General features: G+C 46.5%; 1 long non-coding RNA gene across 2 annotated transcripts; it reads right to left on the reverse strand.

Annotated features, from left to right (window-relative positions):
- Nucleotides 1–14,386: 14,386 nt before the first annotated feature.
- Nucleotides 14,387–51,754, reverse strand: LOC139180331 (uncharacterized). Of its 2 annotated transcripts, XR_011564608.1 has the most exons (4): nt 51,560–51,754; nt 30,199–30,305; nt 23,815–23,921; nt 14,387–16,880 (listed from the first exon to the last, which is right to left on the reverse strand). It is a non-coding gene; the product is annotated as an uncharacterized lncRNA (long non-coding RNA). The 2 variants fall into 2 exon arrangements; XR_011564609.1 differs by lacking the exon at nt 30,199–30,305.
- Between the last annotated feature and the right edge of the window lie 20,335 nt (nt 51,755–72,089).

Raw genomic sequence — 72,089 nt, forward strand, 5'->3', positions numbered from 1 at the left:
GAGTCTCTTGAACAAGGTGATTTTGTCATGCATTCCCTGTCTTCCTGGGGCAGCATGGCAGGCAGGGCAGTGCTGAGGAGTGGGCACCTAGATAAGGGTGATGTAGACTTTCCCTGGGAAAGTAGAAGCAGCCCAGCTCTGTAGACCTGTCCTGGGCATACAGAGCGTGCCCAGCCAGGGCTCTGTGGGCCACCCGTCTGCCAGGAACACGCACACACACACATGCACGTGCACACGATATTAAAGTCATATTTTTGGTTGCTGGGAAGGCGCAGTTGTCACTTCCTCTGCCCTAGGCAACCCGCTGGCCCAGCTCCCCTTTTACTTCCCCGCCCCACCGTGAGTGCCATCCGTTTGTATTTATATAGATAAATCGGCCTGGCTAATTAAAGTTCTCTTGCTGGAGAGTGAGGGAATTAATAAAAGAACTTGGAAGGGAGCCGACCAAAAGCTGGGTGCTGTGAGCCAAAGCCAGAACCTGCAGCAGCAAAGGAGGCCAGAGGGTCCAGCCAATCCCTCTCCTGGCCCAGCAGGCAGGGCCATGTGACCCACTCCCACCCTCCTCCAGGGCATGCTCCGGGGCCCCAGGAATGAGTGTGCTGGCAAAAGCTGCTTCACTTTGTGTTTTGCGCTGTGATGCCACACAGGCACCTTCTCTTACCCTCAGGTATGTGGTTGCAAAACTGAGTCTTGAGGAAGTGGGGAAACAGGGGCAAGGATGAGTGACCTGCTACCTTGGCTCAAATCCTGGCTCTGCTCCTTACAGCTGTGCAATTTTACAGCTCTGTGCCTCAGTTTACTTATCTATAAACTGGGAGCATCATAGGTTTTTCAGATTAATAGGGTTATCACATGTAAATTGCTTAGAGTAGTGCTTGGCACTGGGTGAGGGCCCCATAACTCTTCGCTCTATTATTGTTTGTCTGGCAGAATGAAGGCACTGAATGTATGGTCCCTGTGGTTGTGGTGCCCAGAGAGGTGTGCTTGCCACGAGCAAAACAGCTTCCTTCCCTGACCTTCCCAGATTTCTGGGCAGTACCAGCTTATTGGCTGCCGAGCTGGGCCTCCCAACACACTCCAGACTGGAGATTCGGGAGCCACCCCCTCCCCCAAGGATCCCCCTAGCTGAGCCCCCAGGATGGACTCTTTCCTCTTGTTAAGAAGCAGCTGCCCTCCCTGCCTGAGGCCAGAGGACCTGCCTGAGAGATTTCTGACTCGGCTCTGCAGCTGGGATTTCGGAAAGGCTGCAGCTCCCCAGGACGCACCAGGCCTGGGGCTGTTGGATTGTGCCCCCATCCTATCTCCCAGCCTCTTTTCCACCATTCTGGCCTCAAAGAGCTCTAATATCACCACTGTCCTTGGGCCAAGCTGGGAAAATAGGCCACTGATTCCTCATGGAGGCAAAGGTAGCCTGAAATTTTATCCCTCACAACCCCTCCCTGTCCACATTCCCAAGCCTATGTCTGCAGAAGGCAGAGAGCCTGTGGGGCTGGAGACCTGCAGGTTCCTGCTCTGTTACTGATGGGCTGTGTGACCTGAGCCATATCCAGTCCTGTCCACACAGTCTGGACTCATGTTCATAGGCAGCTTCCTAGCTCAGCCCTCCAGGATTCCAAACATGGCCCCTAAAGAGCAAAGAGGGAAAAAACATCATCACAGGCTGGTATCTCTTTGTCCAGAAAAGCCAACTAGTTCTGGGAAGACTCAGCTGTGTGAGGTCTTGGACTTGAGCTCGGATTTCTTCTAAAGCCCCCAGAGCTTCCTCATGCCCGCTAGGGAAGAATGATGGAGGCCGAGTTCCTGATGGCCAGAGTGGGTGGCTTGTCCCTTTCACCAGAACCCAGCCCCCAGGGGCCCAAGCTACTCTCCAGAAGCCAGACAGAGTTACCAAGTTACAAAGGCATCATCCTTCTGTCCAGTGGTCTCAGCTCAAATATCCCATTCTCTGACCACATGGTCAGGAGCAGCCACTCCCTGTCCATCTTTCATGCCATTTGCTTTCTTATCTTGTCTTCATGGTATTCATGAAGACATGGTATTCTCTTTGGTTAGAAGTCTGTGGTCTGTTTCTTTCAACTAGGTAGAAAGCTCCTTGTCTTTTCATGGCACATCTCCAGTACCTGGCCTCCACTGAACATTTTTTAGATGAGTAAGTAAGTGACTGAGTGAGCAGAGATCTGGGTGAATCCCTGAGGGGATGGTCACCAATGCAGATGGTCACTCCCAGGGGAAGAGGAGGTCAGGCCAACTGGGCTGAGGCCGGGGCACCCAGAGGAAACAGCTGGGCCTGTTGGAGCCAGAGGCCCTGAGGCTGGCGCCTCCTGTTTGTTGGCCCATGCAGGCAACGGTCTGGTCCCCTGAGCCCTAAATGAAAAGGGAAGCAGAGGGAGGGCAGCCTGAGGAGGAAGGATGAGACAGATGTAACCAAGGGACAATGAGAAAGGAGGGCTGCAGGAAGAAACAGAGAGGAGAGGAAAGCTCAGCGGTACACAGGACCATCACTCATTGACAGGACAGTCCCCGTCCAGGTGTCTCTCTCCGGGGCTGGCTCATCCTTCCTGTTCTCTCTCAGCACAGTGACGCCAGGAAAGACCCTCCCGGCCAGCCCGGGGCCCTCCGCCCTGGAAACCTCAGGGCCAGTGGAACTCACCAGGTCCTCCCTTCATTGTGCAAGGCCGGAAGGTGAGGCCCAGAGACGGCCAGGGACTTACCCAGGGTCACAGAGCAGCTAGACCCTAGGCTTCGCAGTTCCCTGAGTAAGGCTCTTCCCATGCCCAAGCCTGTGGTAGGGGTGTGCACACCAACATCCCGCCCCCCCCCCCACCGCACCCCCACCTCTGCTCACAGCAGCCCCAGCAGAGCCCTGCTTGGGCCTCAGATACCTATTTCTGGGCAGCACTTGCCATCCAGGGCCTGGTGTCTGAGCGTCAAAGCCTAAAAATAAAAAGACAGATTGTCCACTTCGGCTGTAATTACCGCCTAAAAAGACCCAGTGGGGAGAAAGAGAGAGAGAGGAGGAATAAAGGGAAAAGAATCTCAGAGCTGAGTATCCATCACAGGCAAAAGGCAAGAGGAGGGAGGGTCTATGGGTACATCAGTGGGCCTCTCGTGTCTCTTGCCCCCCAGCCCTTCCTCTAAGCTCACCTAGTGAGCCATCGTCCCTAGCCCCTTTGGACTAGATGGAGACAGGGCAGGCCATGCGGGTGGGTCCTGGGTGGGTCAGCCGCCCTCAGCTCTGTAACCATCACCAAACAGCAGCCTTCCTGGGAGACTCAGTTTTCTCACAACGGTACTTTTCATTCACTCAACAAGTAGGGATTGAATACCTACTGTGAGCTGGAGATACAACTGGAAACAAGACAGGCAAATCCATCCTCATGGGATGCACATTTGTCACGTGGGAAGTAGAGTTACTTCCTCGGGGATGAGAAACTCCTTTAGACAGGGGCCAGGGCAGGCCTGAGGACCTGGGCAGAGCATTCCTGGCAGGGGAAAGCCCTGAGTAGAAATGAGCAGGACATGCTCAGGGGACACAAGAAGGCCTCTGTGTCTGGAGCCCATAAGCAAGGGGGTGAGGGGACCAGTTAGCAGAGGCGGGCAGTGCCCAGATCCAGGGGAGCCTGGCAGGTCCTGGTGAGGGGTTCAGATTTTGTTCTAAATGGTGTGAGAAACCAGCGGAGGACGGGTAAGGATGGAGTGACATACCCTGACTTGAGTCTTACAAAGATCATTCTGGCCACCACGTGAACAGATAGAAGTGGAGGGCCCATAAGTAAGCTATTCCAACAATCGAGAGGGGAGATAACAATGGCCTGGCCTGGGATGAAGGCAATGACAATGGAGATAAGAAGATGATTTAGGGATAAATTCAAGAGTTGAGCTACAGATTGGATGCAGTGGGGAAGAATTGCTGATAAGATTTTGGGTAGTTATGGGTACATTGAGAGTTCTGTTTTAACCATGATGAATTGAGATGCCTGCATGGTTCTGTATCCACGTGAATATACCAGGCAGGTATTATGGGACAAGTGTGGAGCTAAGTGGAATGGTTGGGCTGCTGGTAGAAATGTGGATGCCATCAGCGAGGGGTTGGTCTCTAAAATCACTGACCTGGGTTAGGAGATCTGGAAAGAGAGCGTGGATAGAAAAGAGAAGAGGGTCTCAGACTGAAGCCAGGGGTTCCTTGACTGAAAATCAGAGGTTGGGCAGTTGTGGAGTCCTTGAAAGGGATGGAGAAGGCAGTGAAGTAGGAGGGGCCAAGGGAAGAGATTCTCCAAAAGGAGAGACTGTCCCAACTGGGCCAGATGCTGCCAAATGTAGAGGAGGATGAGGACAACACAGGGAGGCTGGTTGGGTCACTCAGAGTCATTGAGGATCTTGACAAGAGCCAATGTTCCGTGCCAGCAGAGAGAGGAGAATGGAAGGGGTCAGTGGAGACGGAGAGGAGAGAATGGAAAGATGGTCAGTGGAGATGGAGAGGAGAGAATGGAAGGGGTCAGTGGAGATGGAGAGGGGAGAATGGAAGGGGTCAGTGGAGATGGAGAGGGGAGAATGGAAAGGGGGTCAGTGGAAATGGAGAGGGGAGAATGGAAAGAGGGTCAGTGGAGATGGAGAGGAGAGAATGGGAGGGGTCAGTGGAGATGGAGAGGGGAGAATGGAAAGAGGGTCAGTGGAGATGGAGAGGAGAGAATGGAAGGGGTCAGTGGAGATGGAGAGGGGAGAATGGAAAGAGGGTCAGTGGAGATGGAGAGGAGAGAATGGAAGGGGTCAGTGGAGATGGAGAGGGGAGAATGGAATGGGGTCAGTGGAGATGGAGAGGGGAGAATGGAAGGGGTCAGTGGAGATGGAGAGGGGAGAATGGAAGGGGGCAGTGGAGATGGAGAGGAGAGAATGGAAAGGGGGTCAGTGGAGATGGAGAGGAGAGAATGGAAGGGGGTCAGTGGAGATGGAGAGGGGAGAATGGAAGGGGGCAGTGGAGATGGAGAGGAGAGAATGGAAAGAGGGTCAGTGGAGATGGAGAGGGGAGAATGGAAAGGGGGTCAGTGGAGATGGAGAGGGGAGAATGGAAAGAGGGTCAGTGGAAATGGAGAGGAGAGAATGGAAGGGGTCAGTGGAGATGGAGAGGGGAGAATGGAAGGGGGTCTGTGGAGATGGAGAGGGGAGAATGGAAGTGGGCAGTGGAGACGGAGAGAAGAGAATGGAAAGGGGGTCAGTGGAGATGGAGAGGGGAGAATGGACGGGGGCAGTGGAGACGGAGAGGAGAGAATGGAAAGGGGGTCAGTGGAGATGGAGAGGGGAGAATGGAAGGGGGCAGTGGAGACGGAGAGGAGAGAATGGAAAGGGGGTCAGTGGAGATGGAGAGGAGAGAATGGAAGGGGGCAGTGGAGTCAGAGGCTGGAGACAAATGTGTGACCCACTCTGCCATTCCAATAGCTGGAGGGAGCGGGCAGCGGGCCAGGCAGGAGAATGAGAATAGAGCCAATGATCCCATCATGAGAGGTGCCTGAGGCCTCAATTTCCGGGGAGGACAGGGTGCTGGGAGGACCAGGGGAATTGGGGAAGTCAGGGAGCCAGCTGTGAAGCACTGTGGCCATGAGGGGTGGAGAGTAGCATCCTTTTGGGGCTGCACTGACTGTGGAGTGGCCGACCCAGGGCTGGAGGGGCTTACAGGGGGACTGAGAGTGGGCTCACTGGGACTCTGGATCCAAAAGCCACAGGGCTAGTGGTGGGCACAGGACTACTCCTCTAGGGACAGGGGGTTTGGGAAAGTGGAGGCACTCAGGAAAGGCAGTCTAGGTGGGGGACAGCAGGTGGTCCAGAGCCCCCACGGGAGGGGGACTGGCCTGGAGAAGAGGGAGCCCCAGCCCCACTTCTTACCGTGCAACTGATGCGAAATGCACTGGGCTTATTTGTCCTGAGGACCATCCCTAGCCTCTCCTGGCTTTGCTCTGTGTCTCAGGGGATCTGAACCCTGTGGGCTGTGTCTTCAAGACCCTGGCTCAGCAGACTTCAGTCCCGAGGGGCAGATGGGTGGTGCTGGTGGAAGCTGACGGTAGGAGGAAGGAAAACCCTGGGTATTGCTCCTTCCCTCTCTGTGACTCCAACTCCTGTGGGACACGCCTGTGGGCCTCCAGCCTCCTCCTGTGTCCCTGCAGCCTAGGATGGCAGCAGCCTCATGGCATCGCTAATTGCTGCATTGCTGCACATCCCGTTTGGACTCTCGGCTCCTCTATCACCTATGAAATGGATTCCCTGCACTTAATCTCCCGCTGTAAACACTTGAGGGCCCTTCTCTTTTCCTCATTAGAGCCTGACTGCTATAGCAAGTGGCTTGGCTTCTTTGAGCTTGTTTCTTCACCAGTAAAAAGCAGAGCTACCATGAGGAGTAAATGAGATAATGACTAAAAACATGTAGCACTGAGCCTGACATATGCAGAGCAGTGCAAGTGGGTGCTGGAGGAAGCTCAGTGTTCATTCATTCCACACGCACTTCTTCAGCTCCTGTTCTGGGCTATGGGCTGGGGACACTCCAAAAGCCATGCCTTGCCCCTGGGTTATGGGCCTCAGCACCTAGAGGAGCAGGCAGATGCTTCAGTCTGCAGGCTGGAAAGGGCGGCTGGGGGCTGGGGTGAGGGGGCTTTCTGGTGCCCTGGCCCAGTGTGATAATGCTAATGACAAGGAACAGTACACATGGCCACCCTTCCCTCAGAGCGCCCCCTAGAATAGCACCTGCATAGAACTTTATCTGCCTTTCTTCTTCCAAATCTCAGAGCAACCCTAGGAGTAAGGGCGATTGCATCCCACCTTTCCCTTAGAGGGGATGGGGGATGAGGTGCCCAGGAATAGGAGACAGCCAGACCTTGGGACTAGGAGGCAGATGAGTAATCTGAGAGTGGAGGGGGGCAGGGTTGCCTCAAGCACAGTGAACTCCTTTACTCAAATGGCATCAAAGCAGTGGGAACAGTGGCCTGCCCTGGACAAGTGCAAGGTGCGATCACAACCTGCCCAGAGGGAGGTGGGGAGGGGCTTTGGGGGATGAGGTGGAACTGCCCCACAGCAGGCAAGGTGAACCGGCTCTGGCAGAGGAAGGGGGTAGCACCCCACAATGACTGGGGAGCTTCAGTACCTGCCCCTTGGTGTTAGGGGTCCAACAGCAGGAAGGCGGGTTGGAGTCACGAGGGGCCAACCCAGCAGGCTGCCCCAGCCCCCTCATCCCACTGTCGGCTCCTAAACAGGCCTGTGGCTGCCAGAGTCATAGCAGACGAGCCACCAAAGCCCCACCCAGGGCCTGACCCTGTGCTGACAAATTCTGGAAACTCCACAAGCTTGGAAGGCAGTCAAATATCAATAAAAAAACAACTCCCTCCTTGAGCCCCAGGGCATTTGAGATATTATCTTCGTGGTTTTCTGTTCTTGATTTTCATTAGAAATAAACATTGTCCAATGAGAGCATTCAGTGCAGTGTGGCGCCTCCGTAGACCTCAATTTCCTCATCTATAAAACGGGCCTATTAATTCTCCTGGCCTGCCTTCTCCCCAGGACCACTGAAAGGGTCAGATGAGAAGAGACGCAGAAAGGCAGACTGTGAGTGTAAGCGTGGGGCGAGGTGCGCTCAACTCCGTTCTTCAGGACACAGCTTGTTCATCTGTGTGCCTTCCCACCCCAGCTCGCAGCACCACAGTGACTATCAGCTGAATGCAGGTTGCTCAGCCCTCCTCAGCCTCGGTTTCCCCTTCTGGGCACTGGAGAGAGTGCCCGTCTCTATTTCCCCAGATGTAGGCAGCATTCAATGATGGGTGCAGAGGAAGAAGACAATTAGAGATTATAAGGGGATGGAGGGTGCCCTCTGTGTTCAGAGCATGAGTGGCTCCCCTGGAGTTGGGCAAGGTGGCAGTGCTGAGGCTGGGCTCCCAGAGAGAGGGATGCTCTGGCTGTAACCCCAGCCCAAATGCAGCAAGAATGCACACCCTCCACACCCTCCCCACCTCCCCAGCCAAGCAGCAGCCTTCCAGTGAGTACAGCTGAGGACAAGGCAGTGCCCTCTCTCTGAACCAGTGCCCCATCCCCAAACCCCCACTGCTCCACCTGCTGATGGATGGGCAGGGCACAGGGTGTCAGCGGGGGATGTTTGTAAAGCCAGAAACTTCTATCAGTCCAGGCTTAGGCCCCGCCTTGAGCAGACTTGTTACTCTGGACTGTCCCCCTCCTAGGCTCACTCCCCAGCAGCGTCAGCCCCATCCGTGTCACATGATAGACCTTCCCTGAACAGCCACGAGGCTCTGAGAGCCCCAAGAGCCTCAGAGGTTATTGAGCCCCACCCCTGGCATATCTGGAGGACCCTAGGCCCAGGAAATTTGTTATAGGGCTGGTCTGGGTTTTCCACTGGGATTTTTTTTCCCCGTCTTTTTCCTGCTGCTACTGAAATCACCCCTCGGTCATCTTCTGGCAGCCACAGCTGCTGTTGTTTAGACCAGGGTCCTGATGTCACTCACCAAATAAATAGGTAATGATGAAAGCGAAGGGGACCATTGCATGATTTCCAGCATACCTTTAGCCAAGTACCTTCTATGTTCTTTGCATAGGATGTCTTGTTTATCCCTCACGATGCTCTGTGAGCAGATCCCATTATTAATCCCATTCTATAGATGAACAAATCGAGGCTTTGGGAGGTTACATAATTTGGTGGAGGCTACAGAGTAAGTGATGCAATCGGGATTTCAGCTCATGTCTTCTGGACTTCATTACCCCCACCTCATGTGGCTGGGGCATTGGAGAGCCTGGGTTAGGGGCCGCAGCTGCTGCTGGGTGCTCATCTTTTCCCTCAATAATCACTTATAAGTTCCTGCTCTGTGCCAGGCCCAACACCAGGTCTTGAAGATACACTGACGAATAAAACCCAGTCCCAAGCCTCAAGGGGCATAGGAGTCCCAGGGGTGAGGTCAGACAGGCAGGGTTTTAGATATAGAAGAACCATGCAGTTAACCTGTAACATGTCATTTCGTCTGTCTCTCCCCTCCCTTATCTGTGAAATGGGCCTCAGAGCCTGCAGCTAATGAGCTAATGGCTGGGACCTGGGACGGCTCTGGGAAGCGTGTTAAGTGCTCTACGTCCCTGGCCCCATTAAAGCCATTATCTGCTGGCTGGGTGTCACTGGGCAAGTGGACTCCAAAGTGGACCACAGACAGGCACCTCACCTCCAGGAGCTGTGTGGAGAAGGCCACCCTCTCCTTTTAAAGTGGCTCTCACCTTGGGGCATGCTTCCTGGATGTGTCTCAGGTAAACCACCCCCCTGCCCCAGGCCCCTGTGAGCCATTGAGGGAGGGTGTCATGTCACTGCTCAGGCCACCATCCCAGCGTTTCACTAATGCCCTCTAATGGGCCCATTTAGCAGCCCTGTCTGGCTGTTATCACAGCAGCTAATTGCTACTCCTCCTCCGGCCCTACTCAGGCCTCTGCAATCAGCCAGCATTAACTGCCACAGCGACTCTGCGATTCTACCCAGCCCAGCTCCCAGGCTCAGCCAATGACAAGCTTCTCCAAGCCTCCCCTCTTCCCCTGGCCCCAAATTCTTGTTCTTATTTCCAGGGACTCCTGAAGCACCCTACACTGAGCAATTTCAAGGAACAGGAAGGAAAGCAAAAGCGGGGGCAGAGGCAATAGGCACAAGGCATCTTGGCAGGCAGGGGTGCAGGGGGGCACCTCAGTGGCTCTGCACAGGCGTGAAGGTCAGACCCTGTCCAACTGCAAGGTCTCCCCAGCATAGACTCCGGGATAAAGGTTTGAATGCAAATTGTTTGTTTAGGATACGACCCCAGGAAGCACCATCTGAAAGGATAAAGGGGAGACAGGAAGGAGTGGGAGAGTACCATGAAAAAGTGGGTGAAGGAGCTGCCCCACAGGGTCCCTCTGAGGGATGGTGTGGAATGGTCCTGGAGTTTTCTCACAGGAGAGGGAGGGAGCCTGTATGTTTATCCCAGGGCCACTCTTGAGGTGTCTGCTCTGGGCACGGGTGAGGCAGAACCCTGCAAACAGCACTGTGGGACCTGACTGCCAGGACCTCTGGGGCAGGCATGGGCAGTTCTGCTGCAGGCTCTCCAAGCAACTGTCCACAAGCTGACTTGGCCCACCTTCTAGGGTGGTCTCTGGGCTTATTCACAACAGTGAATTAGGGGTACCAGCCCTGGTCAATGACTGCAACAAAATAATCCTAGCACTCAAATCCAGGGAGATATTGGTACCACCAAGCACTGGGTTTGTATCATCCCTGGTCTTCCTTCTGGCTGACCTCTCTGCCGGACATGTCTTCCTCTGGGAAATCCATGGCAGCCCTGGACTCAGTTTCACTCTGCATTCTCACAGGGCCAGTAAGAACACTCAGTGGACCCTCTGGAGTCAGAGGAACTGAGGCTCCATCTGATAGGGGAGGAGGAAGCACACAAACTGTGCCCCACCCAGGTTAGGACAATCCCAAGAGCCAACCTGTATGAATGAATGTATGTTGAATGAGAGTGTGAAAGAGGCAGCCAATCTAGTATTTAAGAACACAAGCCCTAGGACCAGACAGACAGGGTATCCCACTGGACAGATCCTGGCCCCCTCCCTTACCAACTTGGACAAGTTGACCTCTCAGAGTCTCAGAGTCTCCATTGCCTCATAGAAGATGGGCCAGATAAGGTTCTTTAGGGGTGCTTGTGAGGATTAAGTGAGGTGACCCAGGTCCTCTGGTATCGTGTCAGCACACAATAGGGCCTGGTTAATGGCAAATATGATAAGCATCACTTTCTTGGCCCAGGCCACCTGCGTGGCCAGCCAGGGAAACACTGCCGCTGGCCCTTGGCCTCCCATCTCATCTCAGCCTGGCGGACTCCTTTCCTCCCAGCAGCTGGGTGGGTCAAGCATGTGGCCTCACCGTGAGGACAGCAGAACTGTCCTGGATGCCTCACACAGAGGGGCAGTGCGGGTCCTGGGGAGGGTAGGCAGAGCAAGGAGAGGCTCTCCCTGCCACCACAGGCAGGTTGCTTATGTTCACAAGAGCACGTGATGCAGCACAGGGAATGAAGGCAGGGCATCTTCCTATGTTGGGCTGATGTGTCTGATAGTGACAGTCCTGGGGCTGGTGCTGATGCATCCTGACAGCCCTTTCACTGCTGGGAGCCTGGGAGCAAGGGTGTTGAGCATGTGAGAGCTCCCACAACACCCCACCCCTCAACTCCCACTTCAGGGAGGAAGTTGGCTTTAGTATTGGCTGGGAGGGGACCCTCTGGGATAAACCAGGATCTGCTGCTCCCTCACACTCTCCACCTCCATTTACTGGGGATGGCTGCTGTGCCAGGCTGGCCCGCAGGCTCAGGACTGGCATCAGAGCAAGACTGAGAAGCAGTGTGATCGTTTGCGCCATCCCCCAACCCCCAACTTGATGCAGGCCCAGAGGAAGAAGAGATTAGCCTGGGTCATCCGGTAAGGTCATGGCTAGCCCAGGCTTTCAGACCGCCAGACCAGGGAGATGGGTAATATCCAGGGGCAGCCTGGGTGTCCCAGGCCAGCTCTACCCCCAAGGATCTCCTAAACCCATCTGCTTTCCACTGCTCCATGTGCTGCTAACATCATACCAGGATTGCCCAACTTGAAGAATCCATGGGGCAGGGGCAGGCTCCAACCAGCCCAGGTCCTGTGGTCCCAAAGCTCCTAACATTTCCCTGCTCCAGCCAGACCTTCCTAACACCTTCTCCTCACTGACAGCCAAGGCAGAGGTCTGGCCCTAGAGCCACACCTTCAGGGCTTAATGGACGAAATCTGACAAGGGCCCCAGGGAAGCCACCATCCAGGTGCCTGGGCAGGTCATGTGGCCACAAGAGCCCACCCTGCTCCCAGCCCTGGCCTGAGCAGAACTGGCCTCCTTCACATGCCCTGGCCCCTCCCCTAGCACTGCCCACTTCCTCACATCCCTCTGAAGCAGATCTTGTCTCTTTATGCATCAATTATTAATTTGCTCCAGCTACATTAAGCCTGGGTCAGTCTCTTGGTTTCTTTGTCATTTTTCCTGGAGTGGAGGTGAGTGGGGGAAGCAGTGGATGGGATTGAAGAAGCTAGATCAGACAGTCTGAGAGGAGTCAGGACTCCTTCTGCCCATCAGACATCTCAAGTGCGTGAAGCCTGACCTAGAGGCCCTTTAAAATCATCAGATCTAACACGTGGGGAAATTGAGCTCCAGGGATGGGAAGGTACCTGCCAAAGGCACAGGTTGGTCAGCTGATCACAGAATACTTACTCATCACTCTGCTATGTGGCTCTGGCTCTCTCTTTTCTGCTTGGCATCTTCTATCCTGCTCCTCTAACAGATCTATATGTGCCCTACAAGTCACATGAGGTCAAGAGGAATTTCTAAAGTCACAAGGAAATGATGTACAAAGCAGGCATTGCACTCTGATGCCCAAGAAACAGTCCATCCAGCAGACCAGTGTTTTCCAGTCCTAGTCATATAAACATGTTTTGGCAGGTCCTTCCCCCAAAACACCCCTGTGAATAAGTAAAGAAATACTTTAAACCATATACTCCTCTCACAGAGCCACAACAGGCATCAGGGTGTATAAAGGTTCTGAGAAGTTCTACAGTGGAGAAATCTGTGCAGCTCTGACTGACCTAGGGTGCCCCAAATTATTTGATGCCAGAATGGTCTAGACTCACTGTGTCCTGCAGAGCCCAGGCCTCACTGGGTTTTGGGGGAACCTGTGAAGGGGCAAAGCAATATCCTCACCTCCCTCCTTAGACACACACAGACACACACACACACACACACACATCTGGTAAGTGGGAAGGTAAAGCAGATACCTGGATAATGATTCCCAAGGGGACAGAAACTAGAATGGAAGCGTGGGTTCCCTGGTGATAGCCTCCCTGGCTGTGGAGCTTGAGTTCATCACTCAGCTCAACAGGTAAGGTGATGGGGTGGAAAGTTCTGGGATTCCTAGACCTCACAAAACTGGTTGCAAATCCATTTGTTTTACCAACCATAATAATCTCAAGAAACACAGATTTCCCCTGCTGTCAGAAAGTAGAGCGTTCCTATGAAACATTCCATAAGGTGAACTGGCGAGAAGCAAAGAAGCAATTACCTTAGGACACCTCTTGCTAATGGATGCACAAAATAAATGGAGATAAAACACAGATGCTCATGGACACAGTTCAGAGCTCTGGGGCTTGATGCTGAGATGCAGAGTGTGGTTCCCAGAAAGGAGCTTGATGGGGCCACTCTCTGCTCTTGGTGCACTACCTCCATAACAGCATCAGTAAAAGTGAACACTATTTTAGTTTTCCACTTTTTTTTTTTTTTCCAAAAAAAGCAAAAACCCTCTTTGGACTTCTTTCAGTTAAAGAAAACAGGTACTAATGTAGGCCTTCTGTAAAAGTGAAATGGTGTAAAGCAAACTTTTGAAGAGAAGGGGATATCTATAGTTAGCATGAATTGAATTTTTCTATATGCCCCTCCCATTGTCTTGCATTATCCTGTTGTTTTGTTTGCTTTTCCAGTTGTGGAAAACTGAGACTCAGCAAGACCTAGTCACTTGCCCAACGTCACATGTATCACTGGAACTTCAATAGCCTGGCTCCAAAGTCCACACTGTTAACCATTACAGTGTGTTTGCTGCCTCTAGGAACAAATAATACATCTCTCTGGGCCTCGACATGGAACAACAGACTGATTCCAAATAGGAAAATGAGTACGTCAAGGCTGTATATTGTCACCCTGCTTATTTAACTTATATGCAGAGTACATCATGAGAAATGCTGGGTTGGATGAAGCACAAGCTGGAATCAAGATTGCCGAGAGAAATATCAATAATCTCAGATATGCAGATGACACCACCCTGATGGCAGAAAGTGAAGAAGAACTAGATCCTCTTGATGAAAGTGAAAGAGGAGAGTGAAAAATCTGGCTTAAACCTCAACATTCTGAAAACTTAGATCATGGCATCTGGTCCCATCATTTCAGTTCAGTTCAGTTCACTAGCTCAGTCGTGTACGACTCTTTGTGACCCAATGAACCGCAGCACGCTAAGCCTCCCTGTCCATCACCAACTCTCAGAGTCCACCCAAACCCATGTCCATTGAGTCAGTGATGCCATCCAACCATCTCATCCTCTGTCATCACCTTCTGTTCCTGCCCTCAATCCCTCCCAGCATCAGGGTCTTTTCCAATGAGTCAGCTCTTTGCATCAGGTGGCCAAAGTATTGGAGTTTCAGTTTCAACATCAGTCCTTCCAATGAACACCCAGGGCTGATCTCCTTTAGGATGGACTGGTTGGATCTCCTTGCAGTCCAAGGGACTCTCAAGAGTCTTCTCCAACACCACAGTTCAAAAGCATCAGTTCTTCAGTGCTCTGCTTTCTTTATAGTCCAACTCTCACATCCATACACGACCACTGGAAAAACCATAGCCTTGACTAGACGGACCTTTGTTGGCAAAATAATGTCTCTGCTTTTTAATGTGCTGTCTAGGTTGGTCACAACTTTCCTTCCAAGGAGTAAGCATCTTTTAATTTCATGGCTGCAGTCACCATCTGCAGTGATTTTGGAGCCCCAAAAAAATAAAGTCTGACACTGTTTTCACTGTTTCCCCATCTATTTGCCATGAAGTGATAGGAGCAGATGCCATGATCTTAGTTTTCTGAATGTTAAGCTTTAAGCCAACTTTTTCACTCTCATCTTTCACTTTCATCAAGAGGCTCTTAGTTCTTCTTCACTTTCTGCCATAAGGGTGGTGTCATCTGCATATCTGAGGTTATTGATATTTCTCCAGGCAATCTTGATTCCAGCTTGTGCTTCATCCAACCCAGCATTTCTCATGATGTACTCTGCATATAAGTTAAATAAGCAGGGTGACAATATACAGCCTTGACGTACTCCTTGTCCTATTTGGAACCAGTCTGTTGTTCCATGTCCAGTTCTAACTGTTGCTTCCTGACCTGCATACAGGTTTCTCAAGAGGCAGGTCAGGTGGTCTAGTATTCCCATCTCTTGAAGAATTTTCCACAGTTTATTGTGATCCACATAGTCAAAGGCTTTGGCATAGTCCAATAAAGCAGAACAGATGTTTTTCTGGAACTCTCTTGCTTTTTCCATGATCCAGCAGATGTTGGCAAACTGATCTCTGGTTCCTCTGTCTTTTCTAAAACCAGCTTGAACATCTGGAAGTTCATGGTTGACGTATTGCTGAAGCCTGGCTTGGAGAATTTTGAGCATTACTTTACTAGCGTGTGAGATGAATGCAATTGTGCAGTAGCTTGAGCAATCTTTGGCATTGCCTTTCTTTGGGATTGGAATGAAAACTGACCTTTTCCAGTCCTGTGGCCACTGCTGAGTTTTCCAAATTTGCTGGCATATTGAGTGCAGCACTTTCACAGCATCATCTTTCAGGATTTGAAGTAGCTCAACTGGAATTCTATCACTTCCACTAGCTTTGTTCGTAGTGATGCTTTCTAAGGCCCACTTGACTTCACATTCCAGGATGTCTGGCTGTAGGTGAGTGATCACACCATCATGATTATCTTGGTCATGAAGATCTTTTTTGTACAGTTCTTCTGTGTATTCTTGCCACCTCTTCTTAATATTTTCTGCTTCTGTTAGGTCCATACCGTTTCTGTCCTTTATCAAGCCCATCTTTGCATGAAATTGTTCCCTTGGTATCTGTAATTTTCTTGAAGAGATCTATAGTCTTTCCCATTCTATTGTTTTCCTCTATTCATGGCAAATAGATGAGGAAACAGTGGCAGACTTTATTTTTTTTTGGCTCCAAAATCACTGCAGATGATGACTGCAGCCCTGAAATTAAAAGACACTTACTCCATGGAAGAAAAGTCATGACCAACTTAGACAGCATAATAAAAAGCAGAGACGTTACTTTGCCAGCAAAGGTCCATCTAGTTAAGGTTATGGTTTTTCCAGTAGTTATATATGGATGTGAGAGTTGGACTATAAAGAAAGCGGAGCGCTGAAGAATTGATGCTTTTGAGCTGTGGTGTTGGGGAAGACTCCTGGGAGTCCCTTGGACTGCAAGGAGATCCAACCAGTCCATCCTAAAGGAAATCTGGCCTGAATATTCATTGGAAGGACTGATGCTGAAGTTCCAATACTTTGGCCATCTGATGAGAAGAACTGACCCATTTGAAAAGACCCTGATGCTAGGAAAGATTGAAGGCAGGAGGAGAAGAGGGCAACAGAGGATGAGATGGATGGATGGCATCACTGACTCAATGGACATGAGTTTGAGTAAAGTTGGTGATGGACAGGGAAGCCTGGCATGCTGCGGTCCACGGGGTCGCAAAGAGTTGGATGCAACTGAGCTACTGAACTGAACTGGGCCTCAACTTCCACAGCTGTCAAATGGGGAATGCAAATGCTTCTTTCTCAGTCCTGTTAGGAAGAGAGTACTCCCAGACAGTGCCTGGTACTAGTAGGGAACCAACAAATGGTAAATTTCTCTTATCCTTCTTTTGCATCTTGGCCTTAAAACTGTGATGAATTCTTTACCCCTGTTTTCTCCAACAAAATGGACTGAGCTTCCTAGGGTTCTACTGTCAGGGCCACTGAGGTATGTGAAAGGAAAGGCCAGGGAGAGGGTGTCAATGTATTCCCAGGTGTGCAGGCTGACCACCCTCTGCAGCTGAGGTGAGCCCTAGCTCGAAAACACATTTTTAAGGTCCCTTTCTCCTCCCCATGTATGAAACCAAGTTTTGAAATGAGAGGGGTCAGGTGTAAATAAATATCATTAAAATCCACAGCATGTAATGGTTTATAAATTGTGACGCATAATTCAACCGGTGCCTGGGTTGCTGGCTCTCTCTGCGCCATCACTTCTCCAGTCCTGCAGCCTGCATGAGTCCCTGGTGAAGTAATAAATTGAGAATAAGGGATGCCGTGCTAACTCAATTTCACTTGTCGGCTTTAAGCTTTCATGCTGTGTGTTAAGTCTGCACAAATATCACAAAGCATATATGTGTGTGTGTGTGTACGCACATATATTCATACATATATTTGTATATATAAATTACCCTGCTGTTATGCAATTCCCTCAGGACAGAAAAACCTTTTCTGGCAAGAGTCTTGTTTTTCTAGCCTTATTGAGGCTTTGGCAGGTTAAGTCTTCTTTCTTCACTCCCCAACAGCCCTTTCCTCTAATTTAGGATCTTCCTGTGGCTTAGACCAAGCGTCTTTCTGGGGAGGAAGATCTCATGGGTCATCTGGCCCCACCCTTTGCTTCTAGGCACCAAAATTTAATTGACTCTGAAACAGAAATGAAGACCTTGCTGAGCCAGGCCTGGGGAGTGGCTGTAGAGTAGCGTAGAAGCCCCGCAAGCCTGTGTCTTGGGGAAATCTGAGACCCAAGCCTGTACTGGTGTGACTTGGGCCCTTGTGAGTGGGCCCTTGTGCAGATTCTGAGAGCAGGTCAGCAGCTCCTGAATCAGGTATTTTGGCTTTCCTTTTGCATTTAGTTATAAAACCAGTAGTTCTCAAGTTGTTTGACCCAGTGAACTGTGTGTATATATGCAGCTTTGGGGAAGTGAGTGGTAAGGACCCTATATTTTTTTTTCACTCACCAGCTTTGTGACCTTAGGAAAGTGTTTTAACCTCTTTGAGCCTCCTTCTTGTATAAAAGAGAGGGTGGTTGTGTGGGTTCACTGTGGGGGTGCCAAGCATAATGCCCCACTCTCAGAGAGGGAGAGAGTCAGTGCCATGGGCTCTAGCATCCAGAGGCAAGGACAGCTGCCTGGGGGAGGGAGGCATGAGTCCCAACCTGGCCCATCAATCCTGCCGACATGAGGAACAGCATTGCCTGGGCGGTGGGGAGGGAACAAGTCTGCGTTCATTCTGGGTAATGAAAAGTGTCATCAGTAAATGAAGAATCTCCTAATTACCCAGACGTCCCTGGGAGGATTTGTGAGGCCGCAGGCTGTAACTGAGGTCCTGGCATTGAGGGGCAGGAAGGAAGAGTGTGGCAGGCTGGGTTTGTGGATGGGGGACCTATGTGGAACAGGCTCTGACCTCTGGAGACAGAGGCCCAGCCCCCGTGAAAGAGCCATAAACCAGTGGTCCAGAGCTGGAGCTGCGTGCCTGGAGTGCTCCCTCTGAAAAATGGGGAAAGTCCTCTATAAACAATATGGCCCTAAACATCACCTTTTTCTTTCTCATACCAGTTTCCCTACCTGTGAGTGCCCATTATGATGATGACTACCTGGTCGATTGGGAGGGCTGGGGACCATGGTCCAAATACTCACCAGACAGCCAAGGGCTTACACCCTTGGGACAGGTGAGTGGCAGCTGTCCCAGAGAACCCACCTGAGTGACTCAACTCAAACTCAATATATTAACTCTGCAGGTTCCAGGGGGACTTTGTTTTTCCCAAGAGGACTTTGGAATCGTCAGGATCAAAACTGAAATCCCCTCTGAACCCCTTGAGTCTCTACAGAGACAAGCTGGGGCCACCAAAGTCCTGTTTTCTGACTGTGGTTGTTGATTAGTGTGTCCCCAAAGGGCTTCCGTGGGGAGTGGGGAAGAGAGGGACCCTGGAATGCCATCTGTGTGAGGGTTCACTTGAAGATGCTTAGCTGTGTGGCCATTTTAAAACATTATTATCAAATGATATTTTCCATGAAGATCACCGTTATCACTGTCCCTGTTTGCCAGGTGAGAAGACTGAAGCACAGAGAGGTCGCTGACTCACCCAAGGTCACACAGCAGTGCCCATGTCCCTGACTCTCCTTCTGAACCCTGTGGCCTAGTCTTCTAGATCTACCATCAGTGTCTTCTCTCTCCTCTCCTATGTATGTCAGAGTAAATGTGGCTCACTGATGCGCCCCTCTCCCATTTTATGGCCAGGGAAACTGAAGCACAGAGCAGACTCTCTCAGGTGAACGCTGGGCTGAGGTGGGACATAAGCCTCTGCAGTCATCCCTCCTCTGTGCACCTACATCCACTGGTCTTCCATCCAGTTCCCCGCCCTGCTTCCCCAGCTTCATCTCTCTGCCCGGGTACGGTGGTCAAGAAGACCCAGTGCAGAGAAAGAGCGATGACAAACGACTGCCCAGAAGAGATAATCCACTATTAAAACACGCCTGCTATTCTAATTATAAAGGAGACCAAATTGGGTTTAAATTGGAATTAATTGGATGCTCCCTTATCCATGCCATCTATCTTGCACTCACCAGCCCTTCTGGATGGGTGGGATGGAAGAAAGCAGAATCTCATCTTCTCCGCCACTGAACACACATCTCTGAAGGCGACCTGCACCCAGCCCCCAGCCCCCAGCCCCCAGCCCCTAATCCCTTTAAACGTTTCAAGGAGCACAGACAATGGGAGCTGGGGTGCCTGGAGCCCTCCTCTGCCTACCTCGCCAGAGGGGGATGAAAGGGGATTAGGTGACTCTGGGAATCGGTGGGAGGGGGATCACACCCCAAAGGACCAAGACTGAAGGAGGCAGGCAGGTCAGGCCAGCCCTGAAATGCATGCTGGAGTGTTGTAGTGGGCTGGGAGATAACAGATCTGTACACAAAGCAAGGCCAGCTAGGGAGAAAGCTGGGGAGTGGGGCTTGGCTGAAGGGTCCTCAGATTGGATGGACTTGATGGGGAGGAAAATGAAGCCATCTAGGAGGCAAAATATGGTTCCAAGGCCAACTCCCCTGAGTCTACAACAAATTGTTAGCTCCTTGTAAGGGAAAGGTGAAACCTGCCCCACCCAGAAACCACTGTTACCCTGTGATTTTTAGGCAGTCCCTTGTCCCTGTATTATTGCAGAAATCTCTTCTTCAGCTTGGCTGGGCATTCAAGGTTTTTGCCTTATACCATTGGTTAGTCAAAGCACTTGCTACTCTCCTAGGGTCTCACACTGGTGACCCACAGGCCACACTTCATTTGGCTTGCTTTCGTTTTGTTTTTGTCTTTGTCTTGAAAGCCCTTGGCTGTTTTTGGTACTCTTTTCATTTTGTCCATCCCCACTTTTCCTAATTTAATCTTGAACCTGGCCTGCTTCATTCATTTACATTACCTACCTGGCTCTAACCGTCATATGAGTTTGCGGTCCCTCACACGCTCACGTGCTGTAGCTGATCTGGCCTTTCCACTGCCCCTTGACCTCATCTCAGCCTCCTCGCACCTTTGCTATACTACACCTCCCCCACAACACACTCCTCCAAATCCCACTAGTCCTTTAAGGCCTATTTCTAGGAGGCCATCATCTCTGGCCTTGGGCCCTCAGCGTCTGTTCTTCTCATGCCCTGACAACAATGTTCTTGAGGTACTCCCTCCTGGGCTCCCTTTGAGTCACTCCCTTCCTGGAGTTATCTTATTTCCTTGGGTTTGTAAAACATGTCCTGGGAAGGACTTACTTGGGATCCCAACTAAAAAAGCAAGTTGCTGGAATGGGAACACAGAAAAAGCTGAGCGATTGCCTGGCATCCAGTTACTAGAGATTGAAGGGGCTTTCTGTGTGCAGAACCATGGACAGAGCACTGAGAGCAAGATGGAAAGGGAGCCACCCCAGGATGATCTCATGTTCTCTGGGCAGCAAACTTCTGCTGTGAGCTTTACCCTCTGGCCTGCTTATACCTTTCCTATCTTAGCACTCACCTGTTTCAGTATTCCACACTGCTGGCCAGCCCACTTCCTGGTCAATGTGACCCTCAAGACACACACACACACACACACACACACACACACACACACACACACAGATGCATTCATGTGTGCAGAGACCACCAAACACAGATATACGGACCACTGTACCACTTTCCATCACCTAGAATTCTGCCGTCTCCACAAATACCCCACATCTAGAATTCTGTTCCCAATACACGTACCCAGAATGCACCCCTCTATCCACACCTAAAATTCTGATTGTGTAACTAGGACATTCCATTCTCCCTTATGTACCAAGAAATTTGTCCCCACCTCACTATCCAATGCTTTGGAAAGGCTCCCCTTTCCTTACTCACAGAGTGATGCACCCCTGTAACATCTCCCTCTCCCTTCATTATACCCACATATGCCCCTACACCCAGCCAAATTTCCCATCTCAAATCCCAAAACCATACCATGGGAGGAATACTACCCTCCCACACAGACATGCAATATGAGGCTGGAGAATTCTGAGCCCATATTGCCTGCCTTCCACCCTTAGCAGTGGCTTGTCCTTCCTCTGCCCTAGGACAAAAATGTTTTAAGGCTTATAGTTTTCTAGTCTGAGTGAATGAAACACATGTGCAGGGAGTTACCATGATTCACTTCCAACGTAGGGGGTGCTGCATTTTCTTTTCCTTTGTGTTCAAGGTAAATATTTTCTTAGCTTTCTAATTCTGAGCTTGGTTGATGGAACATTTTAGGCAGGCTGAGATTTGGCCAGATGCTCAGAGATCTTAGCTCCTGTATGCCAGGAAGAGAGGTTGGGGGACCAGAGTATTGACTTGGGAAAGAGTGTTTTTAGCTTCTAGGTCTTATAAACCATATGGGTATCTTGCCCTCTCTAGCCACAGACTCCTATATTAAAGCATCACTCTTGAACAAGGTAATCTGTGAGACAGTAAAAGGGACTAGAACTCTCTCACTCAGAGAGAGAAACCAAAGTGGCTTGGGAGGTGATACAAACACAGGCTTCAGGTTTCTGAAAGTCAGGAGATGAAAGGTGAGTGACAGCTGCTATGTGGTTTTGAGACATGAATTAAGTGAATTAATGTGAAAGGGAGAGAGGGCAGGAGAAGTTTCCAACATGGTTGGTGGTAGAAATGGGAGAAGCTAACATCTGAGGGAGCTTCAATTGATAAGGCAGACAAAAACTGCCACCAATCAACTATGTATCCAGAAATTCTCATTGAACACTTATCACTTGTTGGGCTTGATGTGAAGAGCCTGGGACAGAAAGATGAGGCTGCTAAAATCCTGTCCCTGAGAGAGGAGGATTGAGAAGCTGGGTGGTACGGGGTTGTGGACTTGTGGGAACTCAAAGATGCACAGGGGTCAGTAAGGCTCCAGGGAGGCCATTTGAACTGGGCTTGGAAGACTGTGGGGGCCTTGTCAGACAGCTGAAGGAAGGTAGTGAAGGTGGGAGGTACTGTGTACATGAAAGTACGAAGGAACATGGTGATTTTTGAGAGACCAGGCTAAGTTGTTTGGATTTGACCCTTGAATACAATGAGGAACCCTCCAACTGATGGTATGAAGGGTTGATTAGCAAGTGTAATGTGGAGGAAGGAGACCCAAGAGAAATTGTGATTCAGAAATGAGGGTCTGATCAAAGGCCACAGTGGTAGAAAGAAGGGCATGAACACACTTCTGAACTAGCCTCGGTGCCTCCCAGACTGTGGAGGTGAAAGTAATGGAGGAGCTAAAGATGACTCAGATGTCTTTAGCTCAGGTAACCAATGGATGGGATATACTTAGCATTTTTCTCAATAAAATGAATGAAATTGGCCAGGCTTAATACTGGCCAAGTATACACTACCTCCCACATCCAAGTCTCAGCATCTCTCCCAAACACACATTGGTAAAGAGGGTACAGTTGGGGCAGAGTCTCAACCCTCTTCTAACTTCCCAGAAAGAAAACGAATCTATGGTTACCAAAGGGGAAGGGTGGGAAAGAGATAAATTAGGAGTTTGGGATTAACATATACACACTACTATTTATAAAACAGATAACCAACAAGGACCTACTGTATAACACAGGGAACTATACTCAATATTTTATAATTACTTATAAGGAAAAAGAATCTGAAAAAAATAGATACACTTACATGTATAACTGAATCACTTTACAGTACACCTGAAACTAACATATAATATTGTAAATCAACTCTGTGTGTGTGTGCGTGTGTGTGTGTGCGCATGTGCATGCTCAGTCACTCAGTCATGTCTGTGACCTCATGGACTGTAGCCCACCAGGGTCCTCTGTCTATGGGATTTTCCAGGCAATAATACTGGAGAGGGTTGCCATTTCCAACTCCTGGGGATCTTTCCAACCCAGGAACTGAAAAAAAAAAAACACACACATTTTAATCTTTGGAAACAAGATAGAATTGCCAAAAGTACATACACTGGGAAGTAAGAAGCATGATTCTTTTTCTGCTACAACATTAAAAAACCTTTTCATTAAAATTATCACATAATAAAAAGTATGAATCTTGGGAAAGTTTGGATAAGAATGAAAGAATAGGACTTCCCTGGTGGTCCAGTGGTTAGGAATCCACCTGCCAATGCAGGAGAAACAGGTGTGATTCCTGGTCTGGGAAGAGTCCATGTGCCTTGGGGGAGCAAAGCCCATGTGCTACAACTGCTGAGTTCGCTTGCCACAACTACTGAAGCCTGCCTGCCCTAGAGACCATGCTCCACAACAAGAGAAGCCACCCCAATGAGAAGCCCACATACCGCAACTAAAAGTAGTTCCTGCTCAGCACAACTAGAGAAAGCCCTCAAGCAGCAATGAAGCCCCTGCTGCTAAGTCGCTTCAGTCGTGTCCTACTCTGTGCGACCCCACAGACGGCAGCCCACCAGGCTCCCCCGTCCCTGGGATTCTCCAGGCAAGAATACTGGAGTGGGTTGCCATTTCCTTCTCCAATGCATGAAAGTGAAAAGGGAAAGTGAAATCACTCAGTCGTGTCCGACTCTTAGCGACCCCATGGACTGCAGCCCACCAGGCTCCTCCGCCCACAGGATTTTCCAGGCAAGAGTACTGGAGTGGGCTGCCATTGCCTTCTCCAATGAAGCCCCAGTGCAGCCCATAAATAAATAATTGTTTTTAAAAAAAGAATGAAAGCGTAAGAAAAACCACTTCACCTCTGTGCCTAAGGAGGCTTCAGCACCACGGACAGCAACACATCCAGGATGGTGCCTAAAAATGTAGTCATGAAGCACAGTGGGGCTTGAAGATATCTGTGAACCACCTACAATTTGTACACAGATGTAACAGATTGAGTCATTAGGAATTCTATATTGTAGGTGCTTTAATATTATTCTATCTATCCTTATAACCTTGAAAGCAGAAATCTTGCCCACCCCACCCCCATCACTGTATTTTTGTACCAGCCCCAAGTAAAGAAAAACAAGCCCCATAGAGGGTCTAGGTTTTGAGTGTGACTGTGGGACTACCAGATCTTTTCATAAGAATAAGGGAATGGTAAGGAAAAACATATGTTTGAACAGAGAAGAGCAGAACAGCCTGGCACCTGAATGTTACTGAGCCTCTGTAGCTTGTGAAAAGAACAGCATTTCAAGCTTCTTGGGAAGGGAGGATGTGTGGACCTGAGCCTATTCCCAGGAAGTAGGACTTCCAATGGGCTGGCTGTTTGGGTGGCTGTGAGGACTGGTCACTGAACAGTAAGGTGAAAGTCACTATGAACTGGCAGGGAATGGGTGGAGCCTCTATCAGAGGAATGGATTGTAACTCAATCCAAAACTAAACAAGGAGGAATCGAGGGGAGACGTGACTCCCTACACCCAGCAAGCATCATGACCTGTCCAGGACTCTAAGCCTGGGACATTTGTTCAGACCAAGGCTTAGGAGAAACCTAGAGAGTTACTGATACTGCTTGGTAGGTGCTGAAGCTGAGTTTACTTTGTTCAGAAAGAAACGTGTACTATGTATATTTTGAGCATTGTGGAATAACTATGTTATAATTTATTCATTCATTAATTTACTCAACAAATATTGAGTTGAGTAAATGATGTTGTGGCATGCACTGGGTGTGGCCATGAGGATAACTAGGGAGTAAATTTCACAGTCTCTATGCTCTTGGATATCATCTAATGAGGGACATTGACATTAGTCAAATAGTAACAGTAATAGAAGGAAATTTGCAAGCATAACAAACATTTCTGAGAAGGAAAGTTACCCAAAAGTATGCTAGAAGATTGCACAATGGGGGAGGAGTGTGTTGGCTGGTCTGTAGGTAAGGGAGGTCTCTGAAGAAGTGACACTTGAGCTGAGAGGTGAGGAATAAGCTGTCAGTCACGGAAAGGGTTTTGTCACTAGCACAAGAACACTGATGAGCTATTGAAAGGTTTTGAGGGGAGTGGGAGAAGGGCCCGGCATCATGATTGAATTTTCATTCTGGAAAATTCAGTATTTTTGCCTGTGAAATGAAGTGAAAGTCGCTCAGTCATGTCCGATTCTTTGCAACCCCATGGACTGTATCAGATCAGATCAGTTGCTCAGTCATGTCTGACTCTTTGCGACCCCATGAATCACTGCACGCCAGGCCTCCCTGTCCATCACCAACTCCCGGAGTTCACTCAGACTCATGTCCATCGAGTCAGTGATGCCATCCAGCCATCTCATCCTCTGTCGTCCCCTTCTCTTCCTGCCCCCAATCCCTCCCAGCATCAGAGTCTTTTCCAATGAGTCAACTCTTCACATGAGGTGGCCAAAGTACTGGAGTTTCAGCTTTAGCATCATTCCTTCCAAAGAAATCCCAGGGCTGATCTCCTTCAGAATGGACTGGTTGGATCTCCTTACGGTCCAAGGGACTCTCAAGAGTCTTCTCCAACACCACAGTTCAAAACCATCAATTCTTTGGTGCTCAGCCTTCTTCACAGTCCAACTCTCACATCCATACATGACCACTGGAAAAACCATAGCCTAGACTAGACGAACCTTTGTTGGCAAAGTAATGTCTCTGCTTTTCAATATGCTATCTAGGTTGGTCATAACTTTCCTTCCAAGGAGTAAGCGTCTTTTAATTTCATGGCTGCAGTCACCATCTGCAGTGATTTTGGAGCCCAGAAAAATAAAGTCTGACCCTGTTTCCACTGTTTCCCCATCTATTTCCCATGCAGTGATGGGACCAGATGCCATGATCTTCATTTTCTGAATGTTGAGCTTTAAGCCAACTTTTTCACTCTCCACTTTCACTTTCATCAAGAGGCTTTTGAGTTCCTCTTCACTTTCTGCCATAAGGGTGGTGTCATCTGCATATCTGAGGTTATTGAGATTTCTCCCGGCAATCTTGATTCCAGCTTGTGTTTCTTCCAGTCCAGCGTTTCTCATGATGTACTCTGCATAGAAGTTAAATAAGCAGGGTGACAATATACAGCCTTGATGTACTCCTTTTCCTGTTTGGAACCAGTCTGTTGTCCCATGTCCAGTTCTAACTGTTGCTTCCTGACCTGCATACAAATTTCTCAAGAGGCAGAGCAGGTGGTCTGGTATTCCCATCTCTTGAAGAATTTTCCACAGTTTATTGTGATCCACACAGTCAAAGGCTTTGGCATAGTCAATAAAGCAGAAACAGATGTTTTTCTGGAACTCTCTTGCTTTTTCCATGATCCAGCAGATGTTGGCAATTTGATCTCTGGTTCCTCTGCCTTTTATAAAACCAGCTTGAACATCTGGAAGTTCATGTTCACATATTGCTGAAGCCTGGCTTGGAGAATTTTGAGCATTACTTTACTAGCATGTGAGATGAGTGCAATTGTGCAGTAGTTTGAGCATTCTTTGGCATTGCCTTTCTTTGGGATTGGAATGAAAACTGACCTTTTCCAGTCCTGCTGAGTTTTCCAAATTTGCTGGCATATTGAGTGCAGCACTTTCACAGCATCATCTTTCAGGATTTGAAATAGCTCAACTGGAATTCCATCTCCTCCACTAGCTTTGTTCATAGTGATGCTTTCTAAGGCCCACTTGGCTTCACATTCCAGGATATCTGGCTCTAGGTCAGTGATCACACCATCGTGATTATCTGGGTCGTGAAGATCTTTTTTGTAAGGTTCTTCTGTGTATTCTTGCCACCTCTTCTTAATATTTTCTGCTTCTGTTAGGTCCATACCATTTCTGTCCTTTATTGAGCCCATCTTTGCATGAAATATTCCTTTGGTATCTCTAATTTTCTTGAAGAGATCTCTGGTCTTTCCCATTCTGTTGTTTTCCTCTATTTCTTTGCACTGATTGATGAAGAAGGCTTTCTTATCTCTTCTTGCTATTCTTTGGAACTCTGCATTCAGATGCTTATATCTTTCCTTTTCTCCTTTGCTTTTTGCTTGCTTCTTTTCACAGCTATTTGTAAGGCCTCCTCAGACAGCCATTTTGCTTTTTTGCATTTCTTTTCCATGGGGATGGTCTTGGCCCCTGTCTCCTGTACAATGTCACGAACCTCATTCCATAGTTCATCAGGCACTCTATCTATCACATCTAGGCCCTTAAATCTATTTCTCACTTCCACTGTATAGTCCATGGAATTCTCCAGACCAGAATACTGGAGTGGGTAGGCTTTCCCTTCTCCAGGGGATCATCCTAACCCACAGATTGAACCCAGGTCTCCTGCATTGCAGGTGGATTCTTTACCAACTGAGCTATGGAGAAGGGAATGGCAACCCACTCCAGTATTCTTTCCTGAAGAATTTCATGGATAGAGGAGCCTGGCAGGGTTACAGTTCACAGGGTCACAAAGAGTCAGACAGAACTGAGCAGGTTTTTGCCTGGGTCCCACTCAAGTGCAGGACCTGAAGTAAGGACTCATGTGCAGGCAGTTTACTGAAACGTGATCCCAGATATCAAAGATGAAGGACCAGAGAGAGTGAAAGAGGGAAGGAGAAAAAGCTAATACAAGGGTGTATTACTGAGTTATTCTCACCCATATAAAACCAGAACTGATCACACTGGGATCTTCTGAGGAGGACAAGGAATGCCTCTTGAAAATTTTTATATCATGGTTCATAGAGAGAACCATTTCTACATTGACTCCTATCTATCCATTGGCCCCAGGGGTGTTGACTTCCCTCTGCCATGCTTCCAGGCTGCACATACTCCCTGCCATGTAGATCTCTGCTGGTGTCCCACACTGCAGCATCAGAGAAGCCCTGTGTGGCACTGGAGGAGTGCAGAAGCAAAAATCACACATCGTATATTTGCGCTAAGATACTCAGTGGAAACCACGCTAGAAATGTTCACTGCAATCATGACTGGCATCAGAGAGAAGCTGAGAGGGCTGTTCAGTGGGTACATAGAGCTTCTGGTACTTTCCTTTAGCCACATGGTCTATTTCAGGTGAGGGATGAGGGTGAGTTGGACCATAGACACAGATGGTGGCAGTGCAAACAGAAGTGAGCTGGGGAGAAGTGAAGATGGAAGACTTGGGCTACAGTTTGGAGGTCGAGCCAACAGCACTGGCTGGTGGGCTGGCTATAGAAGGGCATGAGGAGAAAGTGGAAGCAGGAACAACTCATGCATTTTTAGCCTGAGCAACTGAGCAGATGGCAGAAGCTCTGCTTGTAGAGTCTTCAAATAAAGGCAAATGGGAAGGAGCGACCAGTGAACAAAGAGATGCATGCAAACCAAGAGAAGAAAGCTTCAAAGACACTGGCTACCTGTGGAGGAAGATGGTGTGACAGGCTGAATTATGCCCCCTGTCTCAAGATATCCACACTTTAACTTCTAGAATCTGTGAATGTTACCTTATATGATAAAGGATGGGAGGCTTTCCGGATGTGATTAAATCAAGGATCTTGAGATGGAGTGATCATCTTGGATTATCTGGGTAGGCTCCAGGGAGATTTGACACAGACGGAAGAGAAGGCAACATGAGCAGAGAGACTGAGCTTGTAATGACATGCCATAAGCCAGGCAAGGCCAGTAGCCACCAGAAGCTAGAAGAGGCAAGGGAGAACCTCTCCCCTAGAGGCTCCAATGGGAATATGGTCCTGTTAACATCTTGATTTTGGTCCAGTGAAATTGATTTCAGACTTCTGACCTCCAGAACTGTGGGAGGATAATTCTGTCATTTTAAGCCACCAAGCTGGTAGTCATTTTTCACAGCAGGTACAGGAAACTCATACAGATTTGGATAGAAAAGTGATCACAGAATTTAGAAACATGGAAGTCGTTGGGGATTGAATGCAGGGAATGAAGGAAAGGGAGGAATCAAGATACCTGAGTTTGGGGTTTAAATAAGCAAATAGATGATGGTGACACTTACTGAGATGCAGAACAGGTTTTGGGAAGCAGCATCAAAAATCCTCTTATAGCCAATTAGGTCTGAGAAGGATGTAAACATCACTGCAGTTAAGGACACTACAGCCAAGTGAACTACAATCCCAACTGCTCCTGCAGGACCTTGCAAAAACCATGGGGACAATGCTTTCCAGTTTACACATGGAATGAGAACTAGAAAAGATACTTTAGCTAGCCCTTATCCAGTGCATACTGAGTGAGCATGTATGTGCCCAGAGAATTCTTTGCTGTGCCAGAGTGAGTGCCAGTTCATGCCAGGGGTGTCCCCAGGCATTCCAGAAATAGTAGTTAGTGCCAGAGGGGTCATGATGAATGCAAAGCAAGTTAACTTGATGCTGCAGATGTAGAAATGCATGCCAGAAGAGAGATATATTGGCTGGGGAGATTAACAACATGTTCCAAAGCGGTAATATTAATACACCGAGGAAGGGATGAAAATGAATTCAGAGAGTGACTGCATATGCTAGGGGAGTCACATGGCACATGGTGGAACTGAAGGAGCCAAGGAATAAACATGTGGCAGGCCGTATGCTTTCGTGCTGCATTCATACAGCAGGAGTGAGGTCTCAGCTGCCAGTGCCAGGTAGGGGCAAGTCTGTACTCATGTTCCAAGAGCCCAGGGCTACTGAAATCCTGCCTTACACCTGAGTCCTCCTCCTTCACAGGGATTTGGCATTGAAAAGACCTCTCTTGTCTCTGGGACCATTGCCATGTACCAGAGAAGGACAGGTCCCAGTTCAGAGGGGGTCAACAGTCCCAAGAACCAACTATGGGGAATCCCAGGAGATTCAGGGCTTACTGATGCCCAAAGGTGTGAGGCCCCAGGAATGTGCATCCCAGAGCAGCCTCCCACAAACTATTATTTGTTTCCAACTTTTCCCCTTCACTTAGCACACCTGGGGTAGGGCTCCTTGATTGCTCTTATCCACCTTCAGGAACCAGTGAGGAGAGAAATGTGAAAGGGAGACCAGATGCCTGTAAAATCACCATCAGGCCATAAGGATTTGCTGAGCACTGACTGTGGGTTTGGGCCTGAGCTGAGAGCTCAGGAGGATAGTGAGTGCCAGGAATAGAAACCAGTAAATCATATAGTAGGGAGATGGGGTGGGCAAGGGTGTGGCAGTGTACGCCAGCAGCCAACAGCTTCCCAGATGATTTCACTCTCACCTTTCCCTTTTCTCTGTATATTATGTATGCTGGGCAGGAATTCTCCTTACCTTCATTTTATAGATGGGGACACTAATGCACAGGAAAGGAAAGTGATCTGCTCAAGGTGAATGGATCTTGGTCTCTCTTCCCTGGCCCAGCACTCTTCTCTTTATAGCTTGCATCCCAGGAGAAAAATTAGACATGATCTCAACATTGTATTCTTGACATAATCTTGGTGTTTATGTTTTCTGACAAAACGTGGTCATGGCAGAAAGTTCCAACAAAATGTGGTCCACTGGAGAAGGGAATGGCAAACCACTTCAGTATTCTCGCCTTGAGAACCCCATGAACAGTATAAAAAAGCAAAAATATATGACACTGAAACATGAACTCCCCAGGTTGGTAGGTGCCCAATATGTTACTGGAAAAGCACGTAGAAACAGATCCAGAAAGAATGAAGAGGCGAGCCAAAATGGAAACAACACTCAGTTGTGGACATGTCTGTCTGATTCTATAAAGAGCAATATTGTATAGGAACCTGGAATGTTAGGTCCATAAATTAAGGTAAATTGGAAGTGGTCAAACAGGAGATGACAAGAGTGAACGTCAACATTTTAGGAATCAGTGAACTAAAATGGACCAGAATGGGTGAATATAATTCAGCTGACCATTATATCTACTACTGTGGACAAAAATCCCTTAGAAGAAATGGAGTAGTGATCATGGTCAACAAAAGAATCCGAATTGCAGTACTCTGATGCAATCTCAAAAATGACAGAATGATCTCTGTTCATTTCCAAGGAAAACCATTCAATATCACAGTAATCCAAGTCTGTGCCCCAACCACTATGCCAAAGAAACTGAAGTTGAACGATTCTATGAAGACCTACAAGACCTTATATAACTAACACCGAAAAAAAAAAAAAAAGATGTCCTTTTGATTACAGGGGACTGGAATGCAAAAGTAGGAAGTCAAGAGATACCTGGTGTAACAGACAAGTTGGGCCTTGGAGTAAAAAAGGAAGCAGAGCAAAGACTAACAGTTTTACCAAGAGAATGCACTGGTCATAGCAAACACCCTCTTCCAACAACACAAGAGATGACTCTACACATAGAGATTACCAGATGGTTAATACTGAAATCAGATTGATTATATTCTTTGCAGTCAAAGATGAAGAAGCTCTATACAGTCCACAGAAACAAGACCGGGAGTTGACTATGGCTCAGATCATGAACTCTGTATTGCCAAATTCAGGCTTAAATTGAAGAAAGTAGGGAAACTACTAGATCATTCAGGTATGACCTAAATCAAATTCCTTATGATTATACAGTGGAGGTGACAAACAGATTCAAGAGATTAGATCTGATAGACAGACTACCTGAAGAACTATGGACAGAGGTTCATGACATTGTAGAGAGGCAGTGATCAAAACCATCTCCAAGAAAAAGAAATGCAAAAAGGCAAAATGGCTGTCTGAGAAGGACTTACAAATAGCTGAGAAAAGAAGAAAAGCTAAAGTCAAAGGAGAAAAGGAAAGATATACCTATCTGAATGCAGAGTTCCAAAGAATAGCAAGGAGAGATAAGAAAGCCTTCCTAAGTAAACAATGCAAAGAAATAGAGGAAAACAATAAAATGGGAAAGACTAGAGATCTCTTCAAGAAAACTAGAGATACTAAGGGAACGTTTCATGCAAAGATGGGCACAAGAAAGCACAGAAATGGTATGGACCTAACAAAATCAGAGATATTAAGAAGAGGTGGCAGGAATACATAGAAGAACTACACAAAAACATCTTAATGACCCAGATAACAATGATTGTGTGATCACTTACCTAGAGCCAGACATCTTGGAGTGTGAAGTCAAGTAAGCCTTAAGAAGCATCACTACAAACAAAGCTAATGGAGGTGATAGAATTCCAGCTGAGCTATTTCAAATCCTAAAAGATGATGCTGTTAAAGTGATGCACTCAATATGCCAGCAAATTTGGAAAACTCAGCAGTGGCCACAGGACTAGAAAAGGTCAGTTTTGATTCCAATCCCAAAGAAGGGCAGTGTCAAAAAATGTTCAAACTACTGTACAATTACACTCATCTCACATGCTAGCAAAGTAATGCTCAAAATTCTCCAAGCCAGGCTTCAACAGTGCATGAACCAAGAACTTCCAGATGTTCAAGTTGGATTTAGAAAAGGCAGAGGAACCAGAGATCAAATTGCCAACATCCACTGGATCCTAGAAAAAGCAAGAGAATTCCAAAAAATCACATTGACTTCTGCTTCATTGACTATGCCAAAGCCTTTGACTGTGTGGATCACAACAAACTGTGGAAAATTCTTCAAGAGATGGGAATACCAGACCACCTTACCTGCCTCCTGAGAAATCTGTATGCAGGTCAAGAAGCGACAGTTAGAACTGGACATGGAATAACAGACTGGTTCAAAATTGGGAAAGGAGTACATCAGGGTTGTATATTGTCACCCTGCTTATTTAACTTATATGCAGAGTATATCATGTGACATGCCAGGCTGGATGAAGCACAAGCTGGAATCAAGATTTCCGGGAGAAATATCAATAACCTCAGATATGTAGATGACACCACCCTTATGGCAGAAAGCAAAGAGGAACTAAAGAGCCTCTTGATGAAGTAGAAGGAGGAGAGTGAAAAATCTGGCTTAAAACTCAACATTCAAAAATGAAGATCATGGCATCCAGTCCCATCACTTCATGGCAAATAGATGGGGAAACAATGGAAACAGTGAGAGATTTTATATTCTTGGGCTGAAGAATCACTGCAGATGGTGACTGCAGCCATGAAATTAAAAGATGCTTGCTCCTTGGAAGAAAAGCTATGACCAACCTAGACAGCATATTAAAGAGCAGAGACATTATTTTGTCTAAAAGGGTCCATCTAGTCAAAGCTATGGTTTTTCTAGTAGTCATGTATGGATGTGAGATTTAGACCATAAAGAAGGTTGAACACTGAAGAATTGATGCTTTTGAACTGTGGTGTTGGAGAAGACTCTTGAGAGTCCCTTGGACTGCAAGGAGATCCAACCAATCCATCCTAAAGGAAATCAATCCTGAATATTCATTGGAAGGACTGATGCTGAAGCTGAAGCTCCATACTTTGGCCCCCTGATGTGCAGAGTCAACTCATTAGAAAAGACCCTGATGCTGGGAAAGACTAAAGGCGGGAGGAGAAGGGGACAACAGAGGAGGAGATGACTGGATGGCATCACCAACTCAATGGACATGAATTTGAGCAAGCTCCAGGAGATGGTGAAGAACAGGGAAGCCTGGCGTGCTGCAGTCCATGGGGTCATAGAGTCGAACACGACTGAGGGACTGAACAACAACATTGAGTCATGGTGTATTAAGTTTTTTTCCCACTGCACTGGGTCTTTGTTTCTGCATGTGGGCTTTCTCTAGTTGCAGTAAGTGGGGGTTCTTCTCCAGTTGTAGTGTGCAGGCTTCTCATGGCAGTGGCTTCTCTTGCTGCACAGCATGGCTCTACAGTGCACAGGCTCAATAGTTGTGGCATGTGGGCTATTTCCTGCTGAGAAAAAGGAAATAAACCAGTGAGCCCTGAAATTGTTGCAGCTTAGTGCCTTGAAAGAGTTTTCAGTCCTCAATGGAAGAAGGGGGAATCCAGGTGGAGACTAGTGGATTCCTTGGGTTAAGAAGGGCAAAGTTAAGCATCTGGTGAGATATAGGGATCTCAGATTCTCAAAGGAAATGTTGCATAGAGAGAGAACCCTGAAAATCTACAGAGGGGCCTTTCTAAAAATTCAGCAGAGTACTGATAAGTGCATGTATATAAAGAAATTATCCATGGCTGAGGGAATAAAAACAATATAAAAAGATTAGGAAATAGTTCCCAAAGTTCACACAGAGCCAGAGGTTGGGGTTCTTCCCACTGCCAGACTGGAAAAGCTAATAATTCATGGATTATTGGGTAGAATATTCAGGAAGTTCTTGCCTCAGTAATGGGGAATAATGGGCCCGAGACTGAGCAACTGCTCCAGATCTGCCTAACATGTCATAAAATCAAGATGCAAAAGGATCAGTTCTTTCCAAGTAATTTAGCTGCATCATCCCAAGGGGAAAAAAACAAGAATAGTTACATGAATATAAAAATAGCCAGAACTCAATAAGGTAAAATCCATAATGTCTGAAGTCCATCAGATTACCAACCATACTAAGAAAAACATGATCCATATTGAGTAGAATAATCAATGAACTGGGCCAGACCCAGAACTGACAGCAATGTTAAAATTTTCAGACAAGAACATTAAAGCAGTCATTATAACTATATTCCATATGTTCAAAAAGTTAAGTAGATACACAGAAGATAGTATTGTTTAAAAAAAAATGATCATCTACAATTGAAAGCTCCAATGTCTAAGATAAAAACCTTGGTGTCTGAGATGGGGTTAATGACAAATTAGACATGGCAGAAGAAAATACTAGTGAATTTGAATGCATAGTACTAGAAAGTATCCAAAATGAAACACACACACACAAAAAGATATTTAAAAATACAAGAGCATCATTGAACTGTGGGGCTTCAAGGAGATTAATATATAAGTAATTGAAATCACTGAAGAGAGGTGGAGGTTAGAGAGAAGAGAAAAAATTTTTGAAAAGATAATAGCCAAAACTTTCAAATTTGATGAAAACTATTAACCCATGAATCCAAGAAATGAAAAGAATTCCAAGCACATGAAGAGAATTGACCCCAAGGCATATCATATTCAAATTGCTCAAAACCAGTGATAAAAAGAAAGTCTTGTCAGATGAAAAGACACTTTAGAAAAGAAAAAATGGTAAGAATAATATTTCATATTTCTTATTAGAATAATGGAAGCAAAAATACAACTTTTTAATTTCTGGGGAAAGTTGTCAACCTACAATTCTATGCCCAGTGAAAATATCTTTTAAAAATGAAAATGAGACAAATATATTTATAGATATTCAAAAGTTTAAAGAATTCATTGCCAGCATGTTGCAATCTGAGAAACGTGAAGAACATTCTTCACACAGAAGGAGCATGACACCAGATGGAACCATGGATCTACACAAAGGAACAAAGAGCCCTGGAACGGGTACCTACATTAATACAAATATCTCAAAGCTTTTAACCACGTGAATATCTTTATTGTTTGAACAAAATGGTTATAATATATTGTGTAAAGCATATGACAATAACACGAGGGCCAGGAAGAGAGAAACAGAAATGTATTATTGTAAGGTCTTTACAATATGTATGTAGTGAATACATGAGAAGGTCGACTATTTGAAGGTAGACTGTGATAAGTTGGCAATAACTATAAACCCTAAAGTAAACACTAAAATAATAAAACAAAGAGTGACACCTAACAAACAAGCCAAGGATAAAATTGACTCATAAATAATACTCAATAAATAAAAAAGAAGTAAGAAAAAAGTAAAGAAAGAACAGATGGTTTAGTGAACTAATAACAAAATGATAGATTTAAATATGACCATATCAATAATTTCATTAAATGTAAATAGTCTAAACACCCCAATTAAAAAGCAAAGATCATTAGAATAAAAAGAAAAGCCCAATTATATGCTACCTACAAGAAATACACTTTAACTATAAAGACACAGTTAGGTTAAGTATAAAAGTTTTAAAAATATAACATGATAACATGAAACAAAAGAAAGCTGGAGTGGCTATTTTAATATCAAACAAATATCTCAAAGCAAAGAATATTACCTGGGGTAAAGAACATCAATTAAAATGATAAAGATGTCAATGAAGAAGGAGTAAATAGCAATACTAAACATTATGTAATTAATAACAGAGCTTCAAGATACATGAAGCAAAGACAGAAGGAGAAATAGAGAAATCCACAATTATGGTTGAGACAGTCATTACTTCTCTCTTAAAAATAGAGGGCAAGGTAGACAGAAAATCATCAAGGAAATAATAGATTTTTCACAACCCTGTTAACCAAACTGACCTAAATGACATGTATAGAACACTCCAAAAAACAATAGCAGATTATTGATTATTTTCAAAAGCACATAAAATGTCTATAAAGGTAGACCATATTCTGGGTCATAAAACAAGCTACAGTTAATTTAAAATAACTCAAGTCCTACAAAGTATGATCTACCAAATCTCACTTGAGAAGAAATAGACATCCTGAATTACCCTATACCTATAAAAGTAGTTGAATTCCTTTCCATAAAAGAAACTCCAGGCCCAGATGACTTCACTGGTGAATTCTTTTTCTTTTTTTTAACGTGTGTATTTATTTTTTGGCTGTGCTGGGTCTTCAGTGCTGCGTGGGCTTTTCTCTAGTAGTGGCGAGCTACTCTCTAGCTGTGGTGCATGGGCTTCTCATAGTGGAGGCTTCTCTTGTTGCGGAGCACAGGCTCTAGGGCATGCAGGCCTCACTAGTTGCTGCATGTGGGCTCAGTAGTCACAGCTCCTGGGCTCTAGAGCACAGGCTCAATTGTTGTGGCGCATGGGGCTTAGTTGCTCCGCAGCGTGTGGGATCTTCCCAGATTAGGGATCAAACCCATGTCTCCTGCACGGGCAAATGGTTTCCTTACTTTACTTTACACTGAGCCACCAGAGAAGTCTTTCACTGGTAAATTCTCAGCATTTAGAGAGGAAATAATAACAAATCTACAGAAACTCTTCCAGAAAATAGAAGAGGAGGGAATATCTCTCAATTTCTTTTATGAGGCAAGCATTACCCTCACACCAAAATGGAAGGCATTATAAGAAAGGAAACCTATAGTTCAATATTCTATAACAACAAAAAAAGCAAAACGATTTAACAAAATGTTAGTGAAGTGAAACTAGCAATATATGAAAAAGGAAGTACACTGTGACCAGTGTCAGTTCAGTTCAGTCGCTCAGTCGTGTCTGACTCTTTGTGACCCCATGAACCACAGCACGCCAGGCCTCCCTGTCCATCACCAACACCCGGAGTCTACCCAAACCCATGTCCATCGAGTTGGTGATACCATCCAGCCATCTCATCCTCTGTCGTCCCCTTCTGTTCCTGCCCTCAATCTTTCCCAGCATCAGGGTCTTTTCCAATGAGTCAACTCCTCGCATAAGCTGGACAAAGTATTGGAGTTTCAGCTTCAACATCAGTCCCTGCAATGAACACCCAGGACTGATCTCCTTTAGGATGGACTGATTGGATCTCCTTGCAGTCCAAGTGTGATTCTCAAGAGTCTTCTCCAACACCACAATTCAAAAGCATCAATTCTTCAGTGCTCAGCTTTCTTTATATAGTCCAACTCTCACATCCATACATGACCACAGGAAAAACCATAGCCTTGACTAGACGGACCTTTGTTGACAAAGTAATGTCTCTGCTTTTTAATATGCTATCTAGGTTGGTCATAACTTTCCTTCGAAGGAGTAAGCGTTTTTTAATTTCATGGCTGCAATCACCATTTGCAGTGATTTTGGAGCCCCCCAAAATAAATTCAGCCACTGTTTCCACTGTTTCCCCATCTATTTCCCATGAAGTGATGGGACCAGATGCCATGATGTTAGCTTTCTGAATGTTGAGCTTTAAGCCAACTTTTTTCACTCTTCTCTTTCACTTTCAAGAGGCTCTTTAGTTCTTCTTCACTTTCTGCCATAAGGTGGTGTCATCTGCATATCTGAGGTTATTGATATTTCTCCCAGCAATCTTGATTCCAGCTTGTGCTTCATCCAGCCCAGCATTTCTCATGATGTACTCTGCATGTAAGTTAAATAAGCAGGGTGACAATATACAGCCTTGACGTACTCCTTTTCCTATTTGGAACCAGTCTGTTGTTCCATGTCCAGTTCTAACTGTTGCTTCTTGACCTGCATACAGGTTTCTCAAGAGGCAGGTCAGATGGTCTGGTATTCCCATCTCTTGAAGAATTTCCCACAATTTATTGTGATCCACACAGTCAAAGGCTTTGGCATAGTCAATGAAGCAGGAATAGATGTTTTTCTGGAACTCTCTTCCTTTTTCAATGATCCAGCAGATGGTAATTTGATCTCTGGTTCCTCTGCCTTTTCTAAAACCAGCTTGAACATCTGGAAGGTCACAGTTCAAGTATTGCTGAAGCCTGGCTTGGAGAATTTTAAGCATTACTTTACTACGTGTGAGATGAATGCAATTGTGTGGTAGTTTGAGCACTCTTTGGCATTGACTAGTGTAGCTTATACCAAAAATTCAAAATTGTTCTAAGTTTCAAAAATCAATCTCCAAATAAATAATTCACTCATATATAAATCATGGAGTGGTTTATAAAATTATGTCTCTAAATTTATAAGAAATTTGTAAACATAGAAGTTAATTAATCATGTTTCTGTATAATGGGTATAATGATCTGGAATGTTCGTTTTTCCAAGGTATTACATAGTTATCTTAAGTCTCCATGTTGGGGATGTAATGTACTACAAGGTGACTATAGTTAATAGTGTTGCATTATATACTTGAAAGTTGCTGAAAAACTCAATCTTAGAAGTTCTTATCACACACACACAAATATTGAAATTCTGTGTGGTGATGGATGTTAACTAGACTTCTTACGGTAATCATTTCATAATACACACATTTATGAGATCATTACATTGTACTCCTGAAACTACATAAAGTTACATATCAAATTTACTTCAATAATAGAAGTCTTTACAAAAAGAAAATCCATATGATCATCTTAATAGATATAGAAAAGGTATTTGAGAAAATTAGTTCATTCATAATTTTAAAAAGAAAATTCTCAGTGACCTAGGAGTAGAAGGAAATTTCCTCAATCTGATAAGGAGTATTTGTGTAAAACCAACAGCTAACATTACATTTAGTGGTGAAAAGCTGAATGTTTTCTCTTAATATTGGGAAGAAACTAAGGATTTCCATTCTCACCACTTCTACGGAGCATTGTACTGGAGGTACCAGCCAGTGCAAGCAGACAAGAGGAAAAGAAGGCATACAGATTGGAAAGGAAGAATTAAAACTGTTTTCTTCACAGGTGACATGACCATGTCTAAGAAGAAATTTTTAAGGGATTAAAAATAAAGCTACTAGAATTGATAACTGACATGGTCACAGGATTTTAAAATGTATTGCTTTTCCATATATTGGGAATGAATAATTTGAAATTCAAATTTTAAAATACTATTTCAATAGCAAACTATATTAAATACTTTGGAATATATTTAATAAAATATTTGCAATTCCTGTACAATAGAATCTTTCTCAAAGAAATTATAGAAGAACTAAATAAATGAGAGACATACCATTTTCATGAATCAGATGGTTCAATATCACTGACATCAATTTTCCCCAAATTGTTCCATTGGTTGCATGAAATCCTAGTCAAGTCATTTTGTTTATTTGTAGAAAACTCACAATTTGATTCTAAAATTTACATGTATATGTAAGGGACCTCAAAATGCTAAAAGTTTTGGGAAAAAAAAAAACAAAATTGAGGGATAACACTGTTTTAAAGCCCCTCTGGTAGGGCTTCTCTGGTGGCTCAGATGATAAAGAATCTTCCTATAATATGGGAGACTCAGGTTTGATCCCTGGGTCAGGAAAATCCCTGGAAAAGGAAATGGAAACCCATTCTGGTATTCTTGCCTGGGAAATCCCATGAACACAGAAACCTGGCAGGCTACAGTCCATGGCATCACAAAGAGTCAGACATGACTGAGCAACTAACACTTTCCACCTCTGGTAACTACAAATCAGGTCTTTTTTTTTATGAGTTTGTTTGCTTGTTTGGTTGGTTTCTGAAGTATAATTGACCTATGGCACTATGTTAGGTCCTGATACACAACATAGTAATTCAGTACTTCTATACATTTCAAATGATCACTATAATAAATCTAGTTTCCATCTGACACAAAATATAGCAATTATTGACTATATTCCCCTCATCGTACATTCCATATCCATGATATTCATTTTGTAACTAAAAATTTATAATAATCTCCCTCACTTCTCTCCTCTTCCCTCTGCCCTTGGCAACCACTTATTTGTTCTCTGTATCTATGACTGTTTTGTTTAGCTATATTTTTTCATTTGTTTTGTTTTTCAGATTCCACGTATAAGTGAAATCATACAGGGTTTGTCTTTCTCTGTCTGACTTATTTCACTCAGGATAATACCCTCTTGGTCCATCTATATGGTCACAAATGGCAAGCTGTAAAATATCTTAAGGCAATTGTATTTTAAAGAGACCAAAAATTATTTTTAAAATGTCTTTAATATTTATTCACATTTCTGCATTTCCACCACTCTTGATTCCTCTATCCAAATTTCTACCTGGTATGTTTTTCTTCCTTGAACAATTTCCTTTGACGTTTCTTATAGAGGATGTTTGCTGATGATGAATTCTCCTAGCTGTCATTGAACCCAAAGGCTTAATTTTATTTTCATTTTCAAAAACAATTTTAATGGGTATTAAATTTTAGGTTGATAAGTTTTCTTTTAGTATTTAAAGACATTATTTAGTACCTTCTGGACTGAATAATGTCTCACAAGAAGTCTGTTACCATTTCTATGTTCCTCTATCTGTGTCTTTTTCTTGTAGCTGCTTTTAAATTTTTTATTTCATCACTGATTTCAGCAATTTTATTTGTGTCTTGGCATGGTTTTTTTATGTTTCTCTTGCTGTGGGTTCATTGGGCTTCTTGGCTCTGTGGATTTATAGTTTTCAGCAAATTTGGAAAGGTATTGGTCCTTACTTGTTCAAAAACACGTTTGTGTCCTTTTAATGCATGTGTGACATTGGATTGCTTATCACGCAGTTTCGTGTATTTTTTCTGTTTCTGTCTCTCTGTGTGTGCTTCATTCTGGATCATTTTTATCCCTGTGTCTTCAAGTTTACTGTCTTTTCTTCTGCTATGTCTAATCCACGATGAATCCCACCCAATGCGTTTCCAGATATTGAAAATACAGTGTAATTCAGATACCGAATTTTTCATTTCTAAAAGTTCCATTTGAATGCTTTGTATATCTTCTATTTCTCTCTCCATCACAGTTATTTCTTCTCTTTTCTTGAACATATAGGGCATAGTTATAATAGTTGTTTTGACACCCTTGTTCACTAATTCAAGCATCACTCTCATTTCTGGCCTATTTCTAATGTTTGATTTTTCACCTAGAATGGATATTTTTCTGCTTCTTTGCATACCTGGCAGAATTATGGCCCCCAAGAGCACTCTATGCTCTAATGTAGAAAGCCACGGATGTATTACTTTATATAGAAAAAAAAGTAAGTTTACTAATCATTTGACCTTAGAATAAGAATACATTTGATTACCTGCCGGGGTCCTGCCCCGGCTGATCCAGGGTATTCGAAGCGGGGACGGCGTCGGCGACCTATTTATTTATTTAAATATTTTATCAAAGATATAAAGAGTAATAGGATGAGGATAGCTCAGTAGGAAAATTCAGTGGAGAAAAGAGGCTGAGTGGCTTGGTTTACGCGGGAGACCAATAAAACTTCAAGACAAGAAGTTTGCACCACTTACGTAGGCCACAGGCGTCCTTCCGTTCTCCCGAAGGAGAGGAGACACTGAGGCCTCCCCGGTCGGATCTTAGAAGCCCAGGCATAATTAGTAAGCATGGTGGGTTCCGCGCTCCAGTTGGAGACTCAACCAGAGTGAGAGAGAGAGCGACATGGGGAGACCAGTATTTCGAGAAACTGATCCCAATTCTTTATTTTCCAGAGTCTGTTTTTATACACTGAGATGTTATACAAAAGTCACGTGGGGACAGCATTCCTGACTTTTATTAAAGTCAGGTGCTTCACATAAATGTATACAGAGGTCTTAGGGGTGTTACATCATCTTCTGGCCAGGGGGGCCTGCTGACAATTTACGACCCTCTCCTTGTGACAGCGGTCAGTCAATCAGGACACTTATTTCTCCAGGGCTGATTATTCTCAAAACAGACGCCACCCAAATAAAGTTACATTCCTACAGGGTGAGGGTGTAGTGGGTTTTAGTTAAAGAAAGAATTTACTTAGCCTAAGGTCTAACGTGATTAATATCAAAGGTTAATTCTATATATTCATTAATGTGTGTAAGGGCAGGGGATGTGGAGACTTAGCAACAAACATTGGCTCAACAAATGAAAAACCCTTCACCAACACAATTTCTAATTAGCCCACTATACTTATAGTTTTCTAACTTCTCTAAAGAACCTGTTTTTAGAGGGTTTAAAGCATCTTGTGCCTCTCACGGTTGGGAGGCTGTGAGCAATCACATGTGGCCGGACGAGCCTGTCAGGCAGGCTAGAGAACCTTCAGAGGAGTTTGTAGGTTAAAACACTCTTGTCACACCCAAGAGTTTTTATTGACTGGAGCTCTAGGTTAACTCCTTCTCCGAAAGAGGTGGTGGGGGACAGCCCCCCGTAAAGTCAGAGGTGTAGGTAAGAGCACAAAGTAGTAAAGTAGGCAGGCTCTGGTAATGGGGGTAGATGCTCGAGGAGTTCCAGGGGGACTCCTGAGGCTCAATCCCGCCTTTGCGTATGTCGAGCCTCCTTCCTCATGACCTTTGTCATGGGCGGAGTACCTCACTCTGGCCCCCAACAATTACCCAGGGTGAGCCCAACATAATCATGAATCCTTAAAGCAGAGGCAGAAGAGTAAGTCAGGGAAATTCAGAGCATGAGTAAAATTTGATGCATCATTGCTGATGTGTAGAAAGTATGGGTATCATGACAAGGAATGTGGGAAGCCTCAAGGAGCTCAGGACAGCCCCTAGCTGACAACCAACATGGAAATGGGACCTCAGGCTTACAACCACAGGAGCTGAGGTTAAGCTGGGAAGACAATTCCAAGATCCGGAGAACTAGGCAAACTGGCATCTTGATCTCAGCCTTGGGAGACCATAACCAGAGTACCCTGCTAAACTGTGCTGTGCCTGGACTTCTGACCCATAGAAACTGTAACATGATAATTGGGTGTTGTTTGAAGCCATTAAGTTTATGGTTATTTGTTATGGCAGCAATAGAAAATTAATACATCTGGCTCAGTGTTAAAGAATCCGCCTGCCAATGCAGGAACCACGGGTTTGATCCCTGGATCAGGAAGACCCCCCTGGAAAAGGAAAGAGCTACCCACTCTAGTATTCTTGCCTGGGAAATCCCATGGACAGAGGAACCCGACAGGCTACAGTCCATAGAATCACAAAAGTGTCAGACACATCTTAGCGACTGAACAACAACAATTTTTGGTTGGATGCCAGACATTGTGAATTGTATTTTGTTGGATGCTATATATTTATGTGTTCCCATAGATATTCTTAGTTTTGTTCTGAAACACAAGTTATCTGAAAATAGTTGGATTCTTTCAAGGTTTGCTGTTTTATCTTTTTAAGGGTGATTTCAGAGCACACTTTGCTCTAGAGATAATTTAAGTCTATGATCCAGGACACGTTTCTCAGGACTCTAGCTGATGTCTCCTGTAATACAAGGTTTCCCTACTCTAACCGGGTGAACAAGAACAATCCCCAGCCCTGTCTGCACTCTGGAAGTTGCTCAGTCTGTTGCTCTCTAGTCGTTTTTTACCCAGTGGTTTTCACATGTGCTCAGATGAGTTCTTAGCCAAAACCCCAAGACAACCCCTCTGCTATGCTCTGGAGTGCTTTCTTTCTTTGCAGCCCTCACCTCTCCAGCACTCTCCCCCACAAATTCTAGACACCTTGGTCTCCTCGAACTTCAATCTCTGTTTTCTCAACCCAGAGTGTAAGTTGAAGAAACTGAAGGACTCACCGTGTTTGTTTCCCTTCTCTAAGCAATTACTGTCCTGCCCTGCCAGTTGTTCAACATCTATCATATCCTATATTTTGCCCAGATTTCTCGTTGTTTAAAATAGAAAGGTGAATTCAGTTCCTATTACCTTTATGGCTAGAAACAGAGTCTCTGGTGGAACGTTTTAAATATTGAAGCATGGATCCCATCTTGGGATATCCTGGGGGCAGACCTGGGCATCTTTAAAAGCTCTCTTAGTGGTTCTAATGTGCAGCCAGGGTTGAGAGCCACTGACCTGGAAGAACTGGAAAGTGAAACCAGCTGCCCTGACTGCAAGGGTTCTTTCCACCCCGTGGCACTTCCATGACTTTCTCCTCTGATATCAGAGTTTAGGCTGCCTTATGCTGGGTTCTGTGGAGGTGCGACTGACCCATGGGCCAGGATGCCCTAGACAGGGTGGGGCTCAGTTTGCAACTTTCCAGTGACCCTACTGAAGGGCTGTGGACTGAGGGGCCCCTTCTCACCTTCTCCTCAGATCAGAGCCCCTCCTGATATTCAACTTCCATTTCTGCTCCTGCTTGAAGCTGCTGATAAAAACACCACTGGCCTCTTGAACACCCTGCTCACTCCCTAAAGATGGGGAGGCGTCAGTTGCTATGGAGATGGCACAACTGGTGCTATTTGGTAGGGGCAGGTGGGCAAGGAGAATGGCTTCCCTGGGTCCTCCATTCCCCTCACATCTTGGACCAGGGAGTCTGCATGTGATAGAAGAGGGGAGAGGTCTCAGGAGAAAGTCATAGAACTGGGAGGAATCCTTAGAGACTCTTTGACCAGTACTTTCATTGTGTTGATGGAAAAACAAGCCCAGAGAAGCAAAGGGACTATCCCAAGATCATTCAGAGACCATGGAGGGGAGGGGGGAGCTGGAGCTGAGAGGGGGCACATGGATAGCCAAGTGCCTTAACTACCTGTCTACCTCTCCTAGGAGCAGGGGCTTGTGAAGGGACCAGGCAGTGTTAAGTGACCTGCCCAGGATTCCTCAGCAGGCTGAAGCAGGTCAGAGAGCTCCGCTGTACGCGCTACTGCTCTGGAAGGTTGAAGGGCTGCTCCATCCTGGCTCACCCTCCCTTTCAGGGACCTTGATTGAGCCATGTGGTTCCCTTGGAAACAGAGCCGCTTGTCTCCTGGGGTCAGCAGCACTTAATCTGCAGTTACTGCAATCTTGATGTTAGTGGGGGAAGGGACCCCAAACTCTCTCCACATTCCCACACCACCCTCCACACCGCGGCTTCATGAAGGTACACACACTTTCCATCCTCATTCTCACATGCAGGTTCCCCACATGTGGAATACATGTGCGTGCACACACACACACACACACACACACACACGCACACACACACTTTCTTCCAATCTCAGAGACCTTTTAATGACTCTGTTTTCTAACCCCCAACTGAAAAGGAACAATCATGTTCCTACCAGTTACCCTCCCCTTGTGCCCCAAGGTTGCCCAAGAAGTAGAATTGAAACACACTTTCCTTTCATATGCTATCTCCACACAGCAGTACAATCAGATTAGGATCAGGATGGGGGAAACAGCCCAGATGATTCATTTTCCTTGCCCCTCCACCTCCTGAAAGATTCCAATGTCTGCCAGGAAAGTCCAGGCTATGTTGGGGCATTACTTAGGACACAATGAAGTTTTTAAAAGTCTAAACTATAATTCATCAGCATATACTGTGCTCCTGGTAGAGTCCTTTGAGAGCTGGCTTCCTATCTAATCTCTACCATGGCTCCCTAGCACCCTGGTGCTCAATATGAGTGTGCTGAATAAAGCTATCCTGGACTTCAGGAAGGCAGAGATGAAAACTTTCTGAGCAAAGATAGATATGGTCCCATACCCTGCGCCCTGATTCTGACCTGTGAAAACAATTGACTTCAAGGAAGAAAAGGAGAGGCATCTAAAGTGTCAACTAAAGTTTACCAGGGACCCAGGCAGAGGATGGAAGAAGAAACAGACCACAGCAGAAAACAAAAAGTGTGAAATGAACCCGCAGTTCAGAGGATAGGGTCTGAATGAAGATTAACCGGGGGAAAAAAGAATCTCACCCAACAACAGAGGCAAACAACCCAAATGCAACAACGGGACTTGTAACCACTGGAAAGTCTGGGTGGTACGGAGTTAAAGCAGGATGGTGAAAGAAGGATCCTTGAGTCTTGTCTGGTGTCCTTCTCCAGCAAGAAGAATGATCAGGAGCCTGGCAAAGGGGCTGCTGGTGAACACCTGCATAGCTATGTGATCAAATCCCTAAAGGCAAGGACATTTATTTAAAATTTTGGTAGGTATTATTAAACTATCCTTTGCAAACAGATTGCAGCAACGTACACTTCTACCAGCTACATATGTGAGTGCCCGTTTCTCCATGTCCTTGCTGGCACTGGGTTTCATCAAATTTTAATTTTTGCTAATTTATTAATATACAGATTTAACCTTGTTTTGCATTAATGGTGAGAGATTAAGCACATTTTCATATGTTTACTGGCCTTTTGTATTTCTTGTTTCTATAAACTGCCTGTTTAAATCCTCTACTCATTTTTCTCTTTTTATTATTGATTTTTAAGACCTGTTTGTATGACAGAAAAATTAGTCTTTTCATATTTGTGGGAAACATTACTGTAATTGACTTTTACTTTGGAGGTCTACCATAGATATGCTTTTAAATGTTTATATGGGCAAGGAAAAGGACTTTTTTCTTTATAGTTTCCAGGTAACTAACTACTTTAGACAAATTTGCCTTCTGGTATGCTCTAGTTATCTTTGAAATTTCTGGAAGAACCAAGAGATATGTTTGTAGAAGCTGAAACAGCAACCCTTGAAAAATCATGGGAAACTAATGAGGGGTAAAAGGAGATCAATATATGTCCAAGTTTTCCAAGGAAGAGAGAGAGATTCCAGAAATGTAGACAAATTAATTTTATGCTAGTTCCAAGTAAAATTGTAGAAATGATCATTAAGCACATAGTTTGTGGTCAATTATCAAAGGGTATGTGGTCATCGGGGGCTGGTCTGGGTTCCCCAGGAGGTCATGACAAACATGCTCAGTCCCCATTTTTTGTCAGGGTCCTGGAGAGATGAATCAGAAGATTGCTGTAGACCTAAAACTTCTGGGTAAGCATTTGATAAAGTCTCTCAAGACTTTCCTGTGGAGAGGATGTGAGCCAGATCCATAGCTGGTTCAACAGCTATGTCCAAAGAGACTAATTAATTAATCAATATCAAATTGGAGGGCTCTCTAGAGGCTACAGTGCTTTCTCTGAACTTGACCATGTCTTGTTTAATGCTTTTATCAGTGGCTTGGACAAAGGCACAGAAGGCCACTTATTAGATTTACAGAGGACTCAGGCTGGGAGAGAAAGCTAATACAATGAGATGTTGGAATCAAGATACAAAAAGATATTGCTAGCTTGAAAAAGGTTAAGAGGGGTAAAAGTAAAACGTGATTTTTTTTTTTTTTTTTTTTGGTGGGTAGGGGGTTGTTGTGAATAATTAGAGCTTAGAAGAGATATGGGTAAAAACAGTAGTTCATGTGGGAAAAGACAAGCAAATTCCAGACGTGTCTGGTTGTGGAAGACAAGCCTTAGGACCCTGCAGGGACTGGTTGTATTGCCAGTCACGGTGCTGCCCTCATGGTGGGGAATGGTTCTAAGATCAGGACGCTCACCTGGAGAAAATCCAAGAGGACAAGCTACCAATACTGACCATGGCAGGGCTGTCCTGAGAACAGAGAGCAGATGGATGCTTTTTGGCTCCAGTTGGCTGAATGAGATCCGGCTGGTACATTGACAAGGAGGAAAACTGAGGTTCAAAGAGAAGAATTATCTAAACAGCAGACAGCCCAGAAATCAGAGATCCATGCTGGGGCTGGGAGTCCCAGGGGCAAGGTAGGAACAGATCACTTTGCTATAGGTTTGGATTCTACCAAAGTTCAAAGTCACCTTCAAATGCAAATACAGCTTCAAGATAAGCCCCAGTACCCATCCCTGCCAGCTTGCTACCCTAAACCCTCTACTAGGTAGAAATCCTAGATCCTCACTGTGCTTCTTAGATATATCTCTCCTCCTTATCCCAGTCTTTGTTATTGTTCAGTCGCTAAGGCATGTCTGACTCTTTGTGACCCCAGGCTTTCACTATCTCCCGGAGTTAGCTCAAATTCATGACCATTGAGTCAGTGATGATATCCAACCTTCTCATGCTCTGTCGCCCCCTTCTCCTCCTGCCCTCAATCTTTCCCAGCATCTGGGACTTTTCCAATGAGTTGACTCTTTGTATCAGGTGGCCAAAGTATTGGAGCTTTAGCTTCAGTCCTTCCAATGAATATTCAGGGTTGATTTCCTTTAGGATTGACTGGTTTGATCTCCTTGCAGTCCAATGGACTCTTAAGAATCTTCTCCAGCACCACAGTTCAAAAGCATCAATTCTTCAGCACCTAGTCTTCTTTATGGTCCAACTCTCACATCTATATGTGACTACTGGAAAACACAGAGCTTTGATTATATGGACCTTTGTAGGCAGAGTGATGTCTCTGCTTTCTAATATGCTGTCTAGGTTTGTCATTGCTTTCCTTCCAAGTCTTGGGAGTTCCCAAAACATTTTGGGGCCTGATACTAGCTCAGTCACGGAATAGAGGCTCCTAGCACCCAATACGGGAGAAGGCAATGGCACCCCACTCCAGTACTCTTGCCTGAAAAATCCCATGGACGGAGGAGCCTGGTAGGCTGCAGTCTATGGGGTCGCTAAGAGTTGGACACAACTACGCGACTTCCCTTTCACTTTTCACTTTCATGCATTGGAGAAGGAAATGGCAACCCACTCTAGTATTCTTGCCTGGAGAATCCCAGGGATGGGGGAGCCTGGTGGGCTGCCGTCTATGGGGTCGCACAGAGTTGGACACGACTGATGCGACTTAGCAGCAGCAGTAGCAGCAGCAGCACCCAATACCTGGTCCCATTTTCAGGAAACTTCTGAATTCCTTAAAGGGGAACAAGACCCAGAACCTCCCTGAGCAGAGACTGTATTGGCGAGGGCTTGGGGTGAGACTGGCTGGGAGGGGAACTGACTTCTAAAACAACGAAATCTTCTCTCCTTTCAGGTACCCCCTTTCTGTGGCTAGGGGCTACTCACATTATATGAAATGCTCAGGGTCACAGAAAAAGTTGCATCACAACCTTCAGAGTTATCTGGCCACAGGAACAATAAACTACAGATCCCCTGAGTCACCCCCAGGCACAGCTATTGTTCAGTCCACCATGCCAGCCTTGGAGCTCCTGAAACTGATTGTCCTTATAGATATGTTTGAAGACATGATCAGCTAGGAAGGTCCCATTTCCCCAGCCGGCATTTAACACATTTAACCATTTCCCCAGCCTTGCGTTTAACACACCTGACACGCACCACTTCCAGTCACTTCCGGCCACACAGTCACTTCCTGCCACACTCAGCAGCCCGGAGTGCCCTTTCAGTGGAGGGACAGCCCAGCGGCCGCATCTCCCACCATCATCTCCACACTCTGCTGGCATCTGCTTCCTGTTTCCTTCCCTCACTCCTATCCTCCCTCTCTGCCACTGTCCCTTTGGACCCAGGTCTGCTCCCAGGTCTGAAGTCACTTCCCAGTGCCTCTGCCCCACCTGTGAGCTAGAGGAGGGTGCTGAGGATCTTACAGGTTCTTTTCTGACTCATTCATCTCAAGCTTTCAGAACCTCAGTTTTCTCTGTACAAAATGAAAATGACCTTTCAAATTTCTTTTGCATCCAGCATCTAATAGCTTAGCATCTTATACACTTCTGCAATTCCAAAATCCAAACAACAAATGGACTGTATGTACGAAGAGCCTACCAGATGCCAGTCTCTGTGTGTCGTTGAAACCTCTGGAAACACGTGGTAGTGTTTGCCCAAGGGGAGACTGAGCCAGTGCTGAAGGTTATGTAACTTGCCCAAGGTGAGTAAGCTGGCCCAGGGCGAGCCAGAACTGAAGCCAGGTGGTGGTGTGGCTCAGGGTACACACCCAGCTCCCATGTACCAGCATGGCTCATGCTGCCTGAAGATCCCAGAACTCTGGGCTTCCACATTATTTGTGCTGATCAGGATTTGGGACCTAGAGAATCAAAGAAAATTCTTCAGCCCTGATGGCTCCAAGCTCAGAGGAGTGATGATGCCCCACACCGTCAGCCAAGGGAATCTCTGAGGATCTCCTCTAAAAGCCATTGTCCACCCTAATTTGTTCCAAGGACAGGATAACAGGAGATGGCCTTCCTCTGTAGTAGGAAGGATTCAGGTTAGGCAAGAAGGTATGTTTAAAAAAAATTTTGTTTTTCATTTTTGTTGAAGTTAAACAGTCAGTACTGATCGACTGTCCTGAGGACAGCCTTGTCCTTGATCGTCACCCTTCAGTCCAGCCCCCCAGAGGCTTCCAAGTGTCATGCTTCTAATTGCTCCTCCGTAGTTCTTTCATCTTTCCAAATGAAATGCTTTCACGGTTATTTCTTACTGATGTCAGCCATTTTTTATTGACTTGGACCAAGAATTTCTGACAGGATGTGGACAAGTGCCCCAGGTTCAGGAAGGGAGGTGGGGAAGAATGCCTTTTGCTAGAAGAGAGGGGTTGTGGGGCCAGACCTAGGAACAGGGGGTGACCCATTTGTATAATAGAGGGCCAACCAGGCTGAGGGGCAGTCTACGGCCGCACCCTCCAAACCTGAGGCAAACACGGTTCCAGGACTTAATGAGCACATGTCTCTCCTCTCAGCTCAGATAGAAAGCCAAACATTTTCCCACCCCCAGGTCTGCCTGGGATGCCTCCATTCTCCCACCCCCACCGGGAGCCCCCTTGCTGCTTCTTGGACCCATGTCTAGATGCCACTTGTCCCTCAAACCCTAGCTCAGAGCCACCTCCTCCAGGAAGCCTTCTTGTCTTCCCTGGCCTTCCCTTTCCTTGAGTATCTGAGGCTGGGCCATTGGAACAGCATGGCTCATACCTCTCAGTTCTCCGCCAGATCAGGGGTTCATATCCCTGGTCTGACACCAAGGCACCAGGAAGCAGGAACCTGATGGCTCACTGGCATCCCCTGCCCTGAGCTCAGCCCCTGGCATAGGTGAGGGCTCAGGACTCAGGGCTGTGATGATTACCACAGGTTCCCCTGGAGGCCCTGCATCAGGGAGGAAAGGGAGTCAACTAGATCTCAAGTGAGTCCCCAGCTCTGCTGCCTGAGGTTCTGGAAATAATAAAATGTCCACATCTCCTTTTACAATTACAAAGCACTCTTCCAACCACCCTGTGCATTATGCATTGACAACATTCCAACTTGAGGGATGAATTAAATGAGGCTCAGAAGTCCCACAGCTGGAGGGAGCAGAATGGGCCTGGAAGACCAGGTCTTCAGGCTCATTCCTCTGTCACGGGGCCCTGTCCAGCCAGTCCCAGCCCCCACACAGGAGCAGGGTTTGAGCAGAGGCTGCTCAGGGCAGCCACTAAATCATGCCAGGGAGGAGCCACCTGTCCTCAGACTGACCTGAGGCGAGGGGCCAGCTGCTCCCTCCCCATTCCCTCTGAGCATCAGGAGACCCTGCAGGGTCCCATAGTTCTCACAGCCACGCCCATGTCCCTGAGATCCAGGCTGTGCTCAGCTCACCTGTAGGAAACACTCTCGCAAGTTCCCACCTCTCAGGGTCACATCTGTAGATATATGGCTGTCTGGGGTGCTGGGCTCTGTCTAGGTCTGTGTCAAGACGCAGGTGTGGGCTCGCTAGTCTTCAGGCAGCCTGTCTGCTAGCAGGTGGGGCCCTGTCGCCCTCTCAGGTACGTGTTTGGCCTGAGGTATCTGAGCACTGTGGACTACGGATTGTGGGCGGGGCCAGGTCTAACGGTCAGCGAGGGGGAGGAGCCCACACTACAGCCCCGCCCACTGCACAGGGCTTCCAGTGGCCCAAGGAGCTCCTAAATATGGCTGTCCCCAGCTTGCCACAGCTGCACACCTTCCCCAAGAGACCCTCCAAGAGCACCACGTAGGTCTGGCCCAGGCTCCTATAAAATGACTGCTTTTGCCCAGGGTCCCGGTGCAAGTGAGACCTGGTGTAGGTTCCAAGAGTGGAGTCTCAGTTTCCCCTCAGTCCTGTGGGGTTCCTGCAATTCAGCCCCACTGGTCTTCAAAGCCCAGTGTTCTGGGGGCTCCTCTTCCTGGTGCCAGACACCCCCGGCTGGGGAGCCTGATGTGGGGTTCAGAACCTTCACTCCTGTGGGAGAACCTCTGCACTGTAATTCTTCTCCAGTCCTTGGGTCACTCAAGTCTGTGGTATGGGATTTGATTATATCACGAGTCCACCGCTCCTGCCCGTCTCGTCGTGGCTCCTTCCTTACGTCTTCAGTTGTAGATCTTTTCTGGTAGATTCCAGTCTTTTGCATGGATGGTTGTTCTGCAGATAGTTGCGATTTTGATGTGCTAGTGAGAGGAGGTGCATTCAAGGTCTCCCTTCTTTGCATCTTGGCGGACAGACACCTGTTTTCAGTCAACCATCCAGATGCTTCCAATTAGCCATTGTGCACTGGGCATGCCAAACATCTGATGGCTCGAACTGCCCCATCCGCTTGGCTGAGGTACTGCCACCCTCAGCCTGTCATCTATCATTTTCTGTGACAAGAGCCTGGGTGGGGGCTCCTTTTGGGTGGGTCCCGTAGGCAGCAGGTTTGGGAGGGGGTTAGGCACCTGGCACACCCTTGCCTCCCTTCAGTCCTCCAGAGGAAGAACGCTCTGGTAATCTTGTGGCCCTTCCCCTGCCCTGCTCCCCCTCCAGGTCCGGCAGGGCGAGAACCATCTAGTGCCAGTTCCTGGCCAGTTCTCTGGAGGCACAGCCAGCACAGGCAGATGCTGGGAGCAGGCACATCCAGAACGTGAAGGAAAATCAATGTCCCATTTGTCCGAGGACTCAGACTTTCCACGTCATAGACATGAGCGTTTCGCCACCATCATACTTCCTTGTTCGGAAGGCAAACTGGAGGCCCGGGGAGGGAAAATCCATTTCCCTGTGACAGAGCCTGACAGTCCCCACCCCCATCCTGCGCAGCCCCGAGCTGCCTCTTGGCCCTGGGGAGGGTGTTCCTCACCCACCGCTGAGCCTGGAACATGAAGGGTAATTTCCTCCACCGTCTTTCCCTCCCCCACCCCCAGCAGCTCCAGACAAGCTTGGCAGCTGGAGTCCCAGGGAGCGGCTGAATCCATCACTGGGGTCAAAGACAGGGCCTGGGGTATGTGTTAAAACAAGAAAACCAATCAGAGCTGAAAATGAAAGGCAGTGGAGGTGTGAAGCGAGGATGGAGACTGCCAGACGGGATGCTTGGGTAGCTTGCAGCCCTGGGTGGCCGGGTGGTCGCTGCCCACACACCTGCCCCCAGTCAGTGTGGGCCCTCCTCAGTGACCTGCCGATCCAAGAAGTAAGCAGCCAGTGGAAACCATGGGCCTGCCTCTCTCAACCTAAAGAGCAGACCCCTAGTCCAGGGCTGAAGTGATAAGGGGGTGAGGGAGAAAGAATTTCTGTATGTATTAGCCTGTCAATCCTCAGGTACCTCTCAGAGTCGGTACCCAGATGTCCCCTGTTGTGACACCCAGGCTGAGATAATCCCTGTTCATCAGGAGTGATCTGTATTCTCAGAGACAGACTCCACATGGCCTCTAGATTCCAGACTCCAAAGCTCCCTCTCTGTCAAAGCTGGAGGTGGGTATTGTGGGGATAACTGGGTCCAGGGAACAGGTGGTGAATACCTACCAAGCATGTGTCTCAGACCTGGTCCACATACAATTTCATTGAGTTCAGTGTCACAACTGTGAGAGAGATGGTATTTGTGTGCCCACAGACTGGAACTCCCAGTGCTAAAGTGATTGTCCAAGGTCACAGACCGTGGAGGGGCAGAGCAATGAGTGAGGAGCCGAGGGTCAATGGGAAGAGACTCTCCCTGCCAGGCACCCAGTCTCATCTGCACCATAATCACAGTCCAGGTCTTCCTGAGGGGCCAAGACCCTCCACGTTCAGTGCCTGGGGCCGGCCCAAGTACAGTGTCCGCTTAACAAATACGGACAGAGCACCTACTGTGTGCTGGGCACACAGCCATAGTGGAATCAACAGTGTCCTATCCCCATGGACATTACCACCCAGAAGAGTACAGAGCACTGAGTCCCCCCCCACTTAGTGTCCCCTCGTTACCTGTCCCCATGGTGGGACCCCACGTCAGGAGACCATGTCAGAGAAGTCCAGACCGTCAGCCCCAGGTCATCGGCCCCTGGCTGCCCATCAGGATGACCACTCATCCAAGCTCCCATTTTACAGAAGGAGCAGGTGGGATCCACTGCACACAAAGTGGGCAACTGAGAGGGCAGCCTCCTGAGGCCTCCTGCCACCACTCCCGACAGGGTCCCCTCACCTGTGAGGCAGCAGTGGGCCTTCTGTTGTTGGTGCCTAGCTGAGGGGTTAGGCTGCACAGGGAGAGAACTAAAGATGGGGCTGGGGGACATTAGGATGGGAGGCTAGTGCCCAGGGGCGGGCTATCAGCCTGGATGGCACGGGGAGCCCAGGAAACAGAGTGGACGGAGAGGCATGAGGAAAGCACATCATGCCGGGAGGCCAGCAAGGACAGGGCTGGACTGGGGCGGAACTTGGATGCTGGGCTGGGCCGGCAGGATGCCTGTCTTCAAGCTGGGGGCCAGGGGCAGGGGAGTTGTGGTGGGCTCTGGGCCCTCAACCTCTCCCTGCTCAGATCTGCAGACAAGAGAGCAGAGCCAGGTGGCATGGTCAGGCTGACAAGGCGACTGCCTGCTCTCAGAGGAGGGGAGCAGTGGGCCCACGCTGAGTCCCCGCTTCCCTTCTGCCTGGCCACCTCTGCCCCCATCTCTCCAGCAAAGCCCGGGAGAGGATCGGCAGCCACTCTATTAACGCAAAAACGAGTGGCCCGCAGCTGCTGACACTGGGGTTAATTAAATCTATCTCCCCATCAATTCTCATTCAGCTACTATCGACGGCCATTAGACGGGTGATAGAGTGACAAGGAAACAGTAATAGACTTGTCTTAACCCTCACGCTGTGTGGAGAGGGGGCACCTGGCTCGGTCTCCCAGGAGAGCCATCCTCCTGCTGTGGTTCCCAGCTCCCTCCCAGGTAGAGTTTGGCTCCTCAGAGAGGCTGTTCCCCTACCACCTGGCAGCCAGCCAGACGCACTTCGCTTTTTATTCATTTTGCAAATTCCTCCTGGGTTTCTCCTCTGTACCATCCCAACAGGTAGAGAAGACAATGACCAGACTTGGGCTGCCCCTTCTCTGCACTCAATCCAGCCTTTCCTCTGTTAAGTCAAGCCCAGCCAAGGCTGTCCCCTCTCAGAAGCTTCAGGCCAAGCCCAGCTCCATAGTCCTGGTGGTCCAGGTCACCCAGTCCCCTTGTGGTCAGCAAAATAATGTTCCTGCAAAGATGTCCACGTCTCAGTACCTGGGACTGTTACCTCACATGGCAAAAGGCACTTGGCAAATGAGATTAATTTTAGGATCTGAGGTGGAGAGACTATCCTATATTATCCCGGTGGGTCCAATGTAATCACAAGGGTCCTTAGAAGGAAAAAGATTGCCAAGTCGGAGATGTGACAGTGGAGGCAGCATCAGAAACACATGATATAAGAAAGGCTGCACAGTCAGTGCTGGCCTTGAAGTTAGAATGAATGTGGGAAGACCAGACAAGGCAAGGAAACGCATTCTCCTCTGAACCCAGCCCCAACACCTTCATGTTAGCCCAGACAGAATTACTACTAGACTTCTGACATCCAGGGTCATAAGAAAATTAATTTTTGTTTTAAATCACCAAGTTTGTGGCCATTTGTTACTGCAGAAGTAGGAAAGTAACAGCCCTTATCCCCATCCTAAATTCTACCTACAGCTGCATTGTTGTTGCTCGGTCACTAAGTCATGTCTGACTCTGCAACCCCATGGACTGCAGCACTCCAGGCTTCTCTGTCCTTCACTGTCTCCCACAGTTTGCTCAGACTCATGTTCATTGAGTCAATGATGCCATCCAATCATCTCATCCTCTGTCGCACCCTTCTCCTCCTGCCCTCAGTCTTTCCTAGCATCTGGGTCTTTTCCAATGAGTCGCCTCTTTTCATCAGGTGGCCAAATATTGGAGCTTCAGCTTCAGCATCAGTCCTTCCAATGAATATTCAAGGTTGATTTCCTTTAGGATTGACTGGTTTGATCTCCTTGCAGTCCAAGGGACTCTCAAGAGTCTTCTCTAGCACCACAGTTCGAAAATATTGATTCTTCATTGCTCAGCCTTCTTTATGGTCCAACTCTCACATCCATACCTGACTACTAGAAAAACCATAGTTTTGACTATATGGACCTTTGTTGGCAAAGTGATGTCTCTGCTTTTTAACACATTGTCTAGGTTTGACATAACTTTCCTTCCAAGAAGCAAGCATCTTTTAAGTCACCCCAATTCACATCTCCCTGACTTCACACATGATGTTCCTTCCACCCAAGGAACTGCTTCTGGCTAGTTGACTAAGTCTTACTTTGAAATTCTACCCAGTACCTCCTCTGTGAAGCCTTCCCTGGCGTCCCCTCTGCATGGATAGCCTCATACATCCTCGTGCCCCTGTTGTACTTGCACATTCCTCTCACTGAGTGCTGCTCAGTTTTGCATTCAGTGTGAAATTCATTAGCAGAGAGTTTTATCCATCTTCATAAGCCCTGACCCTCGCACACATGACAGTTCAGTAAACATTTGTAAAATGACCACTGTAGGATGGCCTGGTCAGTTTTGTGCTGTGTACAGAAGCAATAGAGCAAGGTGGCTGAATATGAGTTCATGCCCATTTTACATCAAGTGAAAAACTCAGATATTAAACCTTAAATATCCATGCTGAAGTATTTAAAGGAAGTATACAAATATATATAATTTCTCTTTAAACACATCAAAAATAAGATGGAAATGTGTAGATAAGTGATAAAACAAGCGTAGTGAAATGTTAATAGTGTATCAATGTTCCCTGTAAAATTCCATCAGCTAGGCTATGTTTGAATTTTTTTCATTGGGGAAAAACATATACCTGTGATGATTAATTCTGTGTCAACTTGGCCAGGCTAAGGGATGCCAAGATAGCTGTTAAAACATTGGTTTTGGATGTATGCGTGAGGTTGTCTCTATAAGAGATTTAACACTTAAATAGGTAAACTGAGCAAAGATCTCCCTCATCAATGACTGTGGGCATCATTCAACCCCTTGGGGGCCTAAATAGGGCAAAAAGGGCGGGGAAAGATCTATATTGCTCTCCATTTGACCTGGGACATCCATCTTCTCTTTCTTAGGCCTTCAGCTCTGACCAGGACTAACACCATCAGCCCCCTGCTTCTCAGGGACTGAAGCTTGGGCTGCAGCTACACCATCAGCTTTTCCGAGTCTCCAGATGGCAGGTCATGGGACTCTTCAACCTCCATGCTCATGTGAGCCAATTCTTTATAATAAGGATCTATATCTATACGTACCCCTTTGGTTCTGTCTCTCCTGAGAACCCAAAATACCCTAGAACTAGAAAGTCTAAGATCAAATCTTGGTTCAACCACATCCCAACCATATAAACTTAAGCAATTGCTTTACCCCTCTGGGCCTCAGTTTCCTCATAAAATGAAACAACAGCACCTTCTATTGTGTTAGTATGAGGACTCAATGAGTTAATGCATGTTTGAACATTCAGGAGCACACTAAGTGCCCAGTACATCTTAGTTATCATGCCCTCTCTTATAAGCCCCATATTTCCTTCCTTGCCACCCTAGAAGGGTCACCAAGAGGAAAGGCAGACACTTGGAAGTCTCTTGGTGGTCCAGGAAGAGTTTCAGTTGGGACTAGGGACAGAGGAGAGAGAAAAATATCTGCCGGTCAGCCTATTTTCAATCTGAATGAGGGGACTGAGTCTTCCCAAACTACACACCCAGCACATGCTGGACACTGCTGTTGCCACCTCCTTGGAGTTCTAGGCAGAGGGAACATCCCAGCAAGATATAAAGGCATCAGAGGGGATTCTGGAAGTAGCAGTAGTCAGTAGAGGTAACCAGGACCCTGTTGAACAAAGCATCTGAATTTCTACTAGGGTTCTGTTTCTACCATGGGTTCTGTTGGGGAAAACCATGTTGTCATGTGTATGGAAGAGTTAACACTTGAAATATTGAGAACAGATGGGAGGGTGATGGGAATGGAAACCCAGAGACCATCAAGGTCAACTAGGACACTCTTGCAGCAATCCAGGGTAGACAGAATGGTGGATGGAAGATCTATGTATGACATCCACTTCCCAACCTACAAAATGAATTCTTATTCTTAGCCTTGACCCCAAGTCTGGCGTTTCTGATTCCCACCTGCTATTACATTCAATAAGAGGCCTTTTGCCTCCACCCAGTACTGAGGTTTTCAAGAAGAGGAGTAATGTCAAGTTCATCTATATCCCACAGACCTAAGAAGGTATTTAGAGAGTAAGAAAACCCCTGCTAAAGTGAGGGGGATAAGTCTGGTGGGGTCTGACTGCTCATGAGAGGGGTGGAGAGAAGGAAAGGTACTGATTCTTATGGTTCAAGCTGCCACAGCCCCCAGGAGCCCTAGACAGGAGGCATCAAGTCAAAGGACAGAACCAGACCATTCCTCTCCTCTGGGTTTGGAAAAGGATTGAGCCCCTTGCACCCAAGCTCTGAGCCATCCAGGTAAGGCACAGATGGGAATACAGCCTCTGGGTCAGAGGAGCAAGAGACACAGAGCAATCAGGGACAAGGGTGGGCTTAACTCCTGGTGGAGTTTCTCTAGGAGAAAAGTGAAGGGCCCTCAGAGCACTGAGCCTGATGGTCAAGAAGAATTCTGAGCATAGCCGGGGTGTGGGGTCAACAGGACAGGCAATACTGCAGGTAACTGGTTTTAGAATGGCTAAAAAAGCTAAGGTCTGGATTCCTGGGTTGTGCTAGTGGTAAAGAACCTGCCTGCGAATGCAGGAGACGTAAGAGAGGCAGGTTAGATTCCTGGTTAGAGGCAGGGAAGATCCCCTGAAGGAGGAAATGGCAACCCACTCTAGTATTCTTGCCTGGAGAATCCCATGGACAGAGGAGCCTCGAAGGCTATAGTCCACGGGATCACAAAGAGTTGGATATGACTGAAGTGACTGAAGCATGCATGAAAAAAGCTAAGGTCATTTATCTATAGGTTCATGGGCAGTTCTAACCGTGCTCCTATAGACTCTGACCATGTGTGGGTATTAAGATTAGAGAGCAAACAAAAAGGAGATGGCTGTTAAAAGGTTTGCTGTATGTGACAGGACATACAGACCCTAGGGGACAGTCTGGGCCTTCAACCTATCTAGAGAATGGGGTAGTAGCTTAACCATGGCCAAAGAACATGATTCAGAGCATCTTCAGTGTTGTCACACCATGGCCATATTGATCAGAAACACTGATTTAAGTAGAAATAATATATGGGACTTCCCTGGTGGCTCAGACGGTAAACCATCTGCCTACAATACGGGAGACCTGGGTTCGATCCCTGGGTAGGGAAGATCTCCTGGAGAAGGAAATGGCAACCCACTCCAGTACTCTTGCCTGGAAAATTCCATGGACGGAGGAGCCTGGTAGGCTACAGTCCATGAGGTCGCAAAGAGTCGGACACGACTGAGCAACTTCAATGTCAATGTCAATTAGACTATAGAGCCCAGGTAATGACTCAGATAACAGGAATCAGCCAGAATATCACCTCCTTCCCTACCCCCCAAATCACAGCCCAGAACTGCTTCAAGATCCCACTGTTGCACCTTCAAGCACAAGCTATAAAATTAGCTGAGACAAGTTGAAGATACCTTCATGTAAGACGCTGACACAGCCAGAAGACAAACATCTAGACAGAGGGGCAAGTTCACAGTAAGTCATCCTTAAATGTTGACTTTAGTCCACCCCCTTTTACTACTAAACATCAACATCTTCCTATACTTCCTAAACAACAACTCTTCCTATACTTCAAGGAAGTGTGATACAATGGGGGTTAGATAACCATCCTCTGGTCCCCTAGCAAGGAGAATATCCAAGTCAGCTATATTCTATTATAATCCAATATGAGGTAATACTTAGGTTTACCCCAACCCTGTCATATTGTGACCTATGGACTAGAGTGTCAACTCTAGTTGACACTAGAGTGTCCCCATCATACCTTACATAAGGTAAACTTATCACTGCAAAGAGGATAAACACAGATCATTGTTAAGGACATTTTATTAAAACAAGTACAAGGCCATGGTTATTTGTGACCCATCTTCCAAAAGAGACTTCATTATTCCCTTTGCCTTAAACTTCAGCTTATTAGATGGTGGAATGACCCACAACTTCATTACTGAGAATCATACCATTGATAGAACCGCTAGCAGAGGTTTCTGTGGTCTACTAACCCACCAGAGTATGAGATGTCTTGGCAGGGGATCGCCTGGATTGTGCCTGTACACCCCCTGCCTCTACTGCATAGAATCATCTTGTTTTCTTAGATAAGATCACCCCAGCCAATATTGTAAACTACCCCCCTTTCCTGCTCAAAGTAGCAGATAAATGACTACAGCCTTTCTCTACTTCTATTTCAATGATAATTTATTATCTAGTTAAGTCCTCTTTTACCTACCAATGCCTCTAAACTAGCAGAGTCCAGAAATGTAGGAATGGGGAAATTTAATGAATAAGACCTTCATTACAGTGAGGGGTTCTCATTCTTTCCCACCATCCAGTATCTAGATCCAAGCAATCCGTCCACAAGGGAGTCACCCCATCAGTCTCTGGTTTAGACCATATACCACACCTTCTATAGTGTTCCAACCTCCTGGGTGCTGAATCCGATGTAGCACAATTATGGGAGTTTCCATGGACTGATCCATGGTCCTATATGGCTGGCTGCTTCTGGGAGGTGGGGTACATGCAAACACAAGAGAATTCCATGGGCTTCAGCCTATTGATTTATTCTAAGAAACTAGTTCCTTCATCAGATGCAGTGGATAGAGGATATTCAAGTTTGTGGATGGTTTTAACATACTTGGTGGGCAGGGAAAGGTATAATTCCTTGGATTTATCTGTTTCAGTAATGGCAAATAGCTCTATGAGTTTGATGAAGGGAACCCACCATCAGGTAGCTGACTGCTTTCCCAAGTTTATGTATTGATACTTTATCAGGGGTTCAGAGTCATTGCTGCTGGCCAGTTGGTCTCAGTAGCTGTCAGTTCAGTCCTTATGAGAAGTTTAATTTGACCCATGCCTGGTCTTGATCTTGCTCCCATCACTTCATTCATGAGTCTTTTAATCAAGCACTGTGGTACCTGAAGAAAGAGGCTGATCAATCAGAGGGCAGACCACCTAGCTCATCTAACTAAGAACCTTCTCCAGAGCGGGGCCTTTGTGAGCATTCTCAAGGGATAGCAACACAATTTGGATATTTTTGAAGAATCTTACCCATGTACTTCTTCCCTAAGTCTCCTTGTCATTAATCATATAGTCTTGCTCCCAAGTCCATGGCTGGCAGTGATAGCCTTAACCTTTTGTAGATCTTTTAGACCATGTGTCTTTCCAGACAAGAGATAAAATGGCCTGCCCAAAGTCCTATCTGTTAGAAAGGCTTCCTTTTCTGTGGTCCTTCAAGGTCACCTTGAGTGGGGCTAGAACACTATCCAGCTGATACTAGTATATTATCTACACCCATGTCTAGATTTTGCTCCATAAGATAGGAATGGATTGAAGTAGTAGGTTTAGCCATTATGTTAGCCAAGTCCTCATGTAATTTACGTGTGTTATTAAGACCTACCTGGACCTGCTCTTACATAGGATTTCCATCTGATGGACCACTGGACATGCCTAATGATGGCTGGGTACATCACAGCTTATTCTTATAGACAGTATCCACTTTCTACCAGGGACAAAATAACAAGTCAAGTACCACTTCAAGAACAGTTACTTGCAGAAGGCAGCCCTGAAACCTTAGGAGAATCTCAGTGTACACCCCTATCAGGGTTCCCAGGAGTTCTATAATTCACTCTGATTTGCTATAAACACTTGGACACCACATTCTACTGGATGCTGGGAACCAAGGAGCAGAGCTGTGTCCTGTTCTGGGTCCCACTTAAAGTCAGTCTTTTTAGGTCACCACCCCAGCCAGGACAATTACGGCACATGCTGTCTTCAAAAACCAAAGCTGCCTACCAAGTGTTAGACTTCTTACTGAAAAGAGGATGTAAGGAAGGCCCAGCAGCAGTGTGTTCACTGAAGCATGGCTTTGGGTGACAAACCACTCCCTTTGAGCAGCATGAAAGATGCGACAAGACCAAGCTGAGTGGCCGCTGGGCAGCTTAAAGCCCATTGCTCTCTGTGACTGTTCTGTTTCCACACACCACAGGCTGTGAGAATCTCACACCTCCATACCAGCTGAATTGTCTCCACCTTCAGCCCCTAGTAGGCCAGAATGCAGTCCATTTCCTTTAAGGTCTAGTTCCTTGCCAGCCAGTCCAGCTTGTGATTCTCTCAGGCAAGGTCCTTGGTTATAAGACAATGAAAACCTATTCTGGCCAATGTAAGCAGAGAAAGGAACTCATGAAGACTGGGGGTGGCTTGTAGAATCCTCAGGAGAGCTGAAGTTTGCCACACAGCAGACCTTTCTGGTGAGAACACCTCAACCCCTCCAGTGGATGCTGGCTTCTCCAGCTGACATTGCTTATGTGACAGATGTGGCCAGTTCCAGGGCTGCCTGAAGCTTGATCTTTTTGCAGTTGTCACAGTTAGCAGAGAGAAGGTTACGATCCAGAGTCCTTGAAGCTTTGCCTCATTGGCTTCTATTCCAAATACAGGCAGGCATATCGATGGAGCCTGAGTCCTGTGTCTGTTCTACCTGCAAGAGGGGGTATCCAAGTTTGCTTCCTTAGTGCCAAGTGGGTGCTTGTGTTTCCTAGTGCTTGTGGGTGCCTAGTGTTTCCCACTAGGACCAAAATGTTAAAAATCCAAGCAGAGGCAGAGGGATCAGACAGTAAGTGGTCAGAGACAGCCAGCATGGCTAGTTTATCCACACAACCCTGACCTCCCCAGGTTTGGCTCTCACCTGTTCACACAGAATGGAAGTTCCTTGCCATCTCTGCCACACCTAAGGGAGGGCCACAGTCCAGACTTCAGACAGAGGATGCTCTACTGGTTTTCTGCCCTTTGGAATGCCTTTGTCCATAGAGCCACTGAGGAAGCATCCCTGAAGCCAGGCCACAGCCACCATGAGAAGGCCAGCTTCCATGCCAAGGGCCTGAGCTGCAAGGTCACCACCACTAGGGTCCCAGGCAGTGCCAGACTCTGGGTAGAAAGCAGGGTGTGGGAGAAAAGAAAGGGCTTTATAGCCTGGCCAGTGTGATACCCAGGGATCTAGTCTGCAGTGTTCAGCCCTCCTTCACCCCTGCTCTTTGTGACCATTGCATTCCTGTTCCACCTGCAACCCTTCAGTCATAGCCACATCTTAGTGCAGAAGTAGGGATATAGGATATGTTATATGCTACTTCAGGGCCCATCTCTCCCCACCCCCAGGCCACGGGCTCACAAGGGAACCTCCTGCAGCTGGGGGCTATGGTATGCTGGCCCATGCCTTCCAGGCATGCCTTCATGCCCAAAGGCCCTGATCTATTCATTCTTGGCCTTTAGCCAAATGTGGTTGCTACATTTTCTGTCCTTCATATTGGCTTTGGCCCCAGTCTTCCTTCCATGTTTCCCAAGAATTCTGGAACATACAGAGGTGAAGCAGAGGTCAGAGCAGTGGTCCTGGTTACTGAGTCTAAGTCTCCCACCATGGTGATATTTGTGCTGAGATGCTCTGTCTTTTTAGCACAAGACTCTAGCCCCTAGTGATACTAATGGGTGCCCTTGGGACCTTACATGTGGGAATGGAAGGCAGTGTATGGTGTAGGTCAGATACATGCAGAGACCCAAATTCCAGTGTACGTAGGAATTGTTACCTGAATAGATGTCCATGCACTGTAAAAGGACACAGGAAAGCTTTGGGCCTCAGTGAGAAGCCACTTCTGCTGAGTGTCAGTCTTGCTTCAGCACCAGGCTCACAGTCTGTGTGAAGCTACTGCAGGTTCTCAGATGGAGCAGGAGCCAAGTGGGTAGTCAGGTGCGAATCCTCACTGGGGCTGCTAGTCCTGTGGATGGAGGTGACTTGGCCTTCTCGGTGTATCCGTCTAGAGCCGTTGTGCGCACCAGCCTGGTCAGACGGGTACAGAGTTTGCCTGGACTCTGTTTGCTCAGTCACCTGCTTGTCCTAGATTCTACTGAAAGGACCACGTCAGGAGCCACTCACAGAGAAAGTTGATGCTCCCAGGGGAAAATAAAGAGATCCCTGGTTCTTGTATGGCAATCCCATGCCTTCTGGGAAGATCTTTAGGCTGCTCCATAGTAGTGACTGGAATCTACTGACTATTCAGCATCCTGATGTGATGACCAGCTGCAGGGCCACCATGATCAAAATGACGCACTGTGCTTTGCCTGCATGCGGACCAAGGGCCTGCATCCAAGCACAGTGTCTCCAGCTTCGATTCCAGCTCAGCTGCTGATACAAGTTCTATTTCAAACACAGACACACTTTTGACTTGAGACATCTTCTACAAAACTTCTACTAGTACTACTTCCAGCGCCTTCTCATAACTGCCAGCGTTCCGGGCCAGATCAGTCCGCCCAGTGGCCTTTATTGCTCTCCAAAGGAAGTCCACACATTGGGGGTACACACGCATAAGGTGGCAGTACCTCCTTCCACCACCTTGGTCACCATGTGTAGGTCTGCCTATCATTGTTGTAAAGGTTGGTTCTCCCAGTCCCAATCTCTTGCCTCCGGCCCACCCTCCCACATACCCCTTCACCCCTCTGAAAGCCTCAGGCTGGAGAAAGGCACTCTTGTGTTTAAGGGTTATTGTTCTTGTGGTCTCAGTGTGGGGCTGAAGCCAGGCGCATGTGATGGCTTGGACAGGCTTCACTTAGAGTGCCCTCTGCCAGAAACAGGTTCGAGATCTGTGTTCTAGATCCCTACTACTAGGACTTCACTGTGTCAGAGACTTTCTGAGCAACACTGATCTCTCTGTGGGGAGACAGAGAAGTCAGGAGGCCATAGGACCTAGGAGAAATGCCTCAAGACTTCCTTCTACCAAGTCTAGCACTAGTGGCCTATTTCTACCTCCCAGACGACTACATTTCAGTGCTGGAAAGCACGACTAGGACACCATGTACTTCGTCAAATCTCAGCTGGGGAACGTGAGATGCTTACATAGACCTGTCCCTGTCTTGTCCATGAGAGCCCTCTGGCTCAAGCCCTCCAAGGCAAGATTCACTCTAGCTACACCATGGATTATGCTATGATTCTATTATCCTGTGTTCTGTTCCATGCCTGACCAAACCTCATATTTATAGGGAAAACCTAGAACTTCTAATATTGATACTGTCTCAGCCTCTTCCCCTACCTTTTCCAATTTTGCCATTTGTGAACAAATTCTTCCATCCCCAGAAATGCTGCCTGGATCCAGACAGATCCCAGAGATATCATCCCTTCCTTCTGTTTATCACCTACATTCAACTGGTGCCTTCTGCCTGGATTGTTCTTCCTACTTCAGCCTCAGCACATCCTATGGCTAGAATTGCAAGAAGTCTGTGGAGGTCCTGTCTCCACACTCTCCAGGCCTACAATACTCACTTCCTGGGTATGCTAGTCTAGAAGGCCAGAGGCAAACCAGCTTGTACATGGAGGTAGATCCATGCTCAGTATTCCAAGACCCTGTTCTATTATACTTTGAAGACCATTCCTTTGGAGATATGCAAAGGGTGGGGAGGCTACAAGGCTCAAAGGGATACCAGTCTGTACCCCTTGCCCTGGCTATGCATGATGTTCTTTGGACACCCTTAGAGTCTGCGCCAAGACCAGCCACCACTCTAGCCCAGCACTCTCTGTGTCTAGGCTTTGCCACCCTTGCCAGCCCAGGCCAACAGATACAGCTGCTAAGGTCCCAGGCACTGCCTAACCAAGGGTCACAAGAAAGATACATATGCCACTCCTGGAGAGTCAGTGCCCACAGCAAGACTACAACTTTCTCTTCTTGCAAATTTAGGGAGCTTCGGTCTCACTCTTGGATAGAAAGGAAGGCTGTCTAGATGTAAAACTAGTACATTTGACTCACCTATGAACACAGACCCTGGTTCAAGGAGGAGACCTGACGTCTAAACCATCACAGGACAGGTACTGGCAGCAAAACCAGAGGGGTAGACTGCCCGAAAGGGGGCCAAAGCAGCCTGAGGGGCAGCAGCCAGACCAAAAGGTCAGAGGCAACAAGTAGGATATAGTAAGGAGTCCAGGTACCAGGCTGCAAGGAGAATGTTAGTCAAGTCTGAGGACCAAGAGAGAAGAGTGGAAGAGAAAGATGAAGGAGCCATGGAGAACATATCTTATGGGCAGCAGGGAATTGGGATGGATCCTGGTATACAGAGAATGCTGAGGTACAGAAAAGCAGCCAAAGGTTTGATCCAGGGTCCCTACTCATAGCAGGCAGGAATCAGGAACCTACTCTGGATGGACTTTTCGCAACTCAAGGTCAAGTTCAAGAGGAAGTATGCATGGGAGAGAATGAAGGGGAGCCAGCAAGGTTGAGTAGAAGATGAAAACCTAAGCCATGTTTCCCCTCTGAGAGAGACCCTGCCATACACAATGTGCGTTTGTTGAGCAGATACAGCCCTGTGAGCCAGTGCACACCTGAGTGTGTATTCCTGATTCCAACTAGAAGCTAAGCTGGGGGGCACCCAGCCCTGAGAGAGGCTATGCAAGGTGCAGGCAGTCCCCAACCTATGCACAAAGCTTCTCAGAGATGCTCTTTGGGGAGAAATGCAATTCTGAGCCCTGAATCAGAATCAGAGCTTTCTGGTAAGCCTCCCATGCTGAGTTTAGGCTTTAACTGGCACATATGTGTTATAGCCCAGGGATGTCACATACTACTGTGACCTGTCATTCATTACTCTGAGCTCCCTAAAGGCAGAGATTTGGCTCTCTTACACTCCAGGCCATGACAAAGCTGATGTCCAGTAGTTGTGTGTGAAGTTTCTATAGAAGTTAGACCTCCCCAGGAAGTTTCTCAGGTTGAAGAGAGAAGCAGGTCCCTAAGTGATGTGTTATAGGGTGACAGGCTTGGAAGGTCTGTGGGACAGATGTTTAAGGAGGCTTCCTAAGTGACCTTGGCTGTTGATCCAAGCAGAGTAAAGTAGGACAGAACAAATCCTGCAATAACTATGGCAGGACAGTGGGGACCAGGCTATGGGCCAACTCTGGTCTCTGTCCAAGGGAAGACCAAGTGTTTGTCTTCTGTGGTCTTCTGGTCAAGGTGTATTCTTGAAGTCTCAGCTTCTCTAATGGGACTAAAGCAACAGTATTAAGGGACCGTGGTCTCTTCATGATTTCTACTAACATCAAGCATGCCAAGTTCATGGTCTACTGCTTAGGTGATATTCCACACACACAGCTGCATGACAAGCGCCAAGGTCTTCCTACATAAGAGTTCTAAAGCAACCCCTGGGGCCAAGAGTTCTTAGGAGACATGGCCTGGGAAAAGAGGCAAGAAAGAGAGGTGCTTACACAAGTAAATTTAGTGAAGGGATGGCCCTGACAAATTCCAGCCTCATTTATTTCTTTGAGCCAGAACCTGACCCATATGTCTAGGGTGAAGGGTATACTGAGATTTAATTAGGCAGATTTATAGACCTTAGATGCCTAACCCACTAGATTATGGGCAACAGATGAAAACTGGGACTCAGAGGCAGGAGAGGAAAAACAGATTGAAGAGAAACCACCAGCCCAACTGGGATCCGAATGGACCTCATGAGATGAGTCCCAGTGCCTGGCATAGCTGTGAGACAACGCACAAGCATACAAAGTGCCCAGATGCCAAGAGCCATGGCTGCCATTGCCTTCATCTCCATGGTTGGCATGAACAGAGATTGCAGATTAAAGGGAAAGTGAACAAGTTCAAGAGAACCAGGAAGAAGGCTCTGAAGACAATCTTCCATACAGCACTGAGTGGGCCAGAAGCCAGGATGCTCATAGCCTGGGTCCCCAGATGCCACTACCTACTGCAGTTAAACTCTGAAGAGATGGGAAATGAGTGAAAAAAAAGCACTGGGTCCAGTCCTGAACTGTAATAAGGCCCTGCTTTCTGTCTAGATTCTAGAACAACAAGTTCTCTCCAAGGTGGCTCCTGGGCATCCTGGAGATGCCTGCCTCAGATTATGTGTGGTGTGTTTCCCAGGTATCTACCTTGGTCCCTGGCCTCAGACATCCACCAAGACAGATCCCAGAAGGCTTCCGTGGGGTAAGATCAGCAGCCAGCTTCTAACTAGCCCCTCTGTACCATTAACACAGTGACAGAAGCTTAAGGGAAAGTCTAATGCAAACACTTCTTTCTCAGGAGGCTTATTTTAATAAGACATCCTTCTCTGGCTTCAGCTTACCTGCTGCTGGATACTTTCTATCCACAGTTATAGGGTCTAGTTTAGAATATGTTTCTAAACTAGACCTTCTGTAATTTTTTTTTTTAACCTTCTATAATTTTTTTTTTTTTAAGACATAGCTGAGCAGCCCATTCTCCATCTCACTTTGTGTGCCCCAGTCTTATAATCCTCCCCTACCTTGATATTCTTCCTGAGGGCTCCAGTAGCCTACAGGTAATTATCCCCTAAGGATAATTCCATTGTCGTCCCTATTGCTCAGTCTCCAGTTATAAACCCTGGGCAGAAGAGGTGACAGTTTACAGGATTCCTTCTTAGGCCTGCTTCTCAGCTTGTAGTCTGATTTCATGCTTGCCAATCTTCTATTTCCATCAGCACACCAGTAACTGCCTCCTGCCCAGACTGTTCCTGATCTCCAGGGATCTCTCTTCCTGCTGGACATCCTCACTTAAGCAACTCAAACCAAGATTGCCCTATATTGAATTTGTTTCTGCTTCTAAGGAACTAGAAGGATGCCTCAGCTGATGTCATGCTGTGGACCTAAAGATAATCTCTAGATGACCAAAAGCTGTTTTCTGCCTCTCTCCTTTAACTGACTCTGTCCTACCTCCTAAGAATTTCTTGAACCCATCTATTTCACTCTGACTTCCCTACCCCAAGTTTCTTCCCTCCTCTCACCTGAGGAGCTACAACTTTCTAAGAGGTCACCAGAAGTTTTCACTGAAGTCCAGCCAGGCTCTCATCTAAAATCCGAGTTTTTTTTTTTTAAGACTTGAGCAGAACTTAATTTTAATGCTTTGGTTTGTATTTTCTCTGTTAATTAAAAAAATAATTTTAGAATTATTAAACTTTATTTTACATAGTATTATATAATTATCTTTTTCTATTTTTTAAATTTTATTTTATTTTTAAACTTTACATAATTGTATTAGTTTTGTCAAATATCAAAATGAATCCGACACAGGAATACATGTGTTCCCCATCCTGAACACTCCTCCCTCCTCCCTCCCCATACCATCCCTCTGGGTCCTCCCAGTGCACTAGCCCCAAGCATCCAGTATCGTGCATCGAACCTGGACTGGCAACTCGTTTCTTACATGATATTTTACATGTTTCAATGCCATTCTCCCAAATCTTCCCACCCTCTCCCTCTCCCACAGAGTCCATAAGACTGTTCTATACATCAGTGTCTCTTTTGCTGTCTCGTACATCGGGTTATTGTTACCATCTTTCTAAATTCCATATATATGCGTTAGTATACTGTATTGGTGTTTTTCCTTCTGGCTTACTTCACTCTGTATAATAGGCTCCAGTTTCATCCACCTCATTAGAACTGATTCAAATGTATTCTTTTTAATGGCTGAGTAATACTCCATTGTGTATATGTACCATAGCTTTCTTATCCATTCATCTGCTGATGGACATCTAGGTTGCTTCCATGTCCTGGCTATTATAAACACTGCTGCGATGAACATTGGGGTACACGTGTCTCTTTCCCTTCTGGTTTCCTCAGTGTGTATGCCCAGCAGTGGGATTGCTGGATCATAAGGCAGTTCTATTTCCAGTTTTTTAAGGAATCTCCACACTGTTCTCCATAGTGGCTGTACTAGTTTGCATTCCCACCAACAGTGTAAGAGGGTTCCCTTTTCTCCACACCCTCTCCAGCATTTATTATTTGTAGACTTTTGGATCGCAGCCATTCTGACTGGTGTGAAATAGTACCTCATAGTGGTTTTGATTTGCATTTCTCTGATAATGAGTGATGTTGAGCATCTTTTCATGTGTTTGTTAGCCATCTGTATGTCTTCTTTGGAGAAATGTCTATTTAGTTCTTTGGCCCATTTTTTGATTGGGTCATTTATTTTTCTGGAGTTGAGCTGTAGGAGTTGCTTGTATATTTTTGAGATTAGTTGTTTGTCCGTTGCTTCATTTGCTATTATTTTCTCCCATTCTGAAGGCTGTCTTTTCACCTTGCTAATAGTTTCCTTTGATGTGCAGAAGCTTTTAAGGTTAATTAGGTCCCATTTGTTTATTTTTGCTTTTATTTCCAATATTCTGGGAGGTGGGTCATAGAGGATCCTGCTGTGATGTATGTCAGAGAGTGTTTTGCCTATGCTCTCCTCTAGGAGTTTTATAGTTTCTGGTCTTATGTTTAGATCTTTAATCCATTTTGAGTTTATTTTTGTGTATGGTGTTAGAAAGTGTTCTAGTTTCATTCTTTTACAAGTGGTTGGCCAGATTTCCCAGCACCACTTGTTAAAGAGATTGTCTTTAATCAATTGTATATTCTTGCCTCCTTTGTCAAAGATAAGGTGTCCATATGTGCGTGGATTTATCTCTGGGCTTTCTATTTTGTTCCATTGATCTATATTTCTGTCTTTGTGCCAGTACCATACTGTCTTGATAACTGTGGCTTTGTAGTAGAGCCTGAAGTCTGGTAGGTTGATTCCTCCAGTTCCATTCTTCTTTCTCAAGATCGCTTTGGCTATTCGAGGTTTTTTGTATTTCCATACAAATTGTGAAATTATTTGTTCTAGCTCTGTGAAGAATACTGTTGGTAGCTTGATAGGGATTGCATTGAATCTACAAATTGCTTTGGGTAGTATACTCATTTTCACTATATTGATTTTTCCAATCCATGAACATGGTATATTTCTCCATCTATTAGTGTCCTCTTTGATTTCTTTCACCAGTGTTTTATAGTTTTCTATATATAGGTTTTTAGTTTCTTTAGGTAGATATATTCCTAAGTATTTTATTCTTTCCATTGCAATGGTGAATGGAATTGTTTCCTTAATTTCTCTTTCTGTTTTCTCATTATTAGTGTATAGGAATGCAAGGGATTTCTGTGTGTTGATTTTATATCCTGCAACTTTACTATAATCATTGATTAATTCTAGTAATTTTCTGGTGGAGTCTTAAGGGTTTTCTATGTAGAGGATCATGTCGTCTGCAAATAGTGAGAGTTTTACTTCTTCTTTTCCAATTTGGATTCCTTTTATTTCTGTTTCTGCTCTGATTGCTGTGGCCAAAACTTCCAAAACTAGGTTGAATAGTAATGGTGAAAGTGGGCACCCTTGTCTTGTTCCTGACAAAAATCCTGAGTTATTTTTAAAGATAGTCTTATCTGGTCACTGGTCTCCTGCCTCTGCTTAAATCCCTTTTATAGGATCCTAGCATTCAAAGGGCATATAACAGGGTCTTCAACCCAGCCCAAGAGACCTGACATGGTCTGACTCTGGCTTAAGTTCCTACAGTCAACCCCATTTTCCAAGTTGGGGTCATACCACCTTTTTATCTGGCATCCTTACTGAGGATGCCACTCACTGAGGAACTCTTAGAAATTATGAAATTGCTACAAGATACTCTATCCTCATCTCTTCAGAGAAACTCACAAGACTAGGCACTTGAGCATCCAGCCCTATCTTCCAGGTTGTCCTGGGGTCTGAGGAGCATGAGACAAGTTCCTTCCCCAAGGCAGTTCCTCTGCATCCCATAGTGTTCTATCTGGACTTAAGAAACTTTTCTGCTTCTTAAGTGAGCATGGGCCTCAGAGCTGTGGGAGTCCAATGGGCAGCTGGCCTCGAGGTACCATGGTTTAGTTGACTATTGGAACATGTTTATGAATACTACCTGGT

The sequence above is a fragment of the Bos indicus genome, chromosome 28 (assembly GCF_029378745.1).
Source record: "Bos indicus isolate NIAB-ARS_2022 breed Sahiwal x Tharparkar chromosome 28, NIAB-ARS_B.indTharparkar_mat_pri_1.0, whole genome shotgun sequence".
In the NCBI taxonomy this organism is placed as follows: domain Eukaryota; kingdom Metazoa; phylum Chordata; class Mammalia; order Artiodactyla; family Bovidae; genus Bos; species Bos indicus.